The sequence below is a fragment of the Stegodyphus dumicola genome, chromosome 2 (genome assembly GCF_044657685.1).
Source record: "Stegodyphus dumicola isolate Sdum_Otavi_A_Nest chromosome 2, ASM4465768v1".
NCBI classification, from domain to species: Eukaryota; Metazoa; Arthropoda; class Arachnida; order Araneae; family Eresidae; genus Stegodyphus; species Stegodyphus dumicola.
Window position 1 is genome coordinate 175,754,565 of NC_140769.1, and position 72,089 is coordinate 175,826,653.

The 72,089-nt window shown below is 31.7% G+C and overlaps 1 protein-coding gene across 1 annotated transcript; it reads left to right on the forward strand.

Moving 5' to 3' along the window:
- Positions 1 to 1,631: 1,631 nt before the first annotated feature.
- Positions 1,632 to 39,886, forward strand: CycE (cyclin E). Its single transcript, XM_085811462.1, has 10 exons — positions 1,632 to 1,740; positions 2,089 to 2,161; positions 2,266 to 2,338; positions 21,032 to 21,391; positions 29,316 to 29,462; positions 29,563 to 29,658; positions 31,730 to 31,867; positions 32,823 to 32,934; positions 36,803 to 36,960; positions 37,769 to 39,886. Exons 2-10 carry the CDS (start codon positions 2,148 to 2,150, stop codon positions 37,883 to 37,885), a joined length of 1,215 nt encoding a protein of 404 aa, XP_085667588.1. The 5' UTR covers positions 1,632 to 1,740; positions 2,089 to 2,147; the 3' UTR covers positions 37,886 to 39,886.
- The last annotated feature ends 32,203 nt before the right edge of the window (positions 39,887 to 72,089 follow it).

Below are 72,089 nucleotides of genomic sequence, written 5' to 3' on the forward strand. Positions count from 1 at the left end.
CATAAGACAGAATGCATTTTTGTACCTAATAGGCTATGAGCTGATAGAAAACACATACTTTGCAAATTTAATAAGTTCTTGGCATCAAAAGAGTCATTTATCTTTCCGCTTTGAACATTTATCTGTGTCTTATTATTAGTAATATTACCAAGTATTTGATAATATTTTCTTTTTAATCATTACAACCACTACAGTATTACAAATAAAACTTTTTATTATTAATTTAATTCAGAAACAGCTGGGAAAATATTCATTTTTTAGAACCATGGTCAAATGAATTTAACAAAAGAAGATTGAACTTAAAATGTCTCAAAGGTTCCGGTCTCATGTCTACAGTCAGAAAACAAACTACATAATATACTATTTTTCAGTATGGGTTTAAAACTCATAAATTAATATATAGTTTACTTAAATTCAGTAATAATATTTAATTTGTTATAATAATAAATTTACTTAAATGATAAATTAAGGACTGAATGATAATCTCATTTAAGATTATCATTCAATTCTCAATATATTCCATCAATAAATTTATTTAATGTCACATACGAAGATTTAATATCATACAAATAAGTTTATTAAAATTTATTACAGATTGATGTTGCTAAAAGTTATTTTTAATAATTTTCCCATTTAAATAGTAAAGCAATAAATAAATATTATTTATATTTTACATTAATGTTTAAGATTAAATATTATAATACTAATTAATATTTTATAATATAATTAATAACAGATTAATTTACTAAAACTCCTGTTCAGAATTATATTTAAAAATAAATTTTAGATATTTAGAAATGTAATGATGATTTATTATGCATTTCTTTCCTTATTATGTGCTGATTCATTGGTGAAATAACAAAAATAGATATGGAATAAACTTTGAAAAACTGAGCCCCTAGTAAAAAGGAGCCAGAGAAAGGACTCTCTAGCCCTAAATTAAATATTTATTGTTACAGTATGAAGTTGCAGTATGATTATCATACTGGTTGAAAGAATGTATCATTTCAAGAAGCTATTATTACCAGGCCTTCTCAAAAAGAAGACACATGTTTGTCCCATTGAAATAGGTACCTTGTATTTTTTACCTAATAAAATATATATATTTAATATTTTTTACCTTGCATTTTTTACCATTGACATAGCATTATTGCCAAAGTTAAGTTACTAATGTTTTCAGTTACGTGAGATATGTTATCTTTCACGTAAAATGCAAATAAAACGATATAAAAGACCTAAATATTAAATAAATCCATCAAAAACATTTTTATTAATATCGGTCATTCGGAAAATTTTAAACTTCTTCAAATTTTTTCAACGGAAAATAATAATTTTCCTCCGTTGTTAAAAAAAAATGGCAATTTATTATAATGAAAAGTGCAGAGCATTCACTTTTTTGCTTAATTATATATTTATTTTATTTTTAATCAGCAGCTTTAATGGACGTAGAATTTCATTTTATGAATTGAAAAGTTATGTTCACGAAACTCGCAGGTTTCCTATATTAGTATGATTATCTTATTCTTTCCGTCGCCAAAGGAATTGAGATCTTTTAATCCGTAGAAGATCTATGTTATTTCGGCGACACAACAGAATTTGGCGATGGAGTATCCTGTTTGAAATTCCGTTCTACGCAGGCGCGGAAGTTTTATGCGCCGAAACTTTTTTGGCGCGTTGCCGGTGGGACACTCAGCTGGAAGTTGGAAAACGGCATAGGTTCGAGCAACGGTGAGAGGGAATGTAAGTATGGTGCTCTAGCAATTTTTCCATTATCGTGAAATTTCTAATTTTTCACTTCTATGGTTCTACCATATTAAATGTGTATGCACAAGAATAAAATTTAATGAATATGATTTTTTTGTGTGTGTGTAAAAAATATTTTTAGTATGTTGTTATGTGCATCGGTAACTGGCGCATCAATAGTTATTACTAATTGCATTTTAATGAATGTAAAATAATCGCAATTAAAAATGTATGTATAAATATTGTATATATATATATATATATATATACAGATATATATTCGTATGTGAGCGTGTGTGTATATATATGTAGGAACTTATATATGAATGTACATTCTATTTTTAGATAATCATTTTGGATATTTCTGCTTAGAATTATAGAATAATTTCAGACGCATCTATAATATGTCCATTAACAGGTAAAAATAATTGCAAATTACTCAGATGTAATATATTTATATTACAAAATATTTGAATTCTATGTGGATGAGTAAAATACTGCATCATTCATTCTATTTTTTAGTTTAAAATGTGACAGGCCTAATCGCCAACCCATTATATTATTACGTAAAAGAAAAGCAGAAAGTGATATAGAGGTAAGATTTCTCTCATTTGAAAAAGTTCTGAATTTTTTTTCACCCTTGTATTCCACATCCTGTCCACGTAGTGCATAGAAGTTACCGCGCTATCTAATATTTTACTTATAATTTCGATAGACTATAATAATGCACAATTTTTTGAATTAATCTTATTGAATATAACTCATAATATATTTATTAAGTTATTATTTTAACATTTTTCATATTTAAATCTAGTATCAGTTTGGGCGGCAAGTCTTCCCGCCAATATCATGTTGCACCGGTACTACCTCTAGGACCGGACGACGTGTGAAAATTATTTTGGCGGGCTCGAAATTCCCGTGTACTGTTAATGACAATTAGAAATTATTTCAGTTGTAATAAAATTACATAAACCTCAAAATATTGATATTGAAAGGATTTTTTATGTATTAAAATGCTTGGTAGAAAATTGTTCAGAAAATATATTCCCCCATCGCGGAAATTCCAATCACTGTTTTTTTTTTTTTTTTTTAATCTTCAGTAAATAATTAAAAAATATAAGCTATGATAAAATTAATAATGCTAAATTTTTAAAAGTAGTTGCATTAAAAAAACTGCGTCTTGTTTTAACCATTTTCTAGTATCTTATATTTTGTATTTTTATTCAATTGGTTATTAATTTTATTAATTGCTTTTGCTATTTATTTATTAGTTACAGTCTTCTGTTTATTTATAGACTTTGTTAATTCCTAATCTATTGTAATGAAGATATTTTATTTTTTAATTACCAATAATATTTTGTACTTAAGAGTTTCATTTGAAATGCAATTTCTATAAATAAATTTTCCATCGTGTTATGAAATAAATATTGGAAATTAAATATTTTATTACTTCTAAATATAATTATTGTAACAAGAAAAGTTATTGATATTAAAGCATATTCATTTATATTTTTATCTTCCACCTTACTTTTGTAATTCAATGTTTATTTAAAATATTAAGAAGAATTAAAAATATTCAGCTGTTGTTTTTGTGAGGAACTTAAAAAATAATATTGCTAAATATTTTCCATCTTTACAGGGTGTGATTTTCTCAATAATTAAATCAAACTGATTGACATGTACAATAACTAATTTTTAACCATTTTTTAATTAATTGTATACGCTAACTTTAAAATATAAATAATTCTAAAGTAGCATGTGTTACTTTTATGAGACTTAAATTTTCATATGTATTAATTCTGCGTGAAATATGTTAAATAAAATATATATATACATACATATGCATTTTTTTAAACATGAGAAAATCTGTATTAAAGTATATTAAATTTAAAAGTAAGTATGAAATATGTTTCCTATATTTTTAATTGATTATTACAGGGTAGAAATGTGGACTTTTTGGCAACTGGCATTACACTAATATGCATTTACACACTTTCAAAAATCAGTTACAATTACCGATTTTTCATTTATAGTTTTAAAATAATAACTGTTTTTAACTTATATATAATTTAACTCCTAAGGATGTCAAACGTGACACCTTTATATTTGCAAGATCATTTTATAGATATTTTTGTATATTTTGCTTGCAAATCCTTTAATGTTTCTGAATTAAGTACAATGGGGGGAAAACTAGTTATTTTTTTAAATATTAGATTAAATGACTAGAATCATCATTGTTTCATTTATTTAAGCTTATTCTGCATCAGAATTTTTGTTTGATACATTTTAGAAATTTGATTTCTTTATGGAATTTCACTTATGTCATATTTATCTTCTTGCTTACATTACTTACTATCACATTGAGTTTAGTTACATTTCTTACTATTACATTAAGTTAAATATGAAGTGATATATTTTGCTTGAGTATCATTCTGAACTAAACTTGTATGTGTTTTACAAGCTTAGTTAAATTTTTGCTTGGCTAAACTGGAGTTCTGAGGGTAGCCTTAATAACAGTCATCTTTATAACTTATCAAATTTAATGAATGTTGATTTTTAAAGAAAAGCAAAAGCCTTTTGGCATGGGAATACAAATAATTGCAATAAACTTTAAGATGTAACAGAAATAATAAATGACTTTATTTCCTTTCTTATGCAATTAAGTATGTGAACATATTCTAATGTCAAAGGCTGAGATACTGTGTAGAATCTCTTCTAGACTGGCAAAGTGAAAAAATTTGTTATAACACAGACTGTATAAATTGCAGAAGTTTCTTAGTGTCATTTAGATATGTGTCCACAACTGCCAATTTGTTTGAGGTGTAGGATCTTATACATTAATAGGTGTATTATTCATATTTCATTAGTTTTATACCTGGCCAAAGGAATTTCTAAACCAATCTTCAAATTATCCATAATTCTCATCAAACCAATTTTGAAAATTCGGGCTGGTGAGATGGCATACTGGAAAGTTTCATTGTTTTGGGGGTAAATGAAGATTATGAAGGCCTATAAATAGTCTTTAAGCAATGTGATATAAATATTCCCATTAAATGAGTTGCTTAGATGGACCAGAGGACTCGTGAAAATATATCTTGTTACCACTGTGGATTCACTACCAGTTTATAAAATGCCCTGTCGACAAACTTGTCCACTGGTTCCTGCAATCTGTATCAAGCTTGAACTCTACCATCAATTTGAAATAACTGGTTTTGTGATTTTTCAGACCAGATTACTTTATATTCCAGTCTTCTCTAATTCATGTATTCATAAGCAGACTTAGCCCTGGAAATTTTCCTACTCTATGAAATAAATGGATTTTTCAAACTCTTTCTAATTAATTATGCATTAACTGTATAATGTAGGTCAATTATACCACTTTATGCAGCAAATGCATGTTATATTATTGGCAGAGCTGGTTTTTATTTTACTAGATTATGTGAAGTATTCTGCTTGATGGCCTGCTGTTAAGACATACACATAGGTCTTCTGCTTCCTTAGTTCAATTTCAACACTAAGCAATGTTTCATTTATTTCATTGATATGCCTTTGATACCTTTCATATTAAATGTAGAAGTTATTTCATTGTGTTGCTTGCCTGTTAGTCTTTCTCCAAGTCTGACTGAATTATTTAGTGAATAATGTAATTGGTTCCTTCTTCATGATAATATGCCATCTCATTGATCAGTAGTTATACTGAAATTTTTGCCTAAATAGCCACTTTATTCTTCAGATTTATTCTCTTCTGATTATTTTATATTCCCCAAACTAATAAGTAACTATTAAAAAGGCATCCTTAATGATATGCAGGTAGCTGCAGGCTTTGTTAGTGTATACTACTCAGGTTTTGGATGAAAAAGAGATGTACTTAACCATGTAATATATATATTGTAGTTTTACAAGCCAAGTCTCATTATTTGTTAGACCATGTATTTTTTTGAAGGCATCTTAACAGGAAAGCTTCATTTATTGGAAATCATTTAAAGGCTGTTAATGAGGGAAAAAAAAAAAGGTTGATCTTTACATTATGGTAACTTGGCGATTTTTTAGCGAAAATTTGGCAACCAACTCTCCTACAGCAACCCTCTATTTTTTTTCCCCGCCGCCATTTTGTCTTCACGAAGTAAAGACGTTTCTTTTCTTTTTATCTACTGAACACTTCTTCCAACGATCTACTAGCCGAATTACACTTATGCTAGAAATTTATCAAACAAAACTGCTTAATCATGACAAATATTCACTGCAAAATTGGGAAAAGTGCACAATACCATACTCCTTACGCGATTTTCAAAATAACACATACACATAAACCATGTACACGCCGACTTATTTTTACTTAAAAAAAACATCCCAGAATTGCACAAAAATGGCATTGCGCACACTCTTCACTATATCCATGTACACTGCTTTTTTTCTCATAAATTAGAAAAATTTCACGAAGATACATGACAATTTTCTCTATCTTTAAACCCGGTAAAAAGAACATATATGAAATTACCTGATCGCGAAAAAGTATTTACCCTTTCCAAATATGAACATTTCCACATATAAAATAAATAAAATATCCAAAAACTTTTACCTCTAAATCATCTATTATATTTTAAACGTCACCAACGAATTCATACCGCAAGCATTACAAATACTTAGTATCAAATATTTAAATTATTTCCATGCACGTTTACTTCAACTTAAACGTATACCAAATTCCTACAAACATAAAATTCACAAAATAACTATCATTTCATTAAAATATAATTAAATTCAAAAACACTACTTAAAATATAAATGAGCACATACATTAAATTAATAAAAATTACCTTACAATCCTAATTACTTTAAATCATTGCTAATAACAATTTTCCCAATAATACCAAATTCCTTTCCACCTTACATTTAGAACAATGCATAAAAATAATATCCTCAAATAATTAAAAATACTAACTTACCTAATCTTCTTCAGAACCTTGATTACGTGTCCGATAAACTTTTCTTCTTTCTGTTTCAGGATCTTTAAAATCATACTTATATTTCACAGCAAGGTACCAGGTAAAATAAATAACTTAATAAAACATCTTTATTTCTATCTCGCACAACCTTAAACAAACATTTATTACTACCCTTTTCAATACCACTAAATACCCATTTCGAATTCACTTTGGCCATGGGATCGAAAAATTAACCAACACTGTTTCACACAACACAGAATAAAGCCAAATACAAAATTTCCAGATTTTTTCCCGATTTCCCCCCTTTTCCGATTAAAGAACCGTAATTCGTCCATTAATATCACATGACATATCCCATGATCTCTCATTTCCCTCACACAAAATAATGCGTAATCGGAACTGAGTACTGCTCACATTATTACCAAAGTCCCAGGTAGTAACCTTTATCGCCTCCAAAATGTCGCCAAACTACCAGTTACCATATTGTAAAGATCAACCAAAAAAAAAAGCAGTAAAATACACTTATTATTAAATTTTATATTTGTTTTGTTTTATATGATTTATGAAGCTTATCTTGAAGAGAGAACAGGTCCTGTTTTTACAACTTTTTATTCTCTCATTTGGTGACAAATTTGTTAATAGCAATTATGGATATAAATTCTGATTCTGAGAACTTTTTTCATCAATAAACAGCTTTTAAGTCATCTGCCTGATTTCCCCCCCCATCCTTTTGAACAAATATAGCAGTGAGAAATCTAGGAATTAGAATGGCATGCAGGTTAAACACATTTACCTTCTATCTACATGTTGAAAAGTCTTTATACAGCTGTAATTATACCTTCTGTAAGTTATTCTTGATACATCCATGACAATGTAAATTGAATGTTAAATGTTCTAACATCTTTAAAAACTGAATATTTCATTTCATAGCTGCCAACAGCCCCAGTTTTTTATTACTTTACCCAGTAGCTCACCGAATCTCCCAGTTTTTAACTTTTACTGAGGAAAATACTTCTTAGCAATAAATGAAATTTATTCATTTAATAAAATTTTGCAAATTCTATTTCTTTCTTTCTTCTGAGACCCCTTAATCAGTCTATGTCATCTGGACCTATTCATGGTAATACTCCTCCAGTCTTCCCTTATGTGTGATATTAATGTCATTCTCAACAGCATCAAGCCACCTAATTGATGACGTTCCTCACTTTCTACCTCCCTTAGGTTTTGTAAATATTAGTTGTTTTACTGGGTTTGTGTCTTCAATTCTATATAAATGATCCAACCATAGATTCCTGTGGCTTTTTGTGACCTTGACAATATAAGGCTGTCTAAAGTTTTGGTAGATTTCATGATTATACATTGATCTCCAAATACCATTTTCACAAACAGTGCCAAATATTCTTAGTATTTTACGTTCAAAGATCAATAGTTTACTTCCAGTTATTTCAGTCATTGTCCAGCACTCACAGCAATATAGTATGATGGGACGTAACAGGGTTTTATATATATTAAATTTAGTATTACAGCAGATAAATCAAGATTTGAACTGATTTTTAAGACTATGTAGCATCTATTTGGAATGAGGAGCCTGTCATTTATTTCCATAGAAAAATCATTATTATTAGTGACAATAGTTCGAAGATATTTGAATTGTGCCACATTTTCAAAAACGTAGTCGTTCACTGTCAGTGGTGACAAATTAATTGATTTATGGGCAACTTCTAAAAGTTTTTTTATTTTCATTTATAGTTAGGCTTAATTTTCTTGCCTCAGCTTCTCAATGATTCTGCGACATACTTTCTGACTTCCACTAAAGCAATGTTGTTTGCGAATGCCAAGATTTGTATTGTCTTATGATAAATGATTCCTCAATTCATAAGACCAAAAGCTCTTTAAGTGTAGCTTTTGTTAGATTAATTAACTTGGTCAGCATTTCAAATTCCTCCATTGCCTCGTATAGTTTCTGCCAATTGCTGTCATACGCAGCTTTAAAGTTAGTAAAAAGATAACAATTGCCAATACTGTACTCTTGTTTTCTCGAAAATCTGCCTCAGGGCATGTATTTGATCAATTCTATTTCTTTATCCAAGTGATTTTCAGCATAATTTTTCAGATTAAATTTCTGAAATATCTTAATCTGTTATAAACATTAACTTTTTAAGATTCAGTCAGTGTTTAATTAGTTTATATTTGTTTTGCATCAATAAAGTACATTGCTGTGTTTATCCCTAAATAGAGGTACTTTGATAAATAAAAGCTTTTCTTTCCCATTCAGGATTTTCTCAGTATAGAAATGTAAGAAACTTACAAAATAAAATTAGCCAAAGAACATATCTAATTAAATATTAATATATCTAATATCAGAAATAGTGACCTGAATCATGTGTTATAAAGTAAGTTAATTTGCCACTGTTCAGTACAAAAATCTCTCAGAAACTTGGGAGTTTTTCATATTTCAGGGTTGGCAGCTATGTTTCTCAGGTCTACAGCCATAATTCCATATTCAGTGATGATTGATAATTTGCCATAGTCACATTAAAAACTATTTCACAAGATTAACTTAGAAGCCAAACAACAAAAAATCAGCGTTATATTTTCAAATTTTCACAGGACTAGTTTCGATGGTTTTATTGAACGATCATCCTCAACTGCAAAAGCACAAATGAACGAGAATACGCGCAAATGAAGGAAAATATCTTATCTTGTTCATTTGCGCTTTTGCAGCTGAGGATGATGGTTCGATAAAACCATCGAAACTAGTCCTGTGAAAATTTGAAAATATAACGAGGATTTTTTGTTGTTTGGCTTCTAAATTAATATTTGTTCGGCGTGTTATTGTATCTTAATTATTTCACATTATTTACAACTGATAATTGGCTTAACATTTAATTGTACAAGCATTTTTCATGAAATGCCACCTAAACTTTGTTTTCTTACCTCGTGGTTTTTTTATTTTTATTTATTTATTTTATCTGAATGTGAGAAAGCAGATGGTAATTACTGAACACAGGTACTCCTTACTTCATGATCTATCTGCTTGATGATTGATCAAGTTTCAGCCTGCAGTTCAGGGAATCCTCTTTCTCAGCTTGAGTGTCAGTAAGTGGTGAATAGTGATGTGTGTATTGAGTATACTGTAGACTTGCTATGCATTTTCTCAGATAAGGAATCACTATGTAAACTCATTATTCTTTACATATTTGTAACCCCAAAATAGTACAGCATCATCTGAAGAAATGTTAACAAATGAAAGAAAGCCATAAATCATGAAATGAAAATTAAAATCATACAAGACTATGAAGTTGATGAAACATTAAAGAAATATCATATGACTTGAAGTTGGCACATTCAACAATTTCAACAGATAAAGTTGGAGTGAAAGAGGTGGTGATGGGTGGACAGGATTTAAGACATGGACAGGCCATTAATAACCATGCAGGATAGAGGGATATTAAAAATTACTGATCATCCTAGTTTGACAACTAAATGTAAAATAATATGCTGATAAACCTTTTAATTAGTAATTCAAACCGAGGTGCGCAGCATCTTTGAGATTTAGCACATGAAGGTGAATAGTCAGCAGAATCATTTACAGTAAGCTATGGATGGTTCCAATGGTTTAGGCAGAGATTCAGCCTGCATAACTTGAAAATCAGTAGTGAAGCAGCAAGTGCAGATGTAGATGCAGCAGAAAAATTTGTTGACGAATTGGATGAAATAATTAAAAAAGAACAAATATTCATTGTGCATGAAACCAGTCTTTGGTGAGGAGAATAATGCTTGAAAGGTCTCATATGTTCAAAGAAGCTTAGGCAATGTCCAGTGTCAAGAGTTTTAAAGGCAGGATCACATTGTTGTTGAAAAGGAATGCTGCTGTGTTCAAGTTAGTCTTTCCTGATCAGCTACTCAGGAAAACCACAAAAACAGTCTGCCCACTTACTAGCATGCAAATAAAAAAAGGATGGATATCACAACCTTTATTTGAAGACTGGTTTTGAGTGCTTCATTCTTCCAGTCCATCATTATTGTTTGAAAAAAGGAATTGCTTTTAAAATTATTCTTCTGCTTGGTAATGCTTTAGACTACCCACAGTATTTTGATCTGTACCCAGACATAAAAATAGTAAATCTTCCTATAAACACAATTGCTGTCCTGCAGTCAATGGAACGAAGACACAATAGCTACTTCAAAGTGTTTTATTTACAGATGGCATTTTCTCAATCTGTATCAACAGCAGAAAATGATGTAGTAATCTTTCATGATTTTTGGAAACATACAGCATTTTGGATTGTATTCAAAACATCAAACTGGCTCAGGATGAAGTGACAGATAAGTGTATGGAAGGCATATGGAAAAAGTGCATAAAAATTATGCAAGCAAATAACTGAATTGTTTGACAATATTGAACAAACTGATGTAAATCAAACAAATGCAGGCCTTGCCAGTGTGCTTTTAATTTAGTTGTTAATGGGGAAGACATAGTTGAATTAGTAGATTATGCCAACGAAGAGCTTACAAATGAGGATTTAATAGAGTTAGAAGTTTGGAAGAGGAAAGAACTGAGGAAATGCAAAAGAAGTTAAGAGCCATAGCTAGGGTTTTCAGTGCCCGGGTACAACTGAAGATTTTGCACCACCTTCTGTATGCCAAGAATAAAAAAAAATTTCATTCTAGAATTTTGTAACATCAATTTGGCACCCCATAGATGCTGCACCTGGGGACAGATGTCATCCCTTTTCCCTACCTTAGCTATGCCATGGAGAAGTTAGCTGATGTGTTCTCCAAATGTAATGCGACTGTGTTGAAACTTGAGGCTATGGATCCAAGTTTTAATGAAAGTAAACATGTGGTGAGTGAACTTTTAAAGTGCTACAGAGAAACTTATGAAGAAAGAAAGATTACAAAACAAACCATACTTACCAGTTTCTTTTTGAATGTTACATACAACACCTCTGGCCTTTAAGATAAAACTTCTGTTTCATTGTCATTTCCTTTACCAAGACCCTCTACAACTCCAGAGAACCAAATAAACAAATGATAATATGTACATAGGCTTGTTTTTATGAATAAATTTGAAGTTTGCATAATTTTAATATGCTGCTATATTTCCAGCATAAGCTCCTCGCTTATAGATTAGTTTACTTAATGATGTTCAGAGCAAAACTTGGTCATAAAGTGAGGAGTACTTGTAGACCGTTTTGAATATTTGGGCTCAGGGATTGCTTCATAAGAAAATAACTTTACCTCATTTGTTGAATCTTTATATATATATATATAATTTTCGTGTTTGAGCAAACTTTATATTTCATTTGTCTTAAAATAGATGAACAAAAGCTATGTAAGACAGGTGTAGCACCCAATTCTTGCAAAATCAGGACTCTCAATCGGTGTACCTTAGGAGTTCATATTATGTCATGCATTGAACCAAAGAACCAAAATTAGTTCTTCAGTTCAGGCGCAATGCCGACGCTCTCTTGTGTACCCGCGATGATTTTCGCTATCCCAATCTAAAAATAATTGAAAATTTTCGAACATGTTTGAGTTCATAATATACTTATTGATCGGTGAAGTCCATAAAACATAGAAGAAGGGAATATTAACATGTCGAGGTAGTTTAGAAGAGTCCAATGTCATAGTTCATCAAGTGATGTATGTGAACACAAATGAAACTTTGCTCTAGTCAACAAATGCTGCAGCAGGTCCAAATCAGGCAGAAAGCACAGAAGAGCGTTGAGATAATGTGCGAATCAACAGTGTAAGCAGGTTACAAAGATATGCCAGTGCTTAGATAACTCTTATTTACAATTAGTCTGAAAATAATGTAATACTTAACAATAGTTGTCAAGAAAGATAAAAGCAAACAAGGAGAGGAACATGAGAGGTGTAATTAAATAGAAGTGGGGCTTATTAACATTGGGAACATAGGTAAATTGAAAATACAATACAAAGATTATGTAATGTGCCTTAACACAGCTATTGGCCTTTTCCTATTTACATTTGCTGAGAAATCATAACTTAGTACAGCAATAACACCGTTATTGACATCTGCGGAGATTTTCCGGAAGAATTTTTCTGCTAGTTTGGCAATATACACAATAATTTCTGGTACATTTAACTCACAGTGGATTGCTGTGTTTCTTATGAACCACCGGCAGTTCACCATATCTCTCAAAATCACATTTTGTGCTATTTGCAGTTTCTGCATGGTATTATTACATTCATAGCCCCAGACAGGGCAGGCATAGGTAAGGATTGGTCGCATCATGGTTTGGTAAATGAGTAACTTATTGTTAGTCGAGAGAATGCTGTTCCGAGCAATTAAAGGAGCAAGTGTAAGTTTATGTCCTTGGAACTTAGTTAAAATATTTGTAACATGTGGAGACCAAGTGAGCAAGTAATCAAGCGTAACACCTAGGTAGCAGACTTGCTTTACCCAGGGAATTGGAGTGTCATTCATAAGAACATGTAGGTTGGGATCAAGTTTCCACTTTTTTGTGAATAAATAGCATCAGACTTAGAAATGTTAATTTGAATTTTCCAGGAGTTAAGCCAGCACTCCAGTGCATGGATGTGATTTTGTAGTGCCTGTATAACTGAGCCTTGAGATTCACTTTGTGTAAGAATTGCAATGTCATCTGCATACATTTCCAGTGTGGTGTTTGGGATATCGTTTGTATAAATATTGAATAAAATAGGGCCCAGAAGTCCCTGTGGGACCCCGGCCCTGATGGGCTTGGGGAAGGAAGTAGTGTGATTGACAGGAATAATAAAGTGTCTATCTATTAGATAGGAAGTAATGATGCTTGTGATGTATCCTGGGAAACCCAGGGTGATTAACTTGTAGAGTAGGCCCTCCAGCCAAACCCGGTCGAAGGCCTTAGAAACATCTAAGAAAATTGCACCAGTAATAGCTTTGTTTTGATATCCTGAGGCAATCATTTATCTTGCTCAGGGCTGACAGTAGGCTTACAGGCCTATAGGAGACTGGGTCTGTATCTGGCTTACCTGGTTTCAATATTGGTGCAATAATTGACATTTTCCAGCTTGCAGGGAAGTATCCAAAGCGAAGCATATGATTGATAATCTGGATGAATTTGAAAAGCATATACATTCCAAAATTAGTTCTTTGACTGAACTGTCAGATAAAGCTATGTTCAAGGCTGACACTTTGCTGTAACTTTTGCTTTTCGTGGAAAGAAATAAGTAATAATAGTTTCTTATTGGCTTGGGGCTCTACTGACAACTCATCTTTTAAGGAATGGGAATTTTTAATCGTTATCAATTTGTTCAGCATTTAAAATGGTGTCCAAGTTCTATTTTCTAAATGGGAGATTTTGCATTTTAAAATTTTTTTGCAAAATTTAAGATGTTAAGATATACAATGCAAAGTCTGAGATCCGGACTCATTGGGACTTCGACAATTCCAGATTTTGGATTTTCCTGGATATTAGATCATCATTTTAAATCTAGTAAGATGACATGTAGAAATTATAAAATTAAAAATATGAAGCATTTATGATCTAAAGGGTATCAAAATTTACCAAAAAAAAACTTAATATTTATTTCTGTACTTTATTAAACGTTTCTTTCAATGTAAGTTGTTCAAGTTGCTTTGTTTTTTATGCTACTACTTTCTCTTTAATTCTGTAGATGGACATAATTTCTTGTTTAGTCATAAAGTTCTATTTTTCAAGTCCTGTAATTGCTGTGTCAAGAATTCCGACTAACTTGTCAATCGAAGTTTTTTCGTTTTCACTTTTTTCGCTATCTGTCATCGCAATAAAAAACTTCTGTTATATCATCTCCTTTTATTACCACCTCTCCACATTTCTTTACAAAATCCATTAATTGGAAAATTTCATCTTTGGTTTGCAATATCGGAAAACCTTCAAGTTCACGGCTATCATCTTCATTATCCTTACCATAAAATACCGTAGCTAGCCATAAATTATGCAAGGATTTTTTAAAGCATCTGGAAACACATCCACCTGTGATTTTACAATGCTCTACATAGCAGATTTTATGCTAAAATATTTTTAAAAAATTTTAAATAGTTATTCAAGAAATTTAACATGGATTTTAAAAATGCTGCTTCATATTTGCATTTCAGAGCACGCACTATAACAATATCCATAGGCTGAATGATGGATATATAATTTGGAGGAAGGTATAATATGTATACATTATCTTTCACTAAAACTTTAAGTGAAGTATGTGTCTAACAGTTGCCTACAATCAGGATAATTTTTGCATTATCAGGTAAACCAACTGAATTCAAATATTGCCGAACCTAGGGTATGAGAAGATGTTGAAAACCAATCATTCATTTGCGCTTGCATCTTCCCTATTCTTTTATTTGGACGATGTATAAGAGGGAAAATTTTTACTCCTTTAAATGTTCAAGGTTGTGTATTTTTTCTGATTATGAAAAGTCTACACTTTCGTGTTCCATTATCACTTGCACATGCTACAATCATTAGTCTCACTTTGGAATCTTTGATACTAGTTGAGGCCGTTTCTGTAAAGGTTGCCAAGGTATTTTGTATTACATATTTGCCAGAAAAGACCACGCAATTCTTGCAAGCTGTAAATTTGTTCTGGAGATAACTTTTCACTATTAATGAGTTCAAGGAATTTATCTGCAAATAGTTCAGCATCTTCAACTATCAGCTAAAGCTTTTCCTCCTGAAATTTTTAATTACCTCTTATAACGTGGCGATTTTAAAATTTAATTAACCAACCTGTTAAATATGTGCACTCAGTTTTTAAGTTCATTTCTTCATGAAATATTTTGGCTTGAGCTATTAGCATTGGACCCATCAATGGCACGTCCTCGCTACAATGTTGTCTGATCCATTCAATCATCACTTTGTCATGATTGTCGCTTATAGCATAACGAATATATATATATATATATATATATATATATATATATATTGTTATTCATTGCGAGTGGGGAGTCTGAATCCACAAAAAATTTAAAAAGCTCCTTTTCCTATTATGTCATGTACAGGTGACTTTCCAGTGCCATATTCCTTGCCATAATTTTAAGACTGATATACTTTTATCCATTTTTTGTAGAAATCCACTTTTTCTGTAATAGACATCGAAACGTGGTATCGCTTTGTAGATCCCTGTTGCAGCTCTAGAATCAGAAATACAGTCAAAAGTCGTTAATTCGGACACCCATAATTCGGAATGATCTATAATCCGGACCTCAAAGCTAAAAACTTTCTGCGCATGCTCCGCGTTGACACATGCGCATAGGCGTTTACGCGTGCGCGTAAGACCTCTTACGACTGCGTGTGCGCAAGCGCAGAATACATTTTCACGTGCGCGTTTTATGTATAACGGATGGTGTAAGCTAAAATTATATAATTATCTATTTCAGTTAATGTTGATGTTTGCGTGGTTCCTTAATTTTCGAATTGGATACGGCTTATTATTTTTTGCAGACTGTAAGAGCAATACTAAAAAAGTAAACTTGAACTTTCGATTATGTCAAATAGAATTTTTGATTCTGGAGCTCCCAAAGGATCGTACAAAACGAAAGTATGTTTCGATGTCCATCAAACAAAAAGTGGAATTGCTGCAAAAAATGGATAAAGACATGAAGAATGTGACAGAGAGGTTAGTGAAAACGAAAAAATTTCGATTGACAAGTTAGTCGGTATTCTCGGCACAGCAATTAACGGGACTTAAACAGCGGAACTTTGTAAGTGAACAAAAAATTATGTCTGTTTATAGAATTAAAGAGAAAGTATTATCACATAAAATGAAACAACTTACATTGAAAAAAATGTTTAATAAAGTAAACAAATAAATATTAAGCTTTTTTTTTTTTTTTTTTTGTAAATTTTGATACCCTTTAGATCATAATTGTTCTTTATTTCATAAATTACGGTTTCATATTTTTAATTTTAGAATTTCTGCATGCCATCCTATGCGATTTAAACTGATGATCTATAATCCGGAATCGCCGAAGTCCCGATGAGTCCGGATTAACGACTTTTGACTGTACTCTTCAACGTAATCGAAGGTTCAAACTTTAATTTTCATAAAATTGCTGTAATAATAACAGCCTGCAAAAAATAATAAGTTAGATCAAATCAGAAAGTTAAGAAACAGCGTAATCTGCTATATTAACTGAAATTCCTTGGAATCGGTAAAGTGTAATTTTAGCCTAGCTTAATAGCGTTCACTATACATTATTGGCTATGTATCATGAGATTGGCAATGAAAGACAAGTTCCGCTAAATTTTGTCTTGTTTCTATCGCGCATTGAGACAATTAAGCCTGAATTGTAATAGTTTAGTTATTTATTATACTAACGTCTATTTCTTGCATATGCTTAAGGCCTATCTGAGTCTTGAATAAATAAATTCCCACAAATACTTAAGGTATACTGAGGTGAATTTTTGATGCCCCCTAAATTCTAAAAATTTTGTCATTCCTTAATTTTGTTGCTCCGTGCTCCTCTAAATTCCCTAAATTCTGACTTCCGGTGCAACCATATGAGCTCTGGCTCTGATTCTTCGGCGCCAGATTTAAATTTAACTTAAATCTGTAATCATCACTAAGCGCACTGTCAATGTGAAAGGTTACCATGCACTTTGTTTATTCAGTTACTAGTACGGTCAAAAGTCGTTAATTTGGACACCCATAATCTGGAATGATCTATAATCCGGACCTCAAAGCTAAAAACATTCTGCGCATGTGCCGTGTTGACACATGAGCATAGGTGTTTACGCATGTGTGTAAGACCTTTACGACTGCGCGTGTGTGCAAGCGCAGAATACGTTTTCGCGTGCACGTTTAATGTATAACAGACGGTATAAGCTAAAATTATCTAATTATTTATTTCAGTTAATGTTGATGATTGCATTGTTCCTTAATCTTCGAACTGGAAGCGGCTTATTATTTTTTGCAGACTGTAAGAGCAATTTTATAAAAGTAAACTTGAACTTTCGATTATGTCAAATAGAATTTCCGATGCTGGAGCTCCCAAATGATCTACAAAACGAAAGTATGTTTCAATGTCCATCAGACAAAAAGTGGAATTGCTGCAAAAAATGGATAAAGACATGAAGAAGGTGACAGAGAGGTTAGTGAAAACGAAAAAATTTCAATTGACAAGTTAGTCGGTATTCTCGGCACAGCAATTACGGGACTTGAACAGCGGAACTTTGTAACTGAACAAGAAATTATGTCTGTTTATAGAATTAAAGAGAAAGTATTATCACATAAAATGAAGCAACTTAAACAGCTTACATAGAAAGAAATGTTTTAATAAAGTAAACAAATAAATATTGAGGGTTTTTTTTTTTTTTTTTTTTTTTTTTTTTTTTTTTTTTTTTGTAAATTTTGATACCCTTTAGATCATAATTGTTCTTTATTTCATAAATTACGGTTTCATATTTTTAATTTTAGAATTTCTGCATGCAATCTTATGAGATTTAAACTGATGATCTATAATCCGGAATCGCCAAAGTCCCGACGAGTCCAAATTAACGACTTTTGACTGCATATATATATATATATATAAAAATTGTTTAGGCATCACTACATGAGTCGTTACTCAAGTTGTCATGTGTTGATAAATATGCAGTGATGAAAGCAAAATATAATGATTCACCAGGTTGGTGTCAGGAATATAAAATATTAGTAGGTGTAAAATCAACGATGTTTCTATGCAGAATTTTTCGGTTTAAGATATATGCTAAGCAAGCCAAATTATTGGTCACACAAATTTATGCTAATGATTGTTTCTTCAATAGGGAGGTATTTTATTTAGTGCCGAAGTGAAATTAAGAATTGGGACTCTCCACATGTTTTATTGTCGAGAGAGGGAATGAAATGTGCATGCTTTAATAGTTCGACCCCCTCCCCCCCTCCCAAAAAAAAATGTCGTTGGTGGCTTTGAAGTCTGAATTTTAGATTATTCCGGATATTGGACATCTGGATCTCAGACTTTGTACTGTACTAGATATTATAATATTATTATTAGAACAGATATGTTTCAAAAATTATTTTATTTATAACTGAAAAACATTTTACTTGGTAAATGCTAAAGATCACAAGCCAAGATACTCGGACCAAGGTGTTTTGATGACGGAGTATGTTTTCAATTATCTTCACCTCTTCATTAATAAAATATAAAATAACTAAGAGAAGACTTTCTCTGAAGAAAGTGAAAAAGTAATTAGGGGCTGTTATAAAAGAGCTCGATAAGAGGATCCGTTGGAGATGAGAGAGATGGCTGTCTGTTGTGAACCTCAATGAAAGGAGCATTTAGCCTCCATTGTCAGACGCAGAAGTCAGAGAGATTATTGGAGGGGATTAGGTGATTTCTCAGAAGACTGAGAGATATAAAAAAAGAAGACTGTTTTACCAGGAAAATTGGCAGCTTCAGTAAAGAAGCTTGCCATCTTGGTCAGATAATCCTGGAGTCCTTTTGCATATCTGCAAAAATGTGTCCACTTCACATTCAATAACATCAAGTTTTCTTTAGTGAATACAGTACAAAGTCCGAAATCCGGACTCGTCGGGACTTCAGCGATTCCGTATTTGGAATTTTTCCATATATTAGATCATCAATTTAAATCTGGTAAGATGACATGCAGAAATTATACAATAAAAATATCTAATCGTAATTTATGAAATAAAGAACAATTATGATCTAAAGGGTATCAAAATTTACCAAAAAAAAGGTTAATATTTATTTGTTTACTTTATCAAACATTTCTTTCAGTGGAAGTTGTTTAAGTTGCTTCCACAAAAAATTCAAAAGGTTCTTTTTTCTTGTCTCATATACAGTTGACTTTCCAATGCCATATTCCTTGCATAATTTTGAGACGGATATGCCTTTATCCATTTTTTGCAGCAATTCCACTTTTTGTTTAATGGACATCGAAACATGGTTTCACTTTGTAGATCCTTTGGCAGCTCCAGAATTGGAAACTCTTTTCGACATAATCGAAAACTCAAGCTTAGTTTTTATAAAATTGCCATAATAATAACAGTCTGCAAAAAAATAATAAGCTGGATCAAATTTTAAGATAAGGGAGCAACGCAGTCTGCTACATTAACCGAAATGCCTTAGAATCAGTAAAGATAATTTTAGCCTAGCTTAATAGCGTCCATTATACATTATTGGTTGTGAATCACAAGCTTGGCGACGAAAGACAAGTTGTTTCGCTAAATTTTGCCTTGCTCCTATTGCGTACTGAATTGTATTAGTTATTTATTATACCTACATTTATTTCTTGCACATGCTTAAAACTAATCTGAGTCCTAAATAAATAAACTCCAACATATACTTAAGGCTTTTTCTAGGGCCAGCGCTCGATACTGCTTGGTGCAGTCTCTATGGGTCCTAAATTCTGCTACAAAACGCGTTCCCAAGTTCTAAATTTTCACTTCGCCTAAACTTTGGATCCCATTGCTTTGTCTAAATCATAAAAAAAAAAAAAAATCATCTCATCCCTTAATTTTGCCTCTCGCTGCTTCCCCAAATTCCAAAACTTTCGTCTTCCCAAAATTCTGCCGCCGTTTCTGGGTTTATGGTGAATAACATATCAGTTATTCTTAATTAAAATAGCACTAAATGTAATCTTTTGGTCTATGAGTTTCATTAACAAAATGTATTTTTAGCATATGAAAGGAAGTTTTTGTTGAATTTTTCCTCGTCAACATTTCTTTAGAACATTTAAAAATCTATAATCATCACCAAGTGTAATGTTAGCATAAAAGGTTGCCATACTCTTGTTATTCAATTACTAATATAAAATAGTTTAGACATCACTGCATGAGTTATTATTGAAGCTGTCATGTATTGATAAAGATGCGGTGATGAAAGCAAAATATAATAAATAATGACTCACCTGGTCGGCATCAGGGATATAAAATAGGTGAATGTTTCGGTTTGAGATGTATGCTGAGTAGATACTCAGTCATAAAATTAACACATGCTGCTATTAGTCATAAAATTAAATTTTCATTTGAAAACTTTTCCTTCTATCTGTCTAATAAAGATTTGCATAAAAATTTTCGATGAATTATTTTTTCCCCCTCCATGAATATTCCCATGTCTTGAACCAAGGGGGGTCCTCTTGGGAAGGTTATTCTGTGTTATGTCATAGTTTATTGTAATAATTTTCAAAATCATTCTAAAAAAGATATGTTTGTATATTATAATGTTGAGTTGCAACACTTTGTTATAGATAAAATATTTGCTTTAAAACATATCTATTAATCTATATGTAAATTACATATATATTTTAGAAGTTTAGTCAATCCTGTGTTTAACTAATTTAATTAACTCCTTTCATAAATATTTTCAGATTTCATCACAATCTGATATGTCATCCCCTGCACGTTCAGAATGCTCTGTAATATTGAGCAGTTGTGAATCATCGCCATATACAGAGACAGACTCAGCTGATGATCAGGAAAATGCAGATTATCCTCTTATTCCTTCTACATTCAGTGAGTTTCGGGGACTTGCTGGCCGTATGAAGCCATTTTCATTGACATGTAGACATAAATCACCATTACCAGAAGTCTCGTGGGCTGAGCAAACTGACCTGTGGCAATCTATGGTTCTTAAAGACACAATTTACCGTAAAAACCCCAAGATTCTCCTGAATCATCCTGAAATAACACCAAATATGAGGGCAATTGTTCTAGATTGGCTAACTGAGGTATGCTTTAAATTAACGAACTGTAAAGCTTTTTTTGTTTCTCTCTGCGTATATTATTAATTTTTATTTAATTTTTTTTATACAAAATTAGATAAACTCTTAATTTCTAATAAGAAAATAAATCTTTCATTTAACTTGTATTGTTACCAATGATCAGATACTCACTAGAATGTAAGTAATATCTCCTAATAATGTAAGTAATATCTCCTATATATTTTATAACATATCATGATCCAGTAAAAAGAATTTAAGCACTTAGCCAATCTACTATTCATTGCTTTCGAAGTAAGTGCATGATTTCAGCTGTTTGCAAATTGACTTATTTCATCCACAAGATTTCTGGCAAGTTTTGTATGCCACATGCAGTAGTTAGTGACGAAGTTAGCAAGTTATTTATAAAACTACAACCCTGACCTGAAGCTTATCAGCACAATACTTCTAATGTATAGTGAAGATAAATTGACAACTTGAGTTTGAAATCTCAGCTGCAGATTTTCAGTTATCTTTGAAAAGTGATGCCAGTTTTACTAATATACCATTGAGATTCTACTTGGATTCTTCGGATGAGTTTCAGTACATAAATTATGATCACTAAATAGATACTACCTATTAACTGTTGTGGTATAAAAGGTATCACGAATGGTCGCTGGGAACAGAACTGCCTAGGCCTGATGTCCTGGCAAGGACTGCAAGTTTTAGAAGGCCCCTAAATAATCCTATATGTCTCATAACTTTTTTTTTTCTCTCATGAAAGCAGGGAAAGTGAGTACTAAAGTTCTGTGAAAGGATGCTTGGTGTAGAGCTCTAGATTTTGTCATATGGGTCCTGATGGGAACAGTTAAATATCTTGTAAAGAATCACACAGGAAGTTATGGGGATAGAATGATTGTTAGAGTATTGCTTGCCAGAGTATACAAGTATTATCTCTATTGTGAAATTTTGCAGAGGGGAAATTCTTATGTTTGCCTGTACTTGTTATTTCCCCTTCTAAAAAAGTTGCAACTAACTGTAAATTTTGTGAATTAGCAAGAAAATTTCTAGGCTATCTTTATGACTCATAGATATTGTATTATTCTTGAATAATAAGAAGAAACACTTTATAAAATAACAGAACTAAGTGCTTTCTGGTTATACCCAGCCCCCACCCAAAAGTCGCATACTTCTTGCTGACTTTGGAGAAAAATATTCTTCCCACACCGCGATCTGTTTTTGTTAAAAAAAATCCCTTCCATAAACTTGGCACTGCTTACTGGCCATGATTATGATCACCCAAGAACAATTTAAAACTTTAATCTGCACTCCAACATAAGGAAAATTTCAAGCTCTGTTACAATTCATTATGATTGAAACAGATGTAGTCACTGTGGACTTCCCCCAAGATACTAACCAGGAAAATGACTTTTGAATTTCAAAAATTGAAATCCACGTGTGTTGTGGACATATGCTACACGAATTTGCTTTGGCGACATTATGTGTCCCTTCATCAGTACTTCTTCCTGGCTTTTCAGTGAGGATGTGGTTAATTAGAAAATATCCAAAAAGCTGTATGTTTGATGTTACATTTTGTACAGTAAATAATGTAAAGCATGTAAATTCACCTATTCCTATAACTAAATTCACCTGTTTCTACTCTTCATTGAAAATATTGTTGCGTGCGTACGGGTTCGTTATGAAATGAATGCACAAGTCCGATGAAAAATGAACAAAAATTTATTATTATCACAACAAAAATGCTTAAATTTTCTCAAATTATCGTGCAGAATTACAATATCTCACAGTAGTTATCTTTTAACTACTCAAATATCCAATAGAACATAATTCAAAACAGCTAAAGAACGCTAATCCGCGAATTCGCTACAATCAACAAGAGCAGTTTTCTAAGGAACAACAAACTAAGCAACTCCTACAAACTGAGATGTTTTCCTCCTTTTATAAGATTTTAAAATCACGCGCTAGAATTTTCCAGTACTTTCTCGAAATCAAAAAGAGATATTTATTTATTTAATGCACGCACTCTTGTATTTTCAATTTTCCGGCTTAGCTTTCTTTTAATATTCGTCACGCGCTGCACTGCGCGAGAAATAAAACCATTTAATTTATAATTGAACTAACATTAGCTTTTTAAATACTAAATTCGTAACACTGCCCCCTTCCCAAGGACTGCACATCCCGGGCAGTACAATCCCTGGACAGGAAGCTAAACTTACAACTGTGGGATAAATGCAACTGAGGCATAAACATTACATTACAATATCAAACAACGTGAACAATAAATGCAATAACTAACTTAAACAAATCAAATACTATCAAATACTAAATACAAAACAAATCAAATACATATTTAAAAACAAAAAGGACCATGGTCTGATACTATTTACAATTATTTACATATGTACTATGGCCATAGTAATGAGCTAACCTGTCGTAATGAACGACTTTAGGTTTAGAATTCGAAGACTTATGAATCCGAACCCGAAGTCATTTAGTCTGTTCAGCACTGTATACGGATCATCCGAAGGTGACTGTAATTTAGGACTCAGTCCTTTTCGTTGAATCGGGTTCCACAACCACACCTTGTTTCCTTTGTTGGATCTATGTCTAGTAGCTCGCGTGTCGTATCTGGTCTTCACTTTCTCCGTCGCCAAGTTGACTCGCTTTCGTGCAGAACGGTGCATCCCCTCAAACCAGGCCTGGACATTTTGGATGTGTTCCTCAGGCGATGAAGGCGCATCCGTACGGCGATGAAACAGGCGGTCACAAGGCAGACGAAGGTCTCGACCGAAGAGCATCTGAGATGGAGAATAGCTGGTAGTCTGGTGTTTCTTTTCGACCCTAGCATGATTTCGGCTGTTTCTCGAGCTGGTTCTTTCGGACAAAGCGTCGGCATTTCCAGGTGAGGATCCCTTCTTAGGATGGATAGTCATGTCTTTAGATCCTGAAAGCAGTTTGTTGTTTTTCAAGTCTAAGGAAAAATTGTATTTCCTTAAAAAGTCCAATCCGAGTATGCATGGATCTGTAATATCCGCCACATATGCCGTGTGATGGTAGGCGGCACTTCCAAACGTGATGTTTACGTTTAACTTCCCAGTTATGTCGATCTTGTCACCAGACGCAGTCTGAAGGGTAACACAGGATGGCGTGTTCAGCTAAATCTTTCCTAATGATGGTAACATTAGCTCCTGTGTCAATGATCATACTGCAAGGAACTGCATCGATATTCCCATTGATGGACAGTCCGTTATTGTTGCCACTCACTGTATAAATTTTAAGAGCTTTAAAACAAGGTTTTTCACTATCTGGCAACCTCCGTTCCTCGATATGGTCACTAATTTGTTTACTGCGTTGTTGCTGGGAAATGGTCTTATTTTCCGTACCTCGGGCTGTTCTGCAGTTTCTTCGTATGTGGCCTTCAACTCCGCAGTTCCAGCATTTTAGAATTAGTTTCTTTTCACTTCTGTTCCGTCTCAAGCCACTGACTTGTCTGGTAAAATCATCTGCTTTATATTCCGTACCCTGGGGTGTTCTGCAATTCCGTCTTAGGTGACCTTCACTACCACATCTCCAACACCTTAGAGCCACTTTCTTCTCGCTCCTACTCCGTATCAAATCTTCGACTTGTCTGGCTAAATCATCTAAACGAGCCATCAGTTGATCCACTGGCTCATGGACTCGCACAGCTCTAACTGGGTAGTGATCTCTACTAGTTGCTTGCTGGGCTGCCTCGAACTTCATGGCGTACAACAGAGCGCTTTTTATGTCCTTTACATCTGCCATTCGTAGAGCTTTCTGTATTTCAGTATCTCGGATGCCGTCGATAATGTATTGCAAGGACAGGATTTCCTTTGTTTCTGTCGGGCATTCCGAAAAGGCGAGATGGGACAGCCTTTCAACATCCGCGGCGAGCTCCTGAAGTGTTTTGGTAGGCTTCTGTTGACGAGATTTTAATTGGAGCCTGCTGTAGTCTTTTAAACACTTCTCCCCAAAGCGCAACTCCAAGGCGCCGGACAGAGCTTCGAAATCTAACCTTTTGTTTTCGGGAAGAGTCTGAAGGATATCCGCTGCGTCGGCTCTTAGAGAAGCGGCGAGATGACAGGCCTTAGCTTGGGAATCCCATCCATTCGCATCCGCCACGATAGAAAATTGTGTCTTATACACCTGCCAGGAGGTCTTCCCATCATATGTGGATAGCTTCAGAGGTGGACGAGCAGGCATTGGTAAGAATTTAAAATCATCACTCCTGCTCCCTGCCGACGGTATGAATTTCTTTAAAGTATCCATTTCTTTGGCAACTGCAGAAACTCTCTCATCAATTTGTTGTTCGATTTGGTGTTGGACGGCACAAACTCTTCCTTCAATTCGTTCCTCCACAGCAGAAACTCTCCCTTCTATATGTTCTTTTACAGAAGAAACTCTTTCTTCTATTTCTTCTTTCACCGAAGAAACTCTTTCTTCTGAACTGATCCGTTACGGAAGAAACTTTTTCTTCAATATGTTCAACTTTATTTTCAACTGCGTCAATTCTGCCTTCCATAGCTTCAAATTTATTTTCTATTATGCAAGTAATTTCTCTTTTCATTTCTTCTTGACCAGCTTGAACGGCTTTCATTTTGTCCTTAACGGATTCTTGGCCCAATTTCATTTCTTCCTTAACGGATTCCTGGCCCAATTTCATTTCTTCCTTAACGGATTCCTGGCCCAATTTCATTTCCTCTTTAATTTCTTCTTTAAAAGATGTTTGGCCAGCTTCCATCTTTTCTTGTACAGCTTTTATATCTTCCTTAACGGAGTTGACGGCTCCTTCCATCTTTTCTTGGAAAGCAGCAAATGCAGTCATCATTTGCCTGAATTGTTCTTCCATCGCTCTTGTTATTGGCATTCAAATCCCACTTCTGACACCAAAAATTGTTGCGTGCGTACGGGTTCGTTATGAAATGAATGCACAAGTCCGATGAAAAATGAACAAAAATTTATTATTATCACAACAAAAATGCTTAAATTTTCTCAAATTATCATGCAGAATTACAATATCTCACAGTAGTTATCTTTTAACTACTCAAATATCCAATAGAATGTAATTCAAAACAGCTAAAGAACGCTAATCCGCGAATTCGCTACAATCAACAAGAGCAGTTTTCTAAGGAACAACAAACTAAGCAACTCCTGCAAACTGAGATGTTTTCCTCCTTTTATAAGATTTTAAAATCACGCGCTAGAATTTTCCAGTACTTTCTCGAAATCAAAAAGAGATATTTATTTATTTAATGCACGCGCTCTTGTATTTTCAATTTTCCGGCTTAGCTTTCTTTTAATATTCGTCACGCGCTGCACTGTGCGAGAAATAAAACCATTTAATTTATAATTGAACTAACATTAGCTTTTTAAATACTAAATTCGTAACAATATACATCCAACAATAGTGTGGATTGACTATTGTTGGATGTATTTTTTTTTTTTAATGAAGAGTAGAAATGCCAAAAAAACACAACTCTACTGTACACATTAATATTGTTTTCTTCTATTAGTGCATACTACAAAGTCAGCATTTTTATATTAATCAAACTTAAAATGTTTATTATTGTACTGAATAACTTATTAATTGAATGACATAGCTACACTTGGGATACATTGATCCTTTTTTTTTTTATTGATATTTATGGGAGAAAGGGGAAGTCAAATTCTGCCAAAAGTTAAAACATATCTTATAGTTCCTACAGTTAGTAATTTGCTTTCCAATGAAAATGTGAAAATGGTGCTTTTTTCAAATGGGGTCAAAAATCTGTATTTAAGGTTTTCTTAACTTATTAAGATATCATTATAAACTGAAAACCTTAGATTCAAAATACATGGTTCGTACGGTCCTTAAGATATTTTTAATCGATTTTTGGTCCTTAAAAGTCCTTAATTTCGGCCAAAATATGCTGAAGGTCCTTAATTTTAATCATGTGAAATTTCTGTCTTGTTTTTATGACTGCTATTTTGAATGTGAATTATCATTTTGGAGCAATATTTTTGACGATTCACTGACAAATATTATCTTTTGAAGGGATTTATAATTTGTTCCTATTTCTAATACAAAGGGTGGGTTACTGGAGTTTCTGAGCAAGGATTCAAACATAAGCATTTCAAAATTATTTCATTTTCTCTAATGAAGAGTTCTTAAACAACTTTCCGGTTTTAGGGATGCAAATTCTTTTATTAAACGGCTCTAAATTTGGCTACTTCATTTTGGAAATTTTAAGGTCAGATTCTGTAGAAAATTTTTAATTCGGAGATCTAGGAATTTTTCGAAGATTTTTTTTTAAACATTATAACACTGAAAAATAACTAAAATAATGATATATATTGAAATTATATTTAAGGAACAACATTAAAATAAAACATTTTTATTTTTTTGCTATCGTATTATAAAGTGACATTACTTTCCATTTTAGTACCTTATTATAAAGGATTTTGAATCTGAAAAATAAACAATATAATAAATGCCATAAGGCATGGTTTAAAAAACAATTCATAGCAAAAGCAAAATAGCTATGTAATTAATTGAAAATTTTTTTTTTTTTTTTTTTTTTTTTTTTTTTTTCCATAGTAAGAATTTTCTCCCTGTAATTGTTTCAGAATTGTCAGAAAATGCATCAGTTTTCTCTATAAAATTAATTTTACACTTTTTCCCAACTGATTTTTTTTTCCCCAAAATATTTCTAGTTTTTTTTTTTTTTTTTTTTTTTTTTTTTTTTTTTTTTTGCCTGTTCTAAAATTGGTAGGGCTAATTTTTCTTTAGGATTTTAAACATTGCAACTTAGAAAGTTTAGAATAATTTGAAGGCAAGATTTATGGACCCACAATTCTTAGAAGGATCCAGAAAAATGTGACAAAATGAAAAATGTCTTCATTATATTAGCACATAATGGATTTATTTTACAGAACGTTTGTGATGAATTTCATACATTTTGGAGAATTTTTGGAAGGACAATGAAAACATAATGTTTGAATGTTGTACTTCTGATACTAAGTCTTTTTCTTAACATGTTTACCTTGCCTTTATTTTCTCAACTTTTCACTAGACACAAGTATGAAAAATATCAGAAATGTTTCTAATCTTTTCGCATGGGCAGGCATTTGTAAAAATTTTTTCTATTAATAAAGAAATTGAAAACTGACAATTTAAAAGATTGTCTCAATGAATCATAGCATAGGGCTGGTACTAGGCATTTCCCACCTGATGCACTCTCTGTGGATCCTAAATTCTTCCACCTAGTGACGTCCTAAATTGTGCTTAGTGCTCTCCTTAATTCTGCTTCCAGTGCCTTTCCTAAATTCTAAACGTTTTACCATTTCTAGATTTTGTTGCTCGGTGTGTCACTAAATTCCAAAAATTCTACCTCACCGGTTCTGACACTAGTTCTTACTATGTATCATTTCATATTTACTCTGAATGTTTTTATCAAAACTTTTATTTGCCATTATTTACAGAGTTAATTAATTTGTATATTAAGTTCTCTTAACATACGTGTGTATTTAATTACTGCATCATATCTCAAGAGCTATCAGGAAAAAATAAAATATTTCACATTCTTCAGTAATATTTAAAAAAATATTTTGCTTATAATACCTATTAAATTATTTTTAATATACATCAATTATTTTGGTGGCTTAATACGTTGAACATTACAAATTTAGCAATCAAGTTTATCACTTTTGGCAGTGATGGCTTCTTTCACGGAAGCATCTATTTATTCATCAACCTTGTTACAATCATGTTCTCAAACTTGCAAATTTACTGAGACACAGTACAAAGGCTTTAAAATAATTGTGTAACTTCTCATTTATGCACTAACCATTTCATTTTGGACATAATGATATTTTAAATTATCAGACAATAAAAATTACTGTGACTGTGATAATTCTAACGCTGCTTATTTATTAGGTATGTCAAGTTTACAAGTTACACCGAGAAACATACTACCTGGCTCAAGATTATATAGATCGTTTCCTAATGTTGAAATCAAACGTACCTAAAAGTTGTCTGCAATTATTAGGAGTAACTGCTCTCTTTGTTGCAGCAAAAATGGAGGTTTGTACTATTTGTATTACATTCTCGAATTATTATATTATGTCTGTATTCTTATGATATTTCTGTGTGTCACTAAAATAATTGAATTTAACCTTTGTAGGAAATTTATCCTCCAAGACTTGATCAATATTCATTTGTCACAGATAATGCTTGTTCAGACAGTGATATCCTTGCACAAGAAGTGGTCTTAATCATGGTAGGTTATATGTCCTTATATTATTTGTTGTAATTTTATACATAATCGGGGATTCCATTTAGAAATTTAATGAGAGATCCTCATGCATTGTAAAATAAAAATATACTAGCTTCATGTATTCTTTTATATGTAAAAATTATTTCTATGTACATACATATTTTGACTGAAATTAGGTAGTCACTGATGTTTTCCTTAAACCTTAGATAACTAATGCAAAACATTTTTATGATCAACAATGTTAGTTATTAACTTTGTAGCTGTCTTCAAAAAAATATCAATCATGATGTCATTGAATTTTGCATGAAAAATTATGAATCTTTATTCATTTAATTTATTAACAAGCAATAAATTATTTGCCAAATTTTTTGCGCAGCAGCTACCATACTAAAAGTTAAATTTTGTATTTACAGAACATTTTGGTCCTCAATGTTGAAAATGTTTTCATAATAATTCTCCAGCTTATTTTGAGTAATTTTATAACTAAGAGTGCATAATGATAATTTAAGGGATAAAAAGACTGTTTGCCTTTTCAAACACCTCTTTTCCTTGTATGTTTATTTAATACTTTATATGTGTTGTAACTGCTAACTCTGCCAGTTTTTAATTTTTAGCTTTATATATATAAAATATTTTTAGCAAGAAATTTTATTAAGTTAATTAATCTTAAATTGTGCAAATTTCATGTTCCTATCTCTAGTGATTTTCAGCTTAATTTTTCTTATTAATCTACTGTAGATATTTGTAGATCTTTATATGAAGATTCAACCTATGTGCAAGATATTTGTATTGAATTTTGTTTTACACCAATATATGGTGTATTGTTAAGTTTTTACACACTACAGTATATACATCAATTATTTAATTTTATTTTAGTCATGTTTAAACGTACTTTAGTAAATTAAAGCTTTCCTTCCCTACTCAGGATTTTCTCAGTATAAAAGTATAAGAAAATTACAAAATGAAATTAGCCAAAGGACATAAAATTTAAAATATCTAATAAATATTAATGTGTTTTACATCAGAAACATATTGTAAGTAGTTGAATAACCCAATTCATTTATCACAAAATTATTTTAAGTCAGTTCAAAATTCTCTTAAAATAGTGTTGCTGTGCAGTGTATTCAGAGATACAAATAATTTAAATAGTTTAGGTGCCTCAGCTAATTGGAAGTAAACAGAAACATGACAGATATTGCCAGAAAAAGCAGTAGTATCACTGTGCGGATTCTTTGACCTGTTGAAAACATTTGAATCTGACAGTGATGAAACAGCATTTTCCAAATTGTATTTTTTATATATTTACTTAATTGCTTTTCCAATTTGCAAGTTAATTTCATAGAATGCATTAAATTTACTTAATTATTTTTTAATAATTTAATAATATTTCAGCTTTTAATTTAATTTTTTGTCTGTTTAGTTATAATTTAACTTATATAAATAACTATTTTAAGTCGGTCTTGGCAGCAATTGCACAGGATATTGTTTCGAGTCCTATTTACATAATTTTTTTCAACTTTTATATATGTGTAATATATATTAAATATATAATACCAGGATTCCTCCCGTTTTTTCCTATTTCAAGGTTGGCAAATCTATATATGTGATATAAAACATATCACATGCATATGCCTATTATAAAACATAAAACGGTACATTTTTTGTGTAGAAAAACTTAACCTGCAAGAAAGAGTGAGGGAGAGGGAAAAAACTTAACTGAAGTAACTTAATTTTTTAATGTGGAAGATTTAAACTTGAAATTTTTCTTACCTATCAATTTGTGTTATACCATAGTGTTTATCCTTGCACAAATTTATTAAAACATATATGGATACTTTTCTTGCAAGGTTTATGAGCTCTTCAATAGTTAAGTAGTTATGGCTGTTGAGTTTATTAATTTGATTGTGTGTTTTAATTGAAAATTAATAACCTAAATTACATAGATGTTTCTAAATTTAACAACTAAATCATGATTAAATTTGATTGTATTTCTTAATTATGTCCTTTAATTCAGAAATTGTGCAAAAAAAAATTTTTTTTAATTAGACATTTTTTCTAAATAATACTTTTTTAGGCTTTGAAATGGGATCTTTCCACAGTTACTATCAACACATGGTTGAATGCATTCCTGCAGCTTGCATATATTGAAGACAGTGAAAATTTAATTGGTCCAAAGAAATTTCCTCGCAATATGTTTATTCAAATAAGTCAAGTAAGTTTATCTAAACTATTTGATAAAATACTTTACATGTAGATTTAATTATAGATACATGCAAAACAGTCAAGATATCAGTTAAATGATTGTTATAAAGTTATATGTTCAAAACAAGCAAAAAATTTTTTAAACTCATCAAAATTTGGAATTTGTCGTCCATAAGTGTTTAAAAGTCCATTCTTGCACAAAGATTGTAAACTTTGATTTCAGTCTTGCATCTGAATCAATTTAGTTTTTTTTTTTTTTTTTTTTTTTTTTTTTTTTTAGGTGGCCAATAGTTACATTACTATGCACTATGATGGTGTTAATTAAATTAAGCATTGATATTTTATTGTGAATTCTATGATAACCTATTGTATGAAATTATGTGTGTATAAATTTTGGTTTCTACAACCCTTTAGTTACCTTATTATGAAATGTGCAGAATTTGCCTACAAATAAAACCATGAATTTTATATTTTTGCATTATTATTTACAAAAACTAAGGCTACTGTCTTTTCCACTAGTATGGAAATTAATCATGTATTTCAAAAATTGTAAAAATTTTTAAAAGTGAATTTAAACCTTTCTGTGCACAATTTTTAAAGATAATGGTTTGGGGTGGAAGCAGGGTGAGATTTTTCTTTAAGTAGTGTATTCATTTATATTATCATTAACATTCAGCCAAATAACCCCATCCAGGGTTGGTAGAGAAATAAAATTTTCATCATAGTGGTTGTAGATAAAAATAAATTCCAGAATCTATTAAATGATTAGACTTTACGTTGAAAATCATTATCCTCTCAAAATTTTTATTCTGCGTTTTAAATTTATACATAAAATCGATTGGTTTTAATGGTTCATCCAGTTAGGAACATATAAAATGTTTTATAGTGTGCTGTGTTATTCTTTTAGCAAAAAAATGTAATTATTAAAGTTATTGTTTAATGGTGTATATTTTATTTTTTCCTAGGTTCTAGATTTATGCATTTTAGATATCGAGTGCCTTAGGTACCCATACAGTGTTCTTGCTGCATCAGCTGTAGCTCACTTTTTATCTAAAGAAACTGCTATGCATGTATCTGGTATGTCCCCCTCTTTTCTCTCTCTCTCTCTCTCTCTCTTTTTTTTTTTTTTTTTTTTTTTTTTTTTTTTTTTAAGGGGGTTTCAGTTTTGGATGTGCTTCAATTTTGCCATGTTCAGGAATGTGAAAAGACAAAACACAATCATTATGAATTGTTGATGATTGTATAGAGGGATTCCAATTCCCCTTGAAAGATCGGGGTCCTTCCATGGAATCAGCAGCAATTTTGATTGTTTACGTTTACTTTTTATTCATTTTGCATTTTTAAATTACCAATTCCAATGTAATTAATTAAAATTTCTATTTTTGGTTCCACATTGACTATTTAAATTTTCCTTCACATTTCCTAGAAGAAAATTTCATCGTATATATATGATGAAATTTATTTTATTTCATCATATATATACTCTATATATATTAATTTATAAATATATTCAAAATAAATGGTGGTATAATGTTCCTTGTAGATGGTATATGGAAAGTTTTATTATATATATAGAATTATTAATTTTCTGAGTATCTCCTAAAGAACTGTCAAGCTATTGGAAATGTTGAATATTTAAGATGACTGTGATAAAACTATTAGAAACTTTTAATAAACTTAGAAGTTTAAAATTTGTATTGGTATCCATCAAAAAAAAAGTACATTTTAAAATGAAATAAAAAAGGAAAAAAGATAGTGCATTCATGAAAAATATAGTAGAACAGTACATTACATAAAAAAGTAGGTAGATTATTGTTGATTTGTCGGAAGAAGATTGACTGACTGTCCAGTTTTGGGGAAATTAATCTCTGCAATAATTTGGATATAACTGCATTTCATCTGCTTCGTATGTTTGAAAGTAAAGTTTTGTTTTGATCATGAAAACTAATATATAATTTAGATTTAAAGTAATATTTTAAATATGAAGGTAATTCTACAACTTGATCAAAAAAGATGTATTTACAAAATGATTATTATAAAAACTGGCAATGCATACAAAACAAGAGTAAGAATATTACACAATTTAAACTATTATTTAGTTTTAATCCTAATTTGCATAAACTCCTTGGCTGCAACTGTGAATCTTTTAACCAAAAATGATGTTCGTTGGAACTGATGCTTGAAGGATGCTTAAGTTTATTATGAAAGATGTGGGAAAGAATGGTAAAAACTGTGAAGATAGAAAAAGTCGGATATTATTCCGAAGGAAGCCATATATATATATATATATACACACACACCTGCAACCTAACATGGGTGTGATAAGTTGCATGTATGATTTTTGAGAAAGTAGTTCGAGTGAGATGTATCTTGTATATCGGCTAGTTCATTTTATTCTTTCATATCTATATATAGCTTTTCAATTTCCATTATTAATTTAATTGATTGACTGATATATATATATATATATAAATTTGAAATGTTGTAAATTTACTTATCCCATTATAAAAAGATAGCATAAGAAATGTAAAGGTCATTAATCTGAAACGACTTTTTAGTTTAAAAAAAAAATTATATTCTGCAAAAATGAATTGAACAGTTTTGTTTTCTGTAGCCAAAATCGTTGCTCGCACTTATTCACTTTTCGATTTGTATTTCATAGAAGCTTCAGAAATCTTTTTGCACAACCATCTTGTTAATTCCATTCCATTTCTATCAAAAACATGGAAAAACAGTAGCATCTCACCTTTAGCACAGTTTATGTTTCATACATGCATGCATGCATGCTTGGTAGAATTTTTTTTTTTTTTTTTTCTTTACCAAGCAAAGTAGCTTTTATCACTTGGCAATGATTACAAACTTCAGCCAGTATCAACTGCTGAGGAATGTGTGTGCTGTGTTGACAACAAGAAATTTAACAGAATTTTGTTTTTATATTCAAAAAGTAAATAAATAAACAGTATTTATAGACCGAAAGATAAATATTTAGTACTGTTTGGATTAAGAATTACTGATTTGTTTTTCAATTAAGCCCAGATATGCAAGAATTCATTTACTCAGGACTTGAAAAGTATATGCAAAAATAGATTGTTCTTTTTTTACTCATATTTATGTTTTAGAATTGCTTTAAATTAGTGCTGTAGGTTTCTGTAACCTACACTAGTCAATTAACGTAATGTTATTGTACATTTATGTCGTAATGTATTTATGTTTGATATTTTATGCCATGTTTACTGTCATCATAAAAGGTTGGTTTTAAATTTATTTGAATTCTTACTTTCCGCAAAGGTATATATCATCGTCAAAACCTCCTTCATATTCTTCATACATAGATCCTCTTAAACATAGAGAAATAACTCTTGAGTGCTTTGCCATAATCAATTAACTTTACCTTATTTTACATTTATTTTCTTATTTTTTATATGTATATTTTGTCTCACATTTACTATTATCATAAAAGTTGCTCTGTTCCTTGGCATTTTACAGAATCAGACTTTGTTCCTTTTTTGGTCCAGATTTTTTTTTTTTCCTTATTCTTGAATACATTATCTTACCTACTAGTAACCCATAAGGCATACTCTTTGTACCATTAATTCTTCGCTGATCTCTAAGAACTCTGAGTAGGCTTGACATATCTTTTGTTCAAATTGGGGCAATTTTGAGAAAATACTCATAATAGAGTATAAAACCTGCTAGGATTGAAAAAGCTAAATAGAGCAGTTTTATCATTAGTGTGATTCATATTTATCACTAGTGTGAATTTTCTTATAAAACTTCTTTGTTATTTTTAATAGCATAAAAAAATCCACTGTAATTTAGTTCACTTTTAATTTTGCAGCTTAGTAAAATTTTTGTAATTGATTTAGCCATTCTACCTCTTTGTTCAAACCATATGATGCTCCTTAGTGGCAATACTCTTTCAACTGATGCCGGTGTGCCTGGCATGCTGAAAATGTATTTTGTCATTTGAACAGGACTGGGGCAATTAAAATGTATTTTTCTTTGAAGTGACTGAAAGGATGTATCCCCCTTTTTTTGGCAACTTTTATTTTTCTGTAATTCATAATTAGCTGACCAAAAATCTTTTGAAATTATTACTTCTTCAAAGAGCTGATCCATGTTTATTTTATTATTTATGTATATGTGCCTGTAGCTTTTGTTGAAATAAATAATGCTTCGAACATTCCAAGCATAAAAAAATACCTTTTTTAGAAGTCAGGTTAAATGAAACATAGCTAAACTAATAATTCAGAGTTAACTTCTTCTGTGTGACAAAATCTAGCAGAACAACATTTTGTCTCGTGATAAATCACCAATACTGTGTAGCGGATGCCAGCGAAGCGTAACATGTGCTAAAGTGAGGCACTACTTGGAAAAACCTGTTCTAAGCTCACACTTTTCTACTTTTAACCTAACATTTGAACTTCCGTATGAAACACTATAACTTCTGTTGCTCTTATCGTAAGAACAATGATGTTGACTTGCTCAAAAATAAACTGCATTTTTCATCTCTACCTGTTTTAATTTTTATACTAAACTAATTTCTGTTTGTTTTAAACTGCACAAAATTATTTCTCTCAAGTACTTAACTTAAGGTCATTCTCAAAATATTCTACTCTTGCTCAGAGAATTATCAAAAGAATCGTAAACGTTCATTTTAAATTATATGCTGTAAATATATCATAAGTTTACTGGCATAATTGCAATTCTTTTAGAGTATGTTATCTTGTGGTATTTTGAAAGGATTTTAAACCAGAAAATTCTCTTATAGAATTATATTTTTAATTCTAAATGATTTCTTTCTTCGCACTGAATCTTTAAGGATGTAAGTTAATTTATGTAGTAAAATAAATTAAGAATGAGTTTTAATTATGAAATTGTATCACCTGATAAAAGAGAAATTTTTGTTTAAACATCATTATCTGAAGGAAATATTTTCTCATAGGACTCTCTTGGGAGGAATTATTACCTTGTGTCACTTGGTTGAAACCATTTGTTGAAGTTGCCCAAGAAACTGGTGGTGTTGATCTGAGAATATTTAGTGATGTATCTTCTGATGACTGGTATAATATTCAAACACATAGTGCTGGCTTAACACTTCTGGTAAGAATTCTTTACTTATTGGTTTAATTCATTACTCTCATTCATAAAACTGTTTCCTTTTCCTGCAGATTTGTTATTTAAAGTGAAAATAATAAATACTTGTTCAGGCAGGTTTTACACAGATAGGAAATAAATCAGAAAATATTTGTGCTATAAGTTATCTGAATTTATTGATGAAGCAGGTGGAGATTAGTATTGAAGTGAAGTATACATGTGCAAACTGTTTATATAAAGCATACATTTTAGGTTTATCTGACTTAACATTGCCAACATAGCTTCACAGTTTTGAAAAACCTGAACTTCAGGTGTAATGGAGCTAGTCGACACATGGAAGTGACTCTGTCTCAAATAAACGCCAGTCTGAGTGGCCCTTTAGGTTTATGTGCAGATCAGAAATGCAGTATGATTGCAAATAGCCATCACGAATTGGCTGATCGTGACTTTCTTTTGGAGAATCTCATTATTAACAATCCGATGATTTATTTCTTAAAAATCATTACAAAAATGTAGAGTTTGTCTTGGAAGAGTTATATGCAAAGTGAACAAACAGAACACTTCTCACATACTGGTTAATCATGCACATTACGACGAGTATTTTAAATACTAACTCTTTTCTAATATTTTGAATATGAAATTTTTATAAGTATTTATTATATTTATTTTCAGTGTGTAACATTTGTGCTGCACCTTGTATGTTATGCAGGAACAGTTTCATGAACTGTGTATATTTTTTAGTGCATATTTTTTTTAAATATTGTACCTTTAAACTGTTGATATATTTTAAGTTGTAATTTCTGTGTTCACTTAGGAACGAGTGCATGAAAAACAAATTGAAGCTGCCCAAGAAAGTCCTAGCTTGGCAATTAGACAGTTAACTCCACCATTAAGCAATAAGAAGATGAATAGCATGAACATAGAAAATTAGTCAAATAAATAATGAATCTAATAGCTTCATAAAAAGAAGTGTGCATTTTCTTTTCCAAGTTTTCTAGTCTCATTATGTTGCATCATATGGGAAAGTGCAAAATTTTTAATGAAGTCATCCATAAGCTTTTTTTATGTTTGTGTGTAGTACATCGTTTCCCTCCATTTTTTTAATTTTTAGTATCTATATTCACCTGAGATATACATTTTGGGCATGTTTTAAAATTTCCATCAGCCATTATTAACAATATTTTGTTTTAAGTTAAAATTTAATGTTGCAATGGGAAGGGGGATAGTTACCAATTTACATTTGTTATGAAATTTTCATAGACTGGAGTGATGTTTATTAATGCTTTTATTCTAATTATTTTTATGAGAAACTAGAAATGTGCTTGAGACCTTTTAACAAATAATGTTGCAATTTTTTATATGCTTATATTTTTAAAAAGAAGCATTGTATAAACATTTGTTTTTAATATTATTATTTTAACTACTATATATTCTCAAACTGTCATAAATATACTGCAATAAATAATAAATTTTGATAAGAAAACTGCAGTTTGGTTTTTAAATAAATACAAGTTTGTAAAGCATATTATAAATTGTAAACTTCAGCATAATGCTAATTTGGGAATTAAGATTGTTTTTATGTATAGGCATATAAAATATGTAAAGTTAGTGACTTCTAATTCAATTAGCATGATTAAATTATTTATTTGAAGTATTTATTTATGTAAAGATGGCAAAAGTCTGTCTCCATTATTATATTTTTCTCAGTTGACAAACTTCAGAAATTCTTTTTCAGAGGTATTATAGAACTTTTCTCAATAATGTTCTCAAAATTGATATTTCTTACACCATTGTATAATTTCTTTTCTAAAAAGTGTTTTTTTATAAAACAAATTGTTATATTTTTATGGTGATCAGCAAGATTCAAAAGGAAATTAAAGATTTTCTTCTCTTGAGTGTTTATAATTAGGATGCTAAAAATGGTAATTTAGAAATAAATTACTTATTATGTCTTAATTCTTTCATTTGTTTTGGTTTCTAAAATGTTTTAAATTTTGCTCAAGACAACATGCATTTTAAACAAAAACTGTTTCAGCAGTTATTCTGGTGGAAGGTTTATACCTGAAATTTGAGAAACAAATTAGTATTTTATTGTTTTGATTTCATAGTTAATAAAAGTAACAATTTTATTCTTAAATATCCATCGGTTTCCTTTACTAAACTGGCTTTAATTTAATTTAGTAAATTTTATACCTTTGCCCAGTTTTCTGGTTACTAACAAAACTACTTTTTTAATTATTAAAAAACTGTCAAATTTGTGTGACATCTGTAAAATGGAATTTGATTTTCATGATTTGGATTCATTAAATGATTGAGTTTTGATTTTATATTGCAGAATGTGCTTTCATGCATTAGTGTACATTTCTCTTGGAGGCTGTTATAGAAGCAATTTTGTTAGCATACCAATTAGAGAGTTAATTTCTACAAACTCTTTTAATAATTTAAAACTGCTAATGCAGATTTTATCAATACATAAGTTCTTAGCATATTTTGTTTCTGTACTCTAAACAGAATTGCTAGTTCTTTAAAACCAATTTATAGGAGAGTCCAAGATATAATATATTAAATTTAGAAAAATATTGAAAGTTTTGTTTCTTCCATATGTATAATTCATTTATTGTAGTAACTACCTATTTATTGCTTTATGTGCCAATTTTCATTAGTTCAATAACATTTTATTGTCTTCATTCCTGCAAATTTACATGCTGCATTTTTAATCAGATTAGTACTTGTTGACAGCATGTATATCTGCTTTTGTATATTTTCTGTTTGTATATTTATTATGTTCCTGTTATTTGTATGAAAATGTCTAAAAGGGAGTGTGTTGTCTTATATATTTGAATTTAATTGTACTTCTGATGAATGTAATTATTGTACATTTTGATTGTATTTTGAAACAATGAGTTATTAATAAAATTACTTAAAAAGCTGATCTGTGGTTTACATGTTTATAACCATATTTAGTATTTTTAGATGTATCTTGTTATAGGGTTCAATTAAAATTTAAGAATAATACAGAGATATTATAATAAAGGAATGAGAAAAATAATTAAAAAATTGAAAGTGATCAAATTATATTAAATTTTGGAGGAATAAAATGTTATGCATTAGTCTGCATTATAGAATTAATAGTTATTTGCCTGTTGGATCTTTCCTAATACCTCAAAAAAGAAAACCAAATTGAAACAATTCTGAAGAATAAAATGGAAAGTCACAATTCTTTAAATAACTATAAAGGAAGCAAAGTATGTATAAATGCAAATTATAACAGATGGGTAGGAATAATAAAAATGGTAAAAAAATATGAAACTACTGAGTCTTTCCATATAAAATGCTGGTAGTGCTATTGTATAGGAGAAACGTCAGTGAAAGGAGTGCTTAATTTGTGGACTTTTATTGTACTATGTTTATCTTGGTGTCTAGTATGTTTATGTAAAGTATACTTTGTTTCCATGTTAAAACTGAGTACTGCCTCATATCCATTAGCTAAATATTTAGTTTCTAGATTTTCCACTCTATTAGACAATAACATTTACACCATAAAAAATTCAATAGAGTTTGTAAAAAAGGTTAAAAACATTTCTCCTAGTAATTTACTCATGGTTTCTTTTGATGTAAAATCATTATTCACCAATGTCCCAGTGGAGGGTGCATTAAGATGTCTAGAAACCAGACTTCGCGAATTTCATTTCTCTTGCATCGAAATTGATGAGCTAATTTCTCTCACTCAACTCTGTTTGAAACAAACACATTTTGTTTTCCAAAATAAATATTACAAGCAAACTGAGGGATTAGCCATGGGAAGCCCCCTCAGTCCCATCCTGGCTGATATCTACATGCATTATTATGAATCAAAATTGTTTGAAACTTTAAACTTCCCGGCATGGTTCCGCTACGTAGACGATACTTTTACCCTGTTTGAAGGTAATAAAGATGATTTAAATAAAGTTCTTTCAACAATGAATTCTATTGATCCTGCTATTCAGTTCACTTTTGAACCTGAGACTTGCAATTCTCTTCCATTTCTCGACATTCTGGTCACACGTAACACATCCAACTTCAGTACTACAGTTTACCGTAAACCTTCATCGGTTTGCCTTCCACCACACTTTAAATCATGTCATCCGACTAAACAAAAGTTAGCTTCATTTTATTCCTATGTTTTCCGTGCTCTTCAAGTTTGCTCCTCCAAACTAGCCCTTGATGAAGAACTAAATTATTTAAAAGCAATAGCTATTGACAGGGGCTTTTCACCCAACATTATTAATCAAGCAGTTAAAAAATTGTCATCTCAACACACTAAAAGCCACACTCTTATTTTAGGAGATTATAAAAATTCTGTTGTCATTCCCTTCTTTCCATCAATTAGCTATAAAGTTGCACATATTTTGCAGAAATTTAACTTTCGGGTTGTTTATTCTCCCATCAATAAAATTCCAACTTCTATACTCAAGGACCCCATTCCGGATATGAATTCCTGGGGTATTTATAGGATTCCTTGCCAGTGTGGTTTAATTTACATTGGTCAAACTAAGAGAGCCTTAAAATTTCGCGTCAAAGAACATGAGGCATATGTTAGAAAAAAGGAAACACAGAAGTCTTCTGTTGCTCAACATTGTTGGTCCGAAAATCACACTTTCAATTTTTCTGCTGCCAAAATTATTCAAAAAACATCTTCCATTGGAGAACTGGATTTTCTAGAGGCATTTCACATCCATAAAAATCTTTCTGTTCTAGTTAACGATCCTAATTCCAATCCAAATCTGCCTTCGGCTTTTAGAGAAATTATGTTTTAGTTCTGGTTTCGCCAACAGATGGCGCCACTTGCTTATTCTTGTCCAGGCTTTCTTATCTTATCTAAACATTATTTCCTATCTTGTTCATTTGCGGTTTTGCAGCTGAAGATGATGGTTCGGTAAAACCATCGAAACTAGTCCTGTGAAAATTTTGTAAATTAACGCTGATTTTTGTTGTTTGACTTCTGAATTAATTTTAAAGTTGTTTAAGTGCCACTAAATCTTTTTTTATGGCGGCTATTGATTGTTTACACTTCAAACAGCCGACTAGTGGATTTGTTGCCAATATGGGAAGGTGCACCATCCTGCATAAATATCGTGTCCTGGAGGCGGCCACGTTGTTGCAGTTCATGGATCACAAACGTTGTCAACATGTCCTGATACCGTTTCCCTGTGACAGAGCAAGTTTTGAACCCTGTTGGAGTCACTTCTTCAAAAAAAATAAGGTCCAATGACGAATGTTGCATGAAACCGCACCATACAGTAACCTTTGGAGGGTTCAAGGGCACTTGATGGATTGTGCGCGGGTTTTCACTTGCCCAAATGCGGCAGTTGTGCGTATTCACTTGACCATTCAGGTGAAAATGGGCCTCATCCGTCCAAAGGATGTTTCACGGCCAAGCAGCATCGACTTCCATTCTGGCAAGGAACTGCAACGCAAATGTTTCCCGAACTACAGGATCCCCGTCGGACAGCTGATGACGACTCTGGATTTTGTAAGGAAAATAACCGGGGATTCGACGCATCAGACGCCAGACGGTCATATAGGGCATATCAACAGCACGAGAAACAGTTGGCACACTGACAACACCACGTGACGATTGGCTAGTGGGGTCCACGACCGCCAAAGCAACGTCTTCTACGCGTGCAAATTCCACAACCTGTCGTCCTCTACCTGGTAAAATTCCCATCTGTCTCGTTCTTTCGAACTTCTTCATCATGTCTCGTAGAGCGCGTGGTGTCATTGGCCCTCGGCGTAAGATCTTCAGCCGACGGAATGCTCTTATCGCAGCACAGGAGTTCTCGTCATTCTGGTAGAAAAGTTCCACTAACAGAGCTTTGTCTTTCAAAGTCGCCATTGTGCATCAGCGAGCTGGAAACAACTGCCTGTGCAAGGCCTGTCTTCCACTTTTGTAGGGCTCGTCTTTTGGATACGTTGCGCAGAAGCTTTATTTCTGCAAATCACGTTGCTGCAATATGCACATTACTAGTGTTACAGCGCCACCTATCGGCAACTTCTTGCACTATTTTTTTTTGTGTGTAATAAATCTCGAGCGCATGATCTGAAGTGTCTGTTTTTAAAATTTCATCACATTATGACCCATACAACACTCTGCACAGGCCTCTGAGTTGGGGAAGTTTAATTTGGATAACCCTGTACAATAGTATACGTAAGACAATAAGATGAATATATAATATATTTAGTATGTAAGGTAAACAGACAAATACAATTCACTTTAAACTTAACTAAGTAAATAAAACATATAAAAATTAATTAAATTAAACATTAATGTTTCATACAAAATATAAATTTACGATCACTTAAATTAAAAAAATAGCTTAAGTGCTTAAATAAAAATACAAATCCATTTTGTTTCCAAAAAAAAAAAAAAAAAATTTTTTTAATTTTCATTGTAAACGGATACTTTATTTATACATTTATGAGAAAATTATATCTGAAGGTTTAAAATTATGTTTTAAAGTGCACATGTTATAATTATTATAACCTAAGGTAAAATTTTAATTGCATTATTAAATAGTTAAATGCTCTTAAAATTTGATTTAGAGTTCTTTGGATGGTTCTTTTATAATTATCACTTTAAAAATTCATTGGCGTCTGATTCTGTTATATGAAACTTACAAGTTTGTATTTCGAGTCCATCGTTAAAGACGGATTCGGTGTTTAATTGGCTTATAATTTTAAGCCCGACAGATGGCGACACGGCAACACATTTCATCTCAACCAGCGGTCGTCAACCCTTAGAACTTCACGGACCACTTCAAAACATCGATGGGGATAGGACACTCCAGCCCAGGCGCCCGTGGCAACGAATGTCTCGTTCAAGCATGATACATATATAATTTTACATCTGGCGAACCACTAATATGAATTAAAAAAGGTAAATACATTTATACAGTAATAATCAGCAAACTACACATATTTCGTTCACATTAAAAAATTACATGGAAAGTATAAAAATCTTACTTTCTTGTACAGAAAGCTTCACATTTCTATATCACTGAAAAGGAACTTCATAAAAAGCAAGAACAAATCGGCAAAAGCAAAGCAATATCAATAAACTGATAATGTTATGCCGCAAATTTTTAATTATTGTAAACTTAATAATCATCGCTTACTCGGCAACGGCACCGTCGATCAACATAGACTACACAAAAACGAAGACGTCCAATGATCAATTAGAAACAAAAATGCACATGGTTCTCATAAAAGTCCACAAGTTGCCTATTGACACGGAGAAAAACTGTATTTACAGTAGCATATGTTTGCAATTCAAAAGGAAAGAGAATTCCACTTCTCGCTAATATTGATAACAGCAACGTATCCATAGATGCCAAATTTCACTTTCAAATGTCACTAGAAACACCTGCAAAAGGAGCTAAAAAGTCCCTGAATTCAGAAGGAATTTCGCTAAAAGTAGAAGTTAAATTTTTTTTTTTAAAGTGTAATCCATATTCCATAATAGGTTTTATGATAGTTATGTTTACAGTGTAAAGTTACATATATTTGTTAAACTGAATCTTCATAAAAATATAAATAATGTCCCAATTTTTCTGCGGACCAGCAAAAAGTTATCAAGAACCACCAGTGGTCCGTGGACCACCGGTTGCCGACCGCTGAACTAAACATACTAACAAGCCAGTGACTGTCTTTAGTCCTCTAAGCAAGTACAATAATATTAAGACAGTTTACGTTCTGTATCTTTTGGGATGATCAAAAGAACGGCAGAAGGGCTGAAATTCGAAGTGCCTGGTAGCGTGGTAACTCATGTTCTAATGCAGGTCTTTGCCTATCTTTGTGCAAAATTTTGTCCGCTAGTGTTTGCAGTGACTGAGTAAAATACACACAGCCATTTCATAGTGTTTTAACTGCGATAATAGTGATATACATGTTAACATAATTATTAATCTTCACCTAATATCAACATTTTTTTAAAAATTAATCAAATCCTTGTAGAGAAGCCACGGAACAGGCGCAGCAAATATACTTTAAATTTGCTGTCTTCGAAAAGTATAAAAATATTATTAAAAGTTGCGTATTGTTTCGAAATGACTCACAGAGTTACTTCGATAAGCGCATTACTGCTATAACTGGCAGAAAAATTAAAGAGCTTGGCAAGAGCTTACTATTTATTACTTACTATATTACTATTTGAGATATGATTTTGTTTTCCAAGGTGAAAGCAGATATTTTTCTTCGAAGTATTAGAACATGCTTCTTCATCCTGTATTACTATGAAGCCTTACATAGTAGAAGTCAAAATTTCAGATGTACATTTTTAAAAATTATTTAATTATGAAAAATCCAGAAGTGCAGAAAGGGCATGGTGCAGCATACACTAGTTTTTAAGGTAATGATATTTTATACATGATGAGGTAAATAAAAATAATGTGTTAAATGACATTCAGTTATCTATTGATTCCAACATTAGTATTGAATATAAAGCCTTATACTTCATGGCTCTAGATTTCCACTTTATAAAATTAAAAGACTTTATAAATTAAAAGCTACAATAAAATTTTAAAGCATATTACAAAAATTCTTCACTCATATGAGTTTAAGTAGTAATTATTTTCAGTGTGCAGTAGTAACACATAACACAATACTAATATAATAACATCTTACAAAATTTTATATTAATGCACTGATGAAAAATTATAAAATTGTAACTCGTATGTGTTGATAATATAGAACGGAAAACTATAAAATGTGAAATCGTTTTAATATCTTTAAAGATTAGGAACGGCAAATAAATTTTTCAAAATATCTGGTTTCCATTTAATTTAACTATAACAAACTTTTTATGTAGAGGGGAGAAATTGAAACAAAAGACAAACCGCTATTTAAATAATATTTTAAGGAACTTCAAAATTAGCCGTTAGATAGCAGCACTATACAAAGCAAAATGATCAAGAAATGTTCATAGTGCTGCCATCTATTGCTCATAAAGAAAACAATTCATAAGAGTCAACAATAGTATTTGTTCTCGCTCATATATCGCTCAATCAGTCCTACTTTCACCATTTTACTTTCTTACAAACAATGCTGGGAAACATTTTACCTCTTTGTGAGTAATCAAACGGTAATGTATTCAATCTATTTTCCTCTCTATATAATTGCTATTAGAGAGAATTTGTATTTCATAATATGTAAATTATTACCAAAATTATAACGCACTTTATACTTTATTACCGCTCTAAACTTAAAAAAAATCTTCGTATAAAGTTTAAATAGTTTGATATTCGAATAAATACATCTGGATAAAAAGCTGACAAAGAACATAAATCAGAATTAGCTGATCAAGATAAAAAGAAGTTGAAGTTTTTAACGATTCATTTTTAATTTATTATTTCTAGGATCTAAAATAATTTCTAGATTATTCTAAATTTGATATTTTATTTAGAATAACTGACAATATACATGTAATTATCTGGAAAAGTACGTCACTAAAACGACAATCTAATATTTGTTATTATACTTGAGAAATCTGTGGTGCTGCCATCTATCGACAATAGTTGTACACTTAAATTTGAAATAGTGCTCCAAAGAATAATACTTTTTTTACAATAAAATAAACATTAATAGAATCATTTAAGCATGCAAACCAAATTATTTCAAACTGATTGGCATAAATAATATTGGTAGAAATTAGCTTTATTTCTGCAATAAACTATCCTAGCCTTAAGAGTTTGTTGTTTAGTACATCTGGAGGTGTATTACGATAAAGTATAAGAGGAAGAACAGAAGATTTCAAGGCTTTTTAGTGCTAGAGGAGCTATTAATCTCAGAATGCACTTTTGTTTCCGAATCACATTCCATATTGTTGCCACTAAATGTTATCGCCATGTATTATTAAAAAGTAATAATGGCTAAATAATGAAGAGTGTGTATATTTTCATCGCAATTATGAAAAAAGACGGCATCTAGAACCACCTAAATTTTCATACACATGCCACCCGAACATATGCCTTTCGAGGCATGAATTTTGAACTTCGAATTTGCTTCTGTAACAGACCTTTTTAAGTGTAATTGAACTATTTTATTCACGCCATGAACTCATGAACTGTAACCGAACTATTTTATTTAAACGCCATCTCGTGGCGATATGAAAAAACGTCAGTCGAACTCCAGCCGCCATGATGTTAGTTTACTATGTCTCTGTTATTCAACTATTTGATGTTCCATTTGGTATATGTTTCATTTTTATGTATATTTCTTTTGTTTGTAACCGTTCCTGTGTGCTCTGTTAATAAATCCTTTTAAAGCTAGCCGGCATTAGTGTCTATTGAGGAAGGGCTACATCACACTTCTTATTTATTTCGTGTTTTGTACAAACTTAATTAATTAAATTAAGAATAACAAACTTGGCACAGTTTACAGTTCAACACTCAATCAGTTATTATCAGTTATAATCAGTTATTCTAAAGATATGCTGTTTTTAAATATTTTGATGATTTTTCTGTTGTATGTAGCGTAAGTACGAAGAATGTGATATTTAGTAATGAAGTTAAACACACAAAAATTAATTAGAAGACAGGAAAAAAAATTTGCAAGAAATCTTAGCAATAAAACTTAACATTTAGGGGTGTTGGAACGCAAAAATCTTCAAAAAATTATAATTTTGGATTTTTGCATTTTCACATTCTCTACACTTTTACCTTTCTCAAAATACCATTCTTTAATCTCTATGAAAATTAGAACTGTAAAAAAAATCTAGTTTTAATTTGTCATCGAATGCTTTGATCAATGAGGATTTTTACATAAAAGTGTGTTTTTCTTCAAACATGATTTTTTTATACTCGATGTACCTTTTCTCAGGAACTACTGCTCACAAGTATCTAAAATTTTTATTAACAAAATATTCTGTAAATTACTCTAAAATTCAAAATGTTTCAAAAGCTCATTTCAGTATAATCAGATAGGTATACTTTAATTACACAAAAAATTTCAAACGTGTATTACAGCAGATTTTGAGAAAAGGTACATCGAAATGGCCAGTTTAACATTGTCGGTATAGGGGTTGCTGATACCCCTTTATATGATAAATTCAGAAAGGACTGGAAAAAATAGGGAAATGTGTGCCAACACTTATCATTGTATCGGGAGCTCTAAACATCGCTGTTATGTTGCCTTTAAAAATTCTATGATTTTACTCTTTAATTGTGTGTGGCAAGAGCATAAAAAACCTTAAGAAAGCTTCTGGTGCAGTGCTAACATCTGAATACTCCCAGCGTTTTTAATCACCAGCTTGTTCCTCTGTAGCTAGTCGTTGCCAAATTATTGATCAAAGAACCAGATTACAAAAGGGAAGACGTTTCATGCTTTTATAGCTATTTACAAGGGGAAAAAGTAGTTACATGAATAAATTTCCTACCATGCTTTGTGAAACAACAATTATAAAACTTCTGGTCAAAAATCTCAATCAAATTTCAAATTTCGCTGATAAGCTTATAAGCTTTTTAAGTTTTACTAACGTTTATTTTATTTTAAACTTTGCTATCCTCTCTTATTTTCCATTTCCGGCCAGAATAAGCGCGAGTGGGATTTTTTTATGTTAATGAGTTTGCAGACTGTATAGGTATTTAAGAAGTGGCTTCTAGCCAAGAGAGAGAAGAGCCTTCCTGCTGCCCTGCTACGCGCGTGCTTTTTAGTCAGTTCGTGTCTGCCTTTATACTCTGCCTTTAAGGTCAGAACTTAGTTCCTGCTGATATGCTAGACGTATTGCAGTATTCGCATTTCTCTCACTACATACGTAGTGTCAAAAGGCCAATCTTCGTGTTAATAGTCTCTGTACAGAATTTAAGTTAAATTCTTATTTAGTTAAGTTCGTTATTAAGTGGATATTTCTTATTTTCTACGTTTTAGACCAAGGGAGCGCCTGTACGCCGTGAGAAATAAAGGGTAAAGTTAGCCCTTCTTATTTATGTTGTCTATTCCACGCACACACCAATATAGCTTGAGTAAGCTCACTGTTCCCATTCAGGATTTCTAGATGTTTTCCAAGGCAGTTAGAAGGAATAGTAATCCTGACAAGCTTTCCAATAAAGTTTATTTGCAGAGCTGCTATTTCATAAAAAGGAACAATTTCTGCTTAAAATGTCCAGAAAGATAATAATATTTTTAATGATAAACATAATCAATAAAATAAAATGTCCTGTTACGTTTCTATCCAAATGAATAACATTCCTCTGCTAAAAATCCTTGTCGTTATCTAAATTTATTTTTTAACTAATTAATTTTATTTATATTAATAATTGATTACTCAAATAGACAAGTTAACTTAAACCGTCTCTGGTTAAATATGTAATCTTTTTAGTATCATTTGAAAACTATTCGGTGGGTATGAATCCTGTTCTGTCTTCATAGCTGAAGATATACTTTGCTATTGAACATGCTTTGACTTATTCAACATGCTTCATTATATTCAACATGCTTTATCCAGTAAAAGGGATATGTTATGTAATTATAATCTATTGGGTATGTGAAAAATTTCTACACATTTTCGATAGGTCACTGGGTGTGTTCTGGCGTAACAAATGGTGCTCCGAGAGCTAGAATCGATTGTCATGTTATCGGGAGAGCATTACAGCAGCAGAAGGCAGTGAATGTGGACTAGTTCCTTGCACAGACCGTACAGAAATTAGCGAAAATCTTCCAGGTACACAAAAACAACAGTGGCAAAAAGTCTTGTGGCACTGAGTTTCACCACAAAGTTTGATCGTTAGGTTCCACATCAGTTGCAACTCTTCGAGAGGGGCGAATCATGATGCGTGTTTTTTTGCTTTTCAGTACAAAAAATAATTACGTTCTCCATATTTTCTTAGACTTTTTAGCGTATGATTTAGAAACTTCTTATTTACGGTAGCAGTGTAAAATGTATCTGTTATTGTGAAGAAAGTCAATCCATACCAAATACGTCAATGAAAGACCGAATATTTGACTTTTTATATTTTATACATTCTGACCATCACCGGTGTATGTTGACAAGCACAGATATGCTGTGGTGGAGGTCGAAACAAAAAGTCGAGAAAACAGAGAGGCGTTGTAAAAGGAAGGAACTCTTGTGCAATTCAAAGTGTCATTTGTTTAAGTTAACGCAATAAATAAGACTCATCAATCACGGGATGCAGATTTATTTATTGCGACAATTAATAGCATCAATCACGTGATTATTGGTGTCATTAAACTTTTCTTGTTTAGAATGTACCGTTCGTTTTAAGCTCAAAAGTTTATTTACATCTTTTTTTATTTAAGGTTTCTCCTATTTTGACATATATCATAATACGTTTTAATAATAAAGTATGATTTCAAAACTAAAAAAATATTTTTATTCAACATTCACCATCAGTGCATGGTGAATGTCGACATTTGCCGGTTTAAGTGAGAAATAAAGATATTTAAAAAATGTTTCGAACATACACTAAGTGACTATGTGAATGTTGACATTCACCAGAGAATATCCACATTCTCCAGATTTCGATCTTTCACGGTATCATATGTATAAACAGGAAATTATTTTATGTAAATAAGTAGAATATTATTGAAATTTATAATGCGTAATATAATAACATCAATAAGTCTTTATGAGTGCTTTTTAATGTGCTATATTTATTGTTCAAGCCATTCAAGTCTTTAGACATAGTATACACTGCGCAGTTTTCCCTTCCTGTTTTCAATCAGTAAAATTAGTAAAAAAAGGGGAAAGAATATGTATATATGAAAGGGGATTTTTAGCATTACCAACTGTAAATACCACCGTAATTCCTTACAGTAAGTTTAATATATCTGTAAGGTTTCACTACTGTCATTATTTAACCATTTATTTATTTATTTATTTATTTTTTATTCAAGAAAAGAACTGGGTTTAACCACCGTCATTATTTAAAAATTTATTATTTTATTGAAGAAAATTAAATTCGAGTTTGTAAAAGTCATTAAATGCTTTTTCTCCAAATGGCAAGCATTTGGCATTATAGACGCTGGCCACTACTTTAAGACAAGAAGCGGTGGTCCTTTGCCAGACAATATGCAACCATGCCTTCTCCGGGATTCGAGCGCGGGGCCCTTCAGTTTGGCTCGTCTGGGTGGCTCATTAAATTATGTAATTGTATAGTTTTGAATAATTATCAGTTTATCAGTTGTTATAATAGTCAGTTTTCAGTACTGGGAAACTGACTGTGCAGATGGGAACAGAAGACTAATCAAATTTTTAGGTATTATATATTCAATATCCTTAAAATCCTTAAACTATTTTGAATATCTTGATAGTAATTTTTAAAAAGAGGCAGATTTTTCCTCTGTAATCTTCTGTATTGAAGCATTATTTAAGTTACATATTTTCAGATATATCTAAGAAATATTTAACAAACTGCAGTTCTAATGAAACAAAATCTGAATAAAGCTCAGTAAGACATATAATAGATCCTGAGGACATCTCTGGGATATGAGATGCTGTGAATACTGCATAACTCCTTACCAACATCTCTCATAAGGACCACATGAGAAGATTCTGAAGATATCCCAGGGAGATTATAAGTAGAATTTTAACATTCAAACTTACGGCATTCTCTCACGGCATTTTAACTCACGGCATTCTCATATTATGTTACGGGGACCGACTGAGGACATCCCGGGATGCGACATATTGCAACTCAACTAATTTCTTGAGAAAGTCAGGGAGGTATTTCGGGATGTTTAAGGATGTGTGATGAAGACAAGTGCAACATTATCAGGATCCTGAAAATGTTTTTATACTATATGGAATGCAGGTATATAATGATGCAAACACTTTAGTAAATTCCAAGCACCAAAATATTATTTTCATTTTGAAGCAGTCTCTTTATTTTGTAGCGCATAAGCATATTTCATAAAATCATAACAAGTTTTTGCAGAAGTTGGCAAAGTACGAGTATATAAAAGAAGAAAAAGCATAATTGAGGCCCTTAACTGAAAATTTTAGAGCATAGCTGCATATTTCTCATGCACCGAAAGAGCAACTAAGCGTATTGTTATGCTATTGGGGTAGATATAAAATGGAGAAATTTATTTCTAGACTGAGTGACATAGTATTGCTTTAATATTGTTGGCTACTAAAGTTTTATTGTAAATACACCATTTTTATTTCTATTTTCGCATTATGTAAGTATGTGCGTTACTCGTGTTACGTATTAGAATCATGTAACTTAACTCTGAAATGCACCCAGAGATTCATTATAAGTTTGTTATTAATCGTAGAAGAAGTGAAGTATCCGAATTAAAAAAAAAATCTGATGTGTACACCACATGACTTCCTTGTACGGAATATTAAATTATACGCATTTTTTTTTTGCATTTCATTTAAACTTATTGGATTGAATTAAATCTATTTCGCCGACAGCGCATAAACCACAATAGAATAAATGCATTCTTTAAAATTCACTCTAGTATTTGTTTACCATAGCGACACTCTGGCGCTAGATTCACTTAACAGTATTAATAATTATATAAAAGTTAACTTATATAATAATTATATAAAGGAAACTAAGTTAACTGTTATATAATCCAATAATTATATAACAGTTAACTTATATATTTCGTTCATATTACAACTCATAATGCAGAAAATTTATATCATTTAAAGAATATAATTATCTAATCGTTGCCACATGTTCTATTCAAATACTATAATAAAGCTATAATGATGTATAAAAGAAATTAAGAAAACAAAACAAAAAAGAAACAGTTTTTCACAGACGATTGAGTATTTCTCATTTAATTAATTCAGTTCTCACTTCGCGAGAAGGCAAAAATACATAAAAACTCAAAATATCTATATTAAAAATTACGAAGAAAATCTCAAACACTTATTTTCTCGAAAAAATTCCAGAAAGAATTAAGCATGATTTAATTCGCAATAATAAATGAATGCGTTATCTTTGTTGTTGCGAAGCTAAGTGTCTCTAGATTGGCAGCAAATCCACTAGTCTCCTGTTTCAAATGTAAACATCAATGGCCGCCATTAAAAACAGGCTTAGCGGCAGTTAAACAACTTTAAAATTGTAGATAATTCTAAAAATATTGCACGCAGATTTACTAAAGGCATAAAATCCTTAACCGGAAGATAAAAACAACATAATTCAACCATTTTTAAAGCAAAAAATGTACAATTTACAAACATATAAGAGTAAAGAAACTGAGATCACTGAGCCGGGTAACAGAGTGGATATATATATAAATATATTTATATACGTTTGGTGCGGCCGATTGCAACCAAAATACGAGGTGCACATCTACATGTTATAGCAGTCCTATATACAAAATTTCAACGTTCTGAGGCTACTCGTTTTTGAGTTATGCGAGATACGTACGTACATACGTTCGTACAGACGCCACGAAAAATTTATTTTAAAGCAGTTTTATAATTTTTTTGAAAAAAAAAAGTCTTTTATTCTGTCCTTACGTACAGATATCACGCAAAAACATCGTTAAATTGCATTCGATAGCGGTCAAAATGGATATTTTCGTTGAAATATGCTGCCTGAAACTTTTCGCGATTACAATACTTCCTTTTTACTTCGTACAAGGAAGTAAAAATAGTGTATATTATTGCCAATTACAATTAAAATTCTATACTTATATATATCTTACATATCTTACATATTCTTGCGTGCATGCGAGTTCGTAATAAATTGAATGCAGAAGTCCGATGAAAAGTGAATAAAATTTATTCTTATCACAACAAATAAAACAAAATGCTGAAATTTCCTCAGAGATATTCGTACAATATTGTATATCTCCCAGTAGTTATATTTTAAGCTACTAAAATATAAATAGAACTCAAATATATATATATATATATATATATATATATATTCTTTCTTTCTATAATATATATATAATATATATAATATATATATATATACTCTTTCTTTATATATATATATATATATAAAGAAAGAAAGAAAGCAAAAAACTACAATTACGAAATATTTATTAATTAAAATGTTGAATGCGCGTGCTCCTGCATTTTAATTTTTCCGGCGTAGCTTTCTCTTCAAATAAGTATTGTGCTGCATTGCACTGGAATATAAAACAATTTTAATTAAAAATTCTACTAAAAATAGCTAACTAAATACAAAAACCGTAACAACATATTATCTTTTGCATAATATAATGTCTGGTGTATCATAATCTTTGGTGTTGCGTACCAAAATGCTCATCAATTGATCTATAAAACACAGAAGTCTAATTTTAAGACTCCCTCCAGAATGGTTTTTGATATTTCAGCTTTAAATGAGATTCTGTGATCATGATAAGTTGAATGAGGAAAGCAATTGTGAATCCTTTTATTTGATACATCAATACTGAAATATTGAGTCTTTAAACTTTGAACATCAAATACAGAACCCGGTTTAGACGTTTCTTGTTATACATTTATTATTTTTGCGTGCGACGGGTCTGTAGTAGCTAGAATGCAGATAGGTCCGATGATAGGTTAATAAAAATTTATTTTATCAAAATAAACACTTCAAAGTTCCAGAAATACTCCTACAGGAGTTCACAGTATTACAGAGTACAATCAGTAGTTACGCATCAAACTACTAGGAAAGTTAAACACAACGCAATGCAAAATGCACCTAAACAGAAAGCTAACTGTGATATCTCAGATCACGCAGAACTAACAACTCGCTACAGCAATAAATAAGCAACTGAGAGCAGATGTTCTTTCTTCGACCTTAAACAGTTTTCAACCGGCCGCAGAGATATTTCTAGTACATTCTGCTTCTCGAAACTACTGGAAAGCAATATGAATGTGAAATTACGGTCACAGTTAACGTAGTGGTGCTTTCCATTTATTCAATTTCAGTACATATTACGGTGATACGGAACCGAATCAAAATGCCACCAAATGGTCGCCAAATTTGGCAACTTCTGGAAATTTCTCGCCAAATTACCGAGTTACTCATTTACTCAATGTTAAATGCACATGCTCCTATATTCTTACTTTTCTGCATAGCTTCTCTTTATATTTTTCATGTTACAAAAGAAATACAATTTTACTTATAATTCTACTAAAATTACCTATCTAAGTACAAAATTCGCAGCAGTATTTTCTGAAATATTTATTGTGGAATTTTTTAAATGGTGTATTGTCAAAAAGCTGAAAAAAATTTAAGGATCATTTTGTTTGAAGTAGGAATATATTTTACTAATCACTCAGTTACAGTAGACACTTTGCATTATATTGCACTATGCCCGCATCAGACCGTGGTGTTGAAGAAGAAAGGCACTATACAAACGAAAAATTTGGTAAATCAGTTTCATCATATGCACGAAACTATAAAACATTTTGTAATATTGATAGGCACAAAGAAGGATCTTTGTAATAATCAAAAGAAATCCAGAGAAAATATATGAAAAAGAAATTTCAAAAAGATGAATCTTAAAAAAGGAATTAAAGAATTACGCAGAATCCTTAGACCTTGCAACAGAAACTTGCTGATATGAAGTCTGACTTAACCAATCCAAATGAAAGAGATAATTCACATAAAATAAGTAACTCTAAAGGCCCGTTCCCACTGGGGTTTATCTGAGCTAACGGAATCAGTTCTATGTGTCGACTAGCTCCGCTGTGCCTGCAGTTCAGATTTTTCAACTTGCCACCCTATGGGAAAAAACTGGTTTTGGAGATGGGTCGGCTGCGTCAATTGTGTTCGTTAGCTCAGATAAACCCCAGTGGGAACGCAGCTTTAAACTCAATCATATTCGGTCTTTTTTAATTCATATTTTAGTGGCAAATGTACATTTAACAGCGAAATCAAATGACCTCTGGATCTCAATATATTTTGTGCAAAATAGCATGCTAGTAAATCTCTGTATAAGATAGGCTTTTCATTAATTAAACAATAGCATAGGAAACTTTATGAAGAGAAGTGATAAGAGAAACCGAAGAATATCATTTGTTATGTAAAATAACATGAATATGTTCTGAAATATAGACATACGGCATCCGTGAGAGACGCTCATATACTAGCAAATTTGAATCAGATGGAGTCAATGTAGCCAATCACGATAGGAGCTCTTTTGTGACAACGGTAAATCGTTTTATTTATGCGGAGTAAACTCGTATTCTGGCTTCGACAAGCACTTGGTTCCCAAGGGCAACCGGACGTTTCCATCGCACTTTCACTCAATAACAATAGATGTCGTCACGAGCTAAAAACACCGAAAGCACAACAGAGCGAATCATCATTTAACAACCTCTTCGCGTACTGCTGCAGACGTATATAGTAAATGCAATGTAGTCAACAGAGGCTGTTCACACATTTTTTAGTTGATTTTGCTTCGCTATAAAAAAATCGTCTGCTTGGAAATTTTTTTTAACTGCAACTATATTTTTTGAAAGTATAAATTACAGTCTCCTGCGTGACAGTTTTGTTATCATGCAAAATGGCGCTTTTAAAGGAGCAATGGATGGAAGGCTACGTTTGTGTTCTTTCAGAAGAAAAATAATTTGTATCCAATCATTGAAAAACGTCTGGAAAGCCATATGTTTTTATATAAAGCTAAGATAAATAAATATAAAGCTAGGATAGGTAATATTGTCAACAAGGAAGGGAAAATGTTAAAGTTCGGCTTCAAATGGAAAAATTGTTCCAAATACATATCTAAGGAAAAAATGGAATATTTCGAATTTTGCGAATCTAAGATTTTTAACGTTAAAAGAAAATCGGTTAAGTCAAAGGAACACTGCCTCAAAATTACTAAAGTGCTCAGTGTCAACTGTAAACAAAGTGATTAATGCTGATTTGAATCTTAAAAAGACGAAAAAACATGTTGTCTGTCGTCTTTCTCCACGATATATTGCTGCAGAGTTCTTTTAAATTACGTCCAAAGGGGCGTTTTAACATTTTGTGTGTTACCTTTCTTTATTAAATATCATGTTCCTCGCACTTAAACCATAAGATCCAGTGCAACAGCAATATCGCAAAATAGTTTTAAAACGAGCATATCTTTAGAATTTCCGATACAGAGACTCACGCGCTGGAGATAAAAATGTTTTTTCTGCACAACGTTGCCATTGCTCGCTTTGAAATCCTTGAGTTTGTTAATCAAAAATTCGTCAAAGTTTTAAAAAATAGGAAATCGATCATAAAACAAATTTCAAATTTCAAATTTGGTCTTCCACATGCTCATATTCGTTGGAGGATTACGTTATTCAAAATTCGATGACTCTATGTACCGTTGTTTTATCACAATACGAGAAATATACATACATTTATGCAGATTTTTCATTATTTAATTTCTTCAAATATAATGCAGGACTCTCTTTTATACATTTTGTGGCAACAGTTTGAAAAGTGAACCGACATTTATGAGTCCGAGGCAAAATGCCAAAACGAAACTAATAGTCCTTCGGGATTCAAATCCCTTTGGACTAAAAAAAAAAAAAAAAAAAAAAAAAAAAAAAAAAAAAAATTATAAAACTGCTTTAAAATGAATTCTGAAGAGAATATTTCGTGGCGTCTGTACGAACGTATGAACGTACGTACGTACGTATCTCGCATAACTCAAAAACGAGTAGCCTCAGAACGTTGAAAATTTGTATATAGGACTACTATAACATGTAGATGTGTACCTCGTATTTTCGTTCCAATCGGCCGCACCAAACTTATATAAATATATATATATATATATATATCCACTCTGCTACCCGGCTCAGTGATCTCAGTTTCTTTACTCTTATACGATTGTAAATTGTACATTTTTTGCTTTAAAAATGATTGAATTGTGCTGTTCTTATCTTCCGGTTAAGGTTTTTATACCTTTAGTAAATCTGTATGCAATATTTTTAGAATTATCTACAATTTTAAAGTTGTTTAAGTGCCGCTAAGCATAATAATTTTTTTGATGGCCGCCATTGCTTGTTTACATTTGAAACTGCAGGATAGTGGATTTGTTGCCAATCTAGAGAAACTTAGCTTCGCAACAACAAAGATAACGCCTTCATTTATTATTGCGAATTAAATCATGCTTAATCCTTTCTGGAATTTTTTCGAGGAAATTAGCTTTAAGATTTACTTCGTAATTTTTAATACATATATTTTGAGTTTTTATGTATTTTTGCCTTGTCGCGAAGTGAGAACTGAATTAATTGAATGAGAAATACTCAATCATCTGTGAAAAACTGTTTCTTTTTTGTTTTGTTTGCTTAGTTTCTTTTATACATCATTCTAGCTTTATTATAGTATTTGAATAGAACATGTGGCAACGATTAGATAATTCTTTAAGAGTTCTAATATGAACGAAATATAATACTGTTAAGTGAACCTAGCGCCAGAGTGTCGCTATGGTAAACAAATAGAGTGAATTTTAAAGAATGCATTTATTCTATTGTGATTTATGCGCTGTCGGCGATGCAGATTTAATTCAGTCCAATAAGTTTAAATGAAATGCAAGAAAAAATGCGTATAATTTAATATTCCATACAAGGAAGTCATGTGGTGTACATATCAGATTTTTTTTTTTTTTTTTTTACAGTTCTTTTCCGTGTTCCAACATCAATCATCCGAGTTATTATGGACTGTACTCAACAAACGTATATCCTTCTTGTCTTTCCAATTCACAACCTCATTTTTTCTCTTTTTCTGCTGAGTAGACGCTGAAGCCATCTCTTACTGTCTTGTATCTTATGTAAAATGGCGGGAATGTTCATAAAACCCGGAGCAAATTCAATTAGAAATAGAATACCTGATTAGTGCTACCCTCTAGGAGGTATTAGAACAAACAAAAATAAAAACTCAAACAAGTAAACATTTAGAAAGCGTTTTAAACGTTTAAAAGTTTTAAAATCTAGAACTCTTGAGGCCGCTTTGCGGAAATTTCACTTGAACGCGCTAGATGCGTTACGGACGACGAAGAGGTTCAGTAACTTAAATATTAAACGTCATTATTATTTGCAGACGTTACTATGTATTAAGCTAGTTATTTCAACTTAAGCTATTTTAAATACCCGGAAGTGGCGGCGTTTACTTGTACGCAAAAATTGTATATTTAAAGTAAAAAGGTTATTGTAAACCTTTTGAAGAATTTTCTCATAAATTTTAGATGGAGCGAAAGTCCTTTTTCAGCCTCTTAAAGTCAGGAAGACTTTTATTTAATTTCTACATGACTACAAGACTTATTATTCAAGTGCATATTTTTCGTTTAAGATGTATTTTAAATCAAATTTTCACCGATAGATGATGTGGTGTAACTAATAACGTGAAAATTTGAAAGTTGTATCCTTACAAAGAAGACGTGCGACTGACAGCTCATGATCGACTAAATTATTAGTAAAACTGGTAATAACGAATAAATTCAAACGAATAAATGTTACATTTCGTTAATGTTTCTCATTCTGTTCTTACAATACAATACTAACATCCTCATCGGTGAAAGTTTAAAATAACATATATCTTATTCCTATCACCCTTAAAAATATTTATCACGGTAATAGATCTCTCGATGCGAACAGCATTTTGAAACACTAAATTGCTTATTTTGCATTATTATATTGATTTTTTAAAATACGTCTAAATGTTTTGGGATATATATATATATGTGTGTATATATACTATATGAACTCCGTAGATTGAAGATGTCACACAAGAAAACAATTAAAGATTTAAATATTATACTTTAACGTGAAACAAACATTTTCTTTTGCTATGAAAGCTAACAAATACGTGAGGAATTATCTGAATTTTTTAAATGCTTGCTCTGCGGATAAAATAAATATGGCTTCTCCAAAAATACGGCAAAAAACAAATATGGTTTTACAATTAAGACATAATAACACGCCGAATAAATAAAACCTTTGTCGGCCTTTGAAATGATAATATCCGGGTTAGAATGAATTTCGCGCATTGTAGCTCTTTCTCTCGCAGTTTCAAATCAAATCTAATCAAAAACCTTCGAGTCGCGTTTCAAGAATTCTGTTAAATTGCCAAGCTTCGGTCCGTGATAAGGGATACACGTCAACAATTGTCCAAAATTGAACATGAACTCTATAAGCTTCATCTGGAACTCGCTAAATCATATCCAAAATTCACTGCCCTTGAACAAAAGTCTTGGTCTAGAACGGAGAATGCAGTTATCCGTCATAAGAACACCCTTGCAGTTAAATTCGAAAAACTTCTTTTACAGTCTTCCAGTTCAAGTAGCTCAAAAAATCTTCCCATTGTAAACATCAAGCCAATAGTTAATATTTCTAATGTTAGTCTTTCAGAAGGACAAGAGAGAATTCTAAAATATAATTTTAACTTCTCACAAACCTGTAAACCCTCGATTCCAAAGATTTTGGCTCCTATCGAAAAAGCTTTCAAGTTCAGTAAAGTTTCAGATTCACAAAAAGAAATGATTAGGCATCTTATCGCTCATAATGTGAAATTCAATAATAAACCTTTGAAACCAAATCTAACTGCGAGAGAAAGAGCTACAATGCGCGAAATTCATTCTAACCCGGATATTATCATTTCAAAGGCCGACAAAGGTGGCCAGATAGTCGTCATGGATAAGAACACTTACATCGATGGTGTCACTAAACTCTTAAACGAAGGACCATATAATCCGATCCCTAAAGATCCTTCACCTTCGGACTTGTCCAAAATAAAAACTGCGATCAAATCTTCGCAAATCATTTCAAGCAACTTAAAACATTCGCTTATTCCATCTGTTGCGAATTGTGCCAGATTATATGCTCTTCACAAAATTCATAAAAGTGGTATTCCTTTCCGCCCTATTGTATCAAATTTAGGCACTGCCTCGTATCCATTAGCTAAATATTTAGTTTCTAGATTTTCCACTCTATTAGACAATAACATTTACACCATAAAAAATTCAATAGAGTTTGTAAAAAAGGTTAAAAACATTTCTCCTAGTAATTTACTCATGGTTTCTTTTGATGTAAAATCATTATTCACCAATGTCCCAGTGGAGGGTGCATTAAGATGTCTAGAAACCAGACTTCGCGAATTTCATTTCTCTTGCATCGAAATTGATGAGCTAATTTCTCTCACTCAACTCTGTTTGAAACAAACACATTTTGTTTTCCAAAATAAATATTACAAGCAAACTGAGGGATTAGCCATGGGAAGCCCCCTCAGTCCCATCCTGGCTGATATCTACATGCATTATTATGAATCAAAATTGTTTGAAACTTTAAACTTCCCGGCATGGTTCCGCTACGTAGACGATACTTTTACCCTGTTTGAAGGTAATAAAGATGATTTAAATAAAGTTCTTTCAACAATGAATTCTATTGATCCTGCTATTCAGTTCACTTTTGAACCTGAGACTTGCAATTCTCTTCCGTTTCTCGACATTCTGGTCACACGTAACACATCCAACTTCAGTACTACAGTTTACCGTAAACCTTCATCGGTTTGCCTTCCACCACACTTTAAATCATGTCATCCGACTAAACAAAAGTTAGCTTCATTTTATTCCTATGTTTTCCGTGCTCTTCAAGTTTGCTCCTCCAAACTAGCCCTTGATGAAGAACTAAATTATTTAAAAGCAATAGCTATTGACAGGGGCTTTTCACCCAACATTATTAATCAAGCAGTTAAAAAATTGTCATCTCAACACACTAAAAGCCACACTCTTATTTTAGGAGATTATAAAAATTCTGTTGTCATTCCCTTCTTTCCATCAATTAGCTATAAAGTTGCACATATTTTGCAGAAATTTAACTTTCGGGTTGTTTATTCTCCCATCAATAAAATTCCAACTTCTATACTCAAGGACCCCATTCCGGATATGAATTCCTGGGGTATTTATAGGATTCCTTGCCAGTGTGGTTTAATTTACATTGGTCAAACTAAGAGAGCCTTAAAATTTCGCGTCAAAGAACATGAGGCATATGTTAGAAAAAAGGAAACACAGAAGTCTTCTGTTGCTCAACATTGTTGGTCCGAAAATCACACTTTCAAATTTTCTGCTGCCAAAATTATTCAAAAAACATCTTCCATTGGAGAACTGGATTTTCTAGAGGCATTTCACATCCATAAAAATCTTTCTGTTCTAGTTAACGATCCTAATTCCAATCCAAATCTGCCTTCGGCTTTTAGAGAAATTATGTTTTAGTTCTGGTTTCGCCAACAGATGGCGCCACTTGCTTATTCTTGTCCAGGCTTTCTTATCTTATCTAATCATTATTTCCTATCTTGTTCATTTGCGGTTTTGCAGCTGAAGATGATGGTTCGGTAAAACCATCGAAACTAGTCCTGTGAAAATTTTGTGAATATAACGCTGATTTTTGTTGTTTGACTTCTGAATTAGTATGGTTTTACAATTTGACTAGTAGGGTATTAAGAAAAATGGCTTAACTTTCAATCTCTCCCTATCTTCCATGTCTTTCCTTAGGAAAACAAATTCTACGAAACAAAACTATGGAAACCAAAAGTATGGAATTTATTATGGGTTGAAATTATAATTAGATATGCATCTCCTGTTTCCAAACATTCGAGAGATGTTTTCAAGTATTTTTAGTTTAAAGGGGCGTTTGCCTAGAAGGGCTATTAGTCTCGAAACGGCATTTTGCATCGAATTACTACAAGCGTTGAATCACTTTTGAAACTATTGCTATCAAATATTATTGCCTTATATTATATTTAAGGAATTTAAATAATGAAAAATCTGCATGAATGTATGGTTTTTTTCTTGCATTGTGAAAAAAACTACGGTAACTAGAGCCCTCAAATTTTGAATAGCGTAAGTCTTCCATCGGAATATGGGCACCTGGGAGCTCGAATTTTGAATTTCGAATTTGTTTTATTATTTATCTCATATTTTGTAAAACTTTAACGATTTTTTCTTAAAAAACTCAACGATTTCAAAGCGAGCAGTGGCAACACTGTACGGAATAAAACATTTTTATGTCCAGCGTGTGAAACTGTCTATAGGAAATTCTAAAGATATGCTGTCTGTAAATATTTTTAGCTCAAAGGAACGTTAGCCCAAATGCTCTCGAAATGTGTATATACGTGTGAATGGAAAAAAAAAAAAAAAAAAAAAAAAAAACACCTTTGGGCGTAATATAAGTTTTGAAAGCTTTCAGATTTTTTATTACATTATTTTATGATAAGGTCGAAATAATGGACTGAACAAGACAGTGTCAAATATAAAATGTAAATTAAGAGAATGGCATAAAAATCTTCTTAAGTTTTAAGTAAATATAAATATTACTTATAACACATATATTATTTTATAATATTATTTATGAAAAGTATTACTTTTGCATCAAACTACGCTGTTAAAGATATATTTATGATGTAATATATATATAGGTACTCTCCTATCGTACGAAAAATACATTTCGGATTCTCAAAATAAAAATGTACCTAGTTGACGCCCTTTGAATCTGAAAACTAAAGAGCATAAAGCAAAAATGAAATAATAGTAACTTACCCTGATCATAATGATAAAATTGATTATAGTACTAAAATAAGTTTCAGCAGAATCATACAGAAAGCAGTTTAAAAAGTTTCAGAATTGACTATAAGTAAGCAGTATTATAAACAGGAACGATTTGATCATGGCGCCATCTATTAGTTATCAGAAGACAAATTTTCACTTTGATTAAATCTTAGTCTACGCAATTTTTCCCATAATTCAGTTCCTCTATCTTACATTTAAAGAAAATACTGACAAATTTCTGATCCATCAACTGTAAAAAGCAAAATACTTTTTTGTAATTTAATCATAAGATGTAAAAAGTGGCTATGTTACAAACATCGTATTTTACAGGAGTAAACAAAAAAACTATCCATTTCATTACATATCAGAAGTCAACAACAAAAAATTATGAGATCAATGTAACTAAAATACATGAAATTTAGTGTTTTTTAAACATCTTCTGTCATTGCTGTAAAGAATGCAAGAGTTTTTTTTTTCGGGGGGGGGGGAGTCGCTTCTGTAAAATTTAACGTTTCTCATAGCACCTTTTATAAATTTAGTTGCATTCTGGCTTATTACATACAATACAAAATTGTATGCAATGATACTCTAAGTAATGCACAGAAACTTCAGGGAGCATATATGGAAATCCAATTATCAGCACTGCTTATTTTGAAGATCGAAGAAATTTTTGGCCCTTTTCGGTCCTTCGCGTTCTGGATACCTGCAAGATGTAAAGAGTTACAAAATTCAGTACGTCCTATATGAAAAGTATTCTGAAAAACTTATTAATTGAAAATTATTCAAAGGCAGTAAGAGTAATGGAATTTATTATAGAACTTTTGTAATATTACACTTATGCCATAGAATTTGATCGATATAAATGGCAGCAATAGTGCTGCCATCTAGCGTTATTAGTGTATCACAATTTCCTCAAAATGATTATTTTTATGTGCAGTAGAACTTCAAATATCCGGTCTAAGTAGAACCCTAACCTACACAGATAGTGCAAGATTTTAGTCATTCGGCCTTTTTTTTTTTATGAAAAATAATTGCAAAAAGTGCATTTTTTTGCACTTCTGCAGCTGAAGAAAAAGTTCGATATTTAAACCTACGAAACTATTGTTACAAATTTATGAATATTATGCTGATTCTTGTTGTTTTAACTTCTCCAATAATCATCATGCTGAATAGTCAGCATGTTATTTTAACTTACATCACTCTACCGTATTAAAAAGCACGAAAAATGATACATAAAGAAATAATCAACGAGTTTATTTAGGCCTAGAGAAAAGAATTTGAATAATATAGTATTTGAATGTTTACTGTCGGGATTTGTGGAGGATTGAGAGAGTACTATTAATAAGAATTATAGTTGGATTGATTTTAATTTATACTTGAAATTCAAGAGAAAAAGATTTTTCTCCGAATAACATATCATCCTAAGATATCAATATACCATTTAAGTGTTTTCTGCAAAACAAAGACGAAGGTTTTGAGAAATATGAAAAAATTATCTACTAACCGACAAAGTAATTTGCAAAATATTGTTCCATTTTCTTTCAATTTTATGTTTTTAATTTAATACTTTCTTAAGTTTTTTTCTTCTGTTATCTCTGATAGAACTTTAAATGTTATCCAAGTGAAATTACTATCTATAGTTAAGACTGGAGGGAATAATGGAAAATAATGGAAAGAGATTTTTAAAACATAAAATGTGAAAGGATATGTAAAAAGGATGTTTTTAAAGCTTAACTGTAATGAAAAATAATTAGTTAAAAATATTACACAAAATCATTTTTGAAATTTTGTTTATCTTACTAATCAGAAAATTGCAAAATGTTTTTCCGATTTAAAAAAGCGAGATGCTTAATTTTGGTGATACACGACTTCATTTCTATACAGTAAGCCATTGTAGAGCGGGAATGAGGTCATTAATATGTTGTGCGTAAGGCAAAACGGCGTTTCTCAAAGTTAACCTTGTACAGGAGAAATGAGTTAAGTATAATCCAGATTTAAAAAATGTATTTAATTTAAATAAACCTAACAACGTTGTTATCAAAAGAAAAAGCTGAAACAAATGCTAATCGTTAGGATTTTTATCATTGCTTAATAGTGTGTAAAATTAATTTTTTGAAAATGCTAATGATTTTTGCGTGAGATCATGACTCATAAGCTCATTAAAAGTTGTGTTGTAAGAATAGCAAAATATTTCAATGCTTTTCACAAAGTGTCTTCCGTTTACATCATTTGAATCAGTCTATAATACAAAATCAGACAGTTTTTGTCCCTTTTTAACTATACATTTAACTTCTTGTAAATTAAAGAAGTTTTATTTTGTTCTTCAGTATGACTGCTTTCAGTGTCCGTTAGTGCTATAATATCACCCCGTTCTTAATTTTCCCTTTACAGATTAATTATTTGTCTTCTCCTTTTTCCGCGTATGAAAATCCTTCGCCGTCAATTGCTTTTGCATTTGCACGATTTCTTTTGTTTTATATTCAGTCGATGTAAATTCTTTAAAATTGTTGATAATTTCTGGTCACAGCTGATGCCAACAAGCATTCATACTTTGCTACTTTTGTATCATACTGGTTCACAGCAGGAGATTTCTTATTCTGTTCTTGACAGTTTTTTAATGAGTCCCAGACGGGCCTGGCGGAAGTTTTCTCTAAAGGAGGTAGAAATAGATGGACAAGCATTCAGTGTTGATAAATGAACGTTAAACCGCGTATAAATAAAAATTCTAGAGTTAGACAAATTAAATAAAAATGATTAAGACAAAGCTTACATGCAAATCCGAGTTCTGTAATGATTTATTATATTATGCATTTAAATGCATAATTTCGACCAGAACATTTGCTTATCATATGAAGAAAGACGAATATGAACATTCGAAGAAACCTACGGAACGTTCGGAAGACGAACACGAATATAGGAAGTTTCAAGAAGAAGTAAACTAACAACAATTTTTTTTTTTTTTTTTTTTCAAATGACAGTTTTTTTTCAGCTCGCTAACAGATGGCACCACAAAGAGTTTACTCACTTCGGAAGCAAAAAGAATAGTGCTGCCATCTCTTGGTTCAGTTTGAAACTACATTTTGAAGTTAATTGTTACGATTAGTTTTAAATGGAAAGAAACTGCCCTTATCATTAAATGTAAATGAGTGATTTAAAAATTAAGCATAAAATAACAGTTTTAAATAAAAATTTTTGCAACATTTCTCTTAAAATAAATGCATACTTAAATAAATGCATTCCATACTTTTTTTTTTTTTAATTTGCCAAGGGATGAAGTGCCTTCAGTTCCTATTTATTCTACATTTTATATTCAAGTTGTTCGATAAAATAATTTTGTTTATCTTCTTACATTCTGTTAATAAAATACTTGTTATTAAACACTTAAAATTATTTTTAATGATTGGGCTTATATTGTTTCTCTGAGTAGCTACCTTTTTCTTAATTCTTTATTTTATGGCTATACATTTCATATATATGCATGTATTACTTTTCATAATAGAAAACTTGAAAAAACAAAAGAATGCAAACGTTTGCATAATATAAGCAATATAAAAGATTTTATAATCCATTATCAAGAAAATAACTTCTTTTAGCATGTGGAAGGCAGATATAGCTATAAATTTCTGACAAGGAACGCAATTCTGATAGAAATTGCTTTACATTAAAGAAATAAATTGAAAGTTGTCAGTCAGATGTGCTATCTAGTTTACTAAGCTCTAAAATTCTTACTTGCTTAGGTTACAGCGGTAAAAACACAGTACCGAAAAATGTAAAATTTTCAAAATGAAAACTGTAATTATTAGAGATTTTACTACTTGGTTTATAAAAGAAATTGCAGTTGCAATAAAATATTAATATTAAAATACTGATCTTCTGTCATCAAACAACGCCCGACTAAGACAGCGTTACAAATTTTGTATACATGTTAGTACAAATTTTAGTTTTTATATAAATTGTAGTATCTTTTGTATAATTTAAATTAAAGTTCTCAAGATTGTGATGTTCCACCGAAAAAATTAGGTTGAAGGGGTAAGTCCATTTAACACTGAAGTAAATGGCTATCTCTCTATACCGGTGAGATAGTGCCCAGCTGGCGATGGTTTTGGTGATTACTTTTTGTGAATAAATTTGATAAGAAATTAACAAAAGGCACCAGACTTCGCAAACATATGGTGACGTTTGGGTTCGATCCGTATATAACTGTATACGGTCGAATATATAGTAGAAGAAGTAAATAAACAACAGATTTTTCAAAAGACGATTTCTTTTCAGCTCGCTAACAGATGGCATCACAAACAATTTACTAACTTCGGAAGCAAAAAGCAAAGTGCTGCCATCTCTTGGTCAAGTTTGAAACTACATTTTGAAGATAAACGTTACGACTAGTTTTAAATGGAAAGAAACTGCCCATGTCTTTAAAAGATGGCAATTTCGAGAAAATATGGCATTTTATGGAATGGAATGGCAATCTGGAGAATACGGTAAAATGGAAGTTAGTTAAATATGGCAATTTCGAGAAATCGAAGGTACTGGAAATTTTTCGGTGGAAGGAGGAAAACTATATAAGACTGGACGCAGCATCAACTCAGTGTACTTGCTAGTGCCTTTTCAACATCAGCATCAGTTCAGTGTATCTGTTAGTGCTGGCTTTTTGTACCTGTCGGTCTGTCTTCGGTGTGTCTCTGACATGACAGACTTTACTTTCATCGCCTAGTCATTTTTACTTCATGATAACTGGAAAACAGCCTGCTAAAAGCATGCTAGTTTCGGTATGGAGCAGTTCAGTGTTGAGTTTAGAGCTTAGTTCAGAAGGGAGTGAGATATAACTGTGCGAGCTTTTATATCGTCTTGAGTTTTACGTTCTTAATAGTTTGAAATGGTAACTACTAATTGCATTCTGTCATACTGAAAATAGCTGAACGATTACGGTTGCGAAAAGTTTCAAAATTGTAATGTGTTTCTTTCGGGAAAATAAATTTTATCAAGCTATCATTGGTTCTGTATGCATTCAATCTACTGCGCACCCGTACGGACGTAACAATAGTCTAGGACAATGACGTCGAACCTATGACACGCGTGTTATAAGTGACACACGAACCCATTTTGGGTGACATTCATTACGTAATCAAAGCCATCAACGGAGATAAAAAAGTTACATACTACAAAAATATTTGTCTCTTGCAACGGCCTCGCCTTTGTCAGCCTGTGTTGTGCTTACCTCATGTGCGCTCGAGTGCATTATTGGAACAAGATGACATGGATGGCAGACAGTGGTTGTTGGGAATGGCATCACTAAGCCAACGAATCAAAAGCCAGATAGAGACTGACGTCATGGGACGCCAGAGGAAAACGAACAGTTCCGGTTTAGTTAGCTAAGAACGATGTTTGCATGATGTGGCTAGATAGATATTGTAGCTAGATAAATATTTTATATTCTTTTAACTTGTCTTTATGTGTAAATAAAGCTTTTTGCTTAAGTTTAAATGAAGTACTCCATTTATGACAAGATAGCTGTTAATTCATCGGGTAGATGACTTACGAATCCCTTCTGAGCTAGCCATTGTTCGAACGTAACGCCTTACGCAATATAACATTGTGGCGCCAAGACGTGGGGCGCGATAACAGCTAAAATAAATTGAAAATGGAGCTTACACAGCTGAAAACCGAAAGAAAATGTCTAAGAACTTCCTTTACCACATGTGCAAACAAAATTGATGCAGAACTGAAATCAGATATTCCTGATTTGAAGCTACTTTCGATTCTGGAACAACAGCTTAGAGACAAGTTTAATCGACTTGAAATTTGCCAAAAGGAAGTAACGTCGCTAATTCTACAATCTAAAGAAGCTGAAAAGCTATATGAAGAAGATTTTATTTCGTCTGAGCCTTATAGAGATAAATATTTTGAACTGTGTTCTCAAATCGAAAAGCTGTCGAAGAATCCTTTAGCTACTGAATTACCAGAGAAGCGGAAATTTAAACTGCCGAAGATCGAACTAAAGAAATTCAACGGCGAAGCAAAAGAATTTTTGACGTTTTGGAGCCAGTTTTCGAAGATCCATGAAGATCCGACGATTCCAGTACCTCCTGCAAGCAGTTGTTCCTCAGTCCAAAGCCGCACGGGTAGTGGAGAGCTTTCCGGCAACGGCCTCGAATTATCCGAAAGCAATCGCTCAGCTTCGAGAGAGGTTTGGAAGAGAAGACGTACTTGTGCAGATATACGTCAGAGATCTTCTAAGCATGGTTATGCGTAATGCAAGCAGTGGACGTGTGAAGACAGATCTTCCCACTCTCTACGATGATTTAGAAACCAAGATTAGAGCTTTAGAAAGTCTTGGAAGAACGCAAGAGAAGTATGGTGATTTCTTAACGCCTTTAGTTGAATCCTGCCTGCCCGAAGAAGTATTAATTGCTTGGGAGAGAAACAGAAATTTAAAAGAAGCACCTCAGCCTGATGACCGATGCCTTGAAAATTTGATGAATTTTCTGAAACAAGAAGTGAAAGGAGAAGAGATGGTCGTGTTAGTCCGCACTGGGTTTGGTTCTAATCATTTTTCTAAGAAAAAGGATACACTAAATAAAAATTTAGATTTCGCCATCGCAGCTGCGTTAGTAAGTACATCAAATTCTGAGAGCCCAGGTAAGCGCAATTTTAACTGTCTCTTTTGTGAAAAACGGCACCCAACTAAAGAATGTTTTTCTGCTAGAAATATGACATTAGAAGCTAAGAAAAATATATTAATTAAAAGAGGGGCCTGTTTTGGATGTTTCAGATTTGGACACACTTTTAAAACATGTCGAGTAAAAAATTCTTGCATGTACTGTAATAAACATCACCATTCTTTAATGTGTCCCGATCGCCAAGAAAAAAGCGCAAATGAAAAGTCTAAAAGGGACGTAACTGAAACCAGTACATTAACTAATAACTGTAAAATAGAAAATGTTTATTTAATGACTCTAATAGTTAAAATTAAATTTAAGAATGTTGAGCTTAAAGTACGCACATTACTGGATACAGGTTCTCAGCATTCGTATGTCAGTAAAAAATTAGTAGAGAATTTAAATTTAAAACCATTAAGGCAAATTAAATTGAAGCATTCGTTATTCGGTGGAAGAGAAACGCGAACGCAGATTCACGATGTTTATAATTTGTTGATTTCGGCATTAGATGAAACTTTCTCCTTTCAAATCGAAGCACTTTCCGAGAGCAAAATTTGTGGCACAGTGCCAAAAGTGAACGATAGTAAAATTCTTAATGAACTGAAAGATAGAGGCGTAAGTTTGTCTGATTTGGGTTCTTCTGATCGTGAGATCGGTCTGCTTTTGGGAGCAGATATTGTGGGCAGTTTATTTACTAATAAATCTGTTCGGTTGGAGTCAGGGTTATTTTTGATTGACACTTGTTTAGGACATGCGTTAACTGGGAAACATGAGTCATTTGGAGATAGCAATGATGATACCGTTTTGAATGCAATTTCGTTGTATGTTAGTAATTATTCGATAAAAGATTTGTGGTCTTTAGAATCCATAGGTATTTCAGATCCCATTGAAAATAATAGAAAGAATTTAGAACATTCTAGAGTTTTGGAAGAGTTTAAAAATAATGTGAAAATTCTTTCAGACGGTAGATATGAACTTTGTTTACCTTTTAAATCTGATGTGGCCGATTTGCCGACAAATAAAGATTTAACTTGGAAGCGGCATAAAAGGATGTGCCAGCGAGCACAAGATAAAGCATTTTTAGAAGAATATACTACGATTTTCCGGGAATGGGAAAAATTGAATATAATTGAAAAGGTAACTGATAATATTGAGACGGGACATTTTTTACCTCATCGGCCAGTAATTAAGGACAGTACCACTACAAAAATCAGACCTGTCTTTGACGCGTCAGCCCGAGAAAGTGGTAAATGCTCTTTGAATGACCTTTTGTATAAGGGTCCGAACTTACTAGAAATAATTCCAGAGATACTTGATAGGTTTCGAATTCATCCAATAGGATTATCTTCAGATATTGAGAAAGCATTTCTGATGCTAAGTATAGCCCCTCAACATAGAGATTTCTTGCGGTTTTTTTATCCGTCCGAGAGTGAACAGATTGTTTACCGACATCTCAGAGTAGTATTTGGGTTAAAGTCGAGTCCATTTTTATTAGCAGCCTCAATTACACATTTATTAGATAATGTACCATCTGAATTTAATGCTATAGCACAAAAACTGAAACATTCTTTTTACGTAGATAATTGTGTTTCTGGTGTTGCAAATATTGAGGAGCAGGAAGATTTTATTGTAAATGCAAAAGATATTTTGTCACGGGGTTGCTTTAACTTAAGAAACTGGGAGAGTAATGTAAAATGTAAGTATGTTTTTAATAGTACTGGTGTCACGAAAGTATTGGGAATTTTGTGGGATCTTGATAAGGACACTCTTAAGTGTAATTTAAACTTTAATCTTGTAAGTGAAGATCAAAATTTTACTAAGAGAATCATTTTAGCTACAGTTCACAAAATATATGATCCAATAGGTCTGTTGAGTCCTGCAATCTTACCACCTAAGCTTTTACTGCAGGAAACGTGGAATTTAAATCTAAAGTGGGATACTCCCTTACCAGATAGTATTCAAATGTCTTTTAAAAGATGGTTTAGAGAAATAGATGCATTA

What these genes read in the sequence shown, in the direction of transcription:
- CycE (XM_085811462.1), top strand. An exon ending in TTCTAGATTGGCTAACTGAG is followed by an intron (nt 21,392 to 29,315) that starts GTATGCTTTAAA and finishes CTTATTTATTAG; the next exon opens with GTATGTCAAGTTTACAAGTT. An exon ending in AACTGCTATGCATGTATCTG is followed by an intron (nt 32,935 to 36,802) that starts GTATGTCCCCCT and finishes ATTTTCTCATAG; the next exon opens with GACTCTCTTGGGAGGAATTA.